Source organism: Erpetoichthys calabaricus, chromosome 1 (genome assembly GCF_900747795.2).
Source record: "Erpetoichthys calabaricus chromosome 1, fErpCal1.3, whole genome shotgun sequence".
NCBI lineage: Eukaryota > Metazoa > Chordata > Cladistia > Polypteriformes > Polypteridae > Erpetoichthys > Erpetoichthys calabaricus.
The window spans coordinates 47957762-48029850 of record NC_041394.2 but is presented as its reverse complement, the minus strand read 5'-3'; the positions used below and the strand labels follow the sequence as shown (position 1 = coordinate 48029850).

Sequence of the window (72089 nt, the reverse complement as noted above, 5' to 3'; positions counted from 1 at the left end):
ATAATGACTGTGCTCAGTCACTAACCCAGTGTCTATTTCTCTTCTTACAATGGTGGAGAACGTCCAGAAAACCAATGATATCACTTCCGTGTTAGAGCTGCAAGCCCTGCCCCTTCCATTCCTTCTGCATATAAACCACCACGCACCCAGCAGTCCCATTTTGAGACCTGCCTCTGAAAGAGATAGAACTCCGTGACAAAAGGCAGGTTTTCAACTGTTGAGGAGCTTATGAGGACAGGCACATCACAACAAATCTTAAATCCATGTCCTGCCTTTTACAATTTCTTCAGGACTGCAACCTTTTCTATGTCTTTTTTGTCCTTCATTTATACATGATATATTAGACCAGCTGAAGGAAGGGGTACTAACTTTTTGCATCACTATATGTTTGTTGAATTTTGTATCAGAAAATTAAATGTCTAAATAAATGGACAAAATAATGTGTTTTCAAATAGGATAGATAGATAGATAGATAGATAGATAGATAGATAGATAGATAGATAGATAGATAGATAGATAGATAGATAGATAGATAGATAGATAGATAGATAGATAGATAGATAGATAGATAGTAGGGATGCACCGATACCACTTTTTTGGAAAACGAGTACGAGTACGAGTACTTGCATTTCAGTACTCGCCTATACCGAGTACTTGCCGATACCGAGTACTTAATAAAAACATGATTTAAATTTACAGGTAACAGCTTTAGTCATATAATTTAACAAAAAAAACAAGAAACTCTCGTCTATCCACTGGGAGGTTAGGCTAATTAGCGACACGGGGCTAACACTGCTTGTCCAAATATCCGTGGTGAAACTAAACGCAGAGGAGGCTTGCAGTAGGCTGTGGATATGTTTTTTCATGGAGTCGTGTAGTTTAGGCAGCTCCGTGTCAGTCATGTAGCGGCGGCTTGGGATATCATATCTGGGCTCCAGAACATGGAGGAGACGCAGGAATCCCACATTTTCTACCTCCGAGAGTGGCTGGTCATTCAATGCAATGTACTCGATAATTGCCTGTGTTATTTTCACAGCACGTGGATTGTCTCTGGACATTTTCTCTCGTCTTGCAAGAGTTTGCTGCAGCGTGGGTTGTGTTGGTTTAGAAGTGTGGGTAAACTCTTTGTACTCGTTGTCGTGTTGGGATTTTAGGTGCTTGATTAAATTACTTGTGTTAAATGAGCTACCTTTTGAGCCTCCTCTGGACAATTTCGCTAAGCACAATTTGCAGTCCGCCTTTGTTTTGTCGTCTTCATTCACTTTGAAATAGTTCCACACGGCTGACATGTCTCGCCCCACCTTGCCTTCTCCCTGCTCTGAGCTGCAGCCGGGGCCTGGGGGCGGGCACTCGGCGTCTGTGATTAGCCCCTTACACGCCGCTCAAACATAGACATTTCTCAGACCGTGGTATCGGTCCCCGATATCGGGGGACTTTTAACGAGTACGAGTACTTTAGAAAATGTGGTATCGAGGCCGATACCAGATACCCGTTTCGGTATCGGTGCATCCCTAATAGATAGATAGATAGATAGATAGATAGATAGATAGATAGATAGATAGATAGATAGATAGATAGATAGATAGATAGATAGATAGATAGATAGATAGATAGATAGATAGATAGATAGATAGATAGATAGATAGATAGATAGATTTGAAGCGCACTACATGTAAATCAAACAATTTAGACGTGATTAAAGTGCACATTGCAGATTTTCATTTAAGGGTATTTGCATACATTTCAGTCACACCATGACAACACTATTTCTACATGATCCTGCCATTTCAGGACACCATTTAGTTTGGTACAATTGGTGTCATAGGTGTTTGCGATTCCTCAGGTGTGTTTCGTTGCTTCATAAGATACCTAAGCTTGTTTCTACCCTTTGGAGTCTACAGTATAGTGGCCATTGTACAACATAAGAAAAAGAGTTGTGCCAATCGGTAAAAACATAATATTACCTAAATCAACTAAAGAATGCACTGATGAGCTTGGTTAATCTCAAAGGGACTGGTAGGCAAAGAAAGACCTTCACTGCTGATGACAGAGAAATCCTCACTAAGGTAAAGAAAAAGTCTCCAAAAGCCTGTCTGACTGATCAGAAAAAGTCTTCAGGAGGCAGATGTGGATATGACAGAGACGACTATCTGCAGAAGAATTTCATGAAAAAATATACAGACACAACACGGCAAGATGCAGACCACTAATTAGCCACACAATAAGGATGACCAGACTACAGTTAGTGAAAAAGGACTTTAAAGAGCCTGCAGAATTCTGGAAAAAGATCTTATGGGCAGACAAGACAAAGATGAACCTTCATCAGAGTGATGGCAAGAACAAAGATGGAGACAAAAAGGAACTGCCCAAGATCTAAAGATATACTGCCTCATCTGTTAAACATGGTGGTGAGGGTGTTATGGCTTGGGCACGTATGGCTGCCACAGATACTGGTACACTTATTTATCTTCATTGATGATGTAACTGCTGACAGCAGCTGCACAATAAATTCTGAGGTGTGTGGAAACATCTTATCTACTCAAGTTTCAGTAAATGGGTCCAAATTCATATTAGGGCACTTCATCATACAAGATAATGACCTAAACAAACTGCTAAGGCAACACAGAAGATTTTCAAAGCTAAAAAATGGAAAATTCTTCAATGGCAGAGCCAGTCACTTGATTAATTCCGATTGAGCTTACCTTTCATATGCTGAAGTGGAAACCTAAGGGGACAAGGCCCCAAAACAAGCAGGAGCTTAAGGTGGCTCCATTAGAGGCTTGGCAGAACACCACCAGAGAAGACACTCAGCAACTGGTGATGTCTATGAATCGGAGACGCCAAGCAGTCATTAAATGTGACGGATGTGCAACAACATTCTAAATATGACTGCTGTAATATAGCTGTCATTGCTATGTCCCAAACATTATGATGTCCTGAAATAGGAGGACCATGTAGAAAAAGTGTTTTCTTTTCTACATGTGGAGACCAAAATGTATGCTGATACCCTTAAATGAAAATCTGCAACGTACACTTTAATCACATCGGAATTGTTTGATTTGTAATTGTAAGCTGTGAAACACAGGGGTAAATCAAAGAAAAATGTGCCTTTGTCCCAAACATTATGGAGGGTTCTGTATGTATATAACAAACAAATAATAACCCCCTGCACCCCCAAAACCCACTTAAGACCTTCTGGCTTGAATACGAGAGCTGCTGCTCTCCATCACAGGCTTGTAGGTGGCAGTAAGACATGGTCAGATCTGCTCAGTTGTACTGGTGGTTTACATTTTAAGGCATTGACATTCGAATAAAGCAAGTCCAGCATGTTGCCCCCATAAATCCATCATCTTTGTTTGTTTTGATGTCTCCCTGGTTCAGTCACTTAATACACCGGTAAGAAAAGAAAGAAGCCATAAGGTGTTTAAGAATGTATGTCATAATCTTGGGGCTAAATTCTAAAAGGATAGTTTCTTAAAATTTCACTTGAATATTCTCAACGCACTGAATGATGCTGATTATCATCTTGAAATACTTTGCAATTAGTGGGAAACATTTTATGAAATCATTTACATTCCACTGCAGCACAATTTCTGCTTGTTTAATGCAGTTATCTTTGGTGTAGTAAACCCTGAATAATAATGAATATGTATTGAAAGCTGCTCAGTACAAAGTTCCAGGTCTGTTTTAGCCATGAGGAAAAGCTGCCACCGTGTGAATTTCCCTCTAATTTCTTCGGGACATCCAACCTGTATGCTGGGTCAATTTTTAAAAATGTAGTTTTTAATTGTCACCTTACAGAAAATGAAAACCCCAGTATTTTTTATTAAGAAAGCTACATGAGCAAATCAAGTTAATAACACTCAATTTCAGGTGAATAGGACATTCATAAAATTTTGGAATTGTCAAAGAAACACTTAGAGTAACAGGTTAGACTATCTGAACCACTTAGGGGCCATCTAGGGCAGGGGTGGGCAATGCTGGTCCTGGAGAGCTGCAGTGGCTTCAGGTTTTCATTCCAACCCAGTCGCTTAATTATAAACCTATCCTTGCCAATCTCAGACCTAAGGTTCTTATATCATAGATTTTTTTCCTTTCCAAGGAAATCGTCCAAATGATTTGAAGCCTAAAACAGATAATTTTCAGTCTGTCACATTTTTCTGTTAAGTGTTTTATTAAATCAAACAGTGCCTGATGAACACACACAGATGTAAATGGAAAAAAGGATGGAGAACTGCTGGCTGCTTTGTCATTTACAGTACATCTTATTGCTAATAAGGAGCCATTAAAACAGTGAATGCAGCTGTTTAAGATTGAAATAAGCAATTATGGGTGGGGAACCTTAACAAGCGAGACCACTGAAATGAAGCATCAAAATGTCACTTGAGCAATAAGTGCCTCATCAGTAATAATTGACTTCTCATTAAGAAACATGTTGGAATGAAAACCTGCAGCCACTGAGGCCCTCCAGGACCGACATTGCCACACCCCTGATCTAAGGAATTAGAATGGGTGAGGGTTACATTATATATTTAAAAATGTATTTAAACTCTTCCTCTGGAGTAGCAAAATTACATAGAAAAAACAATGTAATGTCCCTGTGCTCTCTGTAAGTAGGGTGGCTGCTGCCACAAGTGGATGAGCTAAAGCAGCTTGCGCCTCCTGAGTGATGGTATATTGGCATAGTCTGTACAAACTGAGAGGATTTTGAAAATCTAGCAGACCTTCAATGTTTGCGCTGGATCAGATGCTGGGGTTTTATGCATCTCCAGTGATTTCTGTGGGTGCTTCTCCATGGTATACTAGACACAGTTCATTGGTAGGAGAGCAGAGAGCATGCTGGATGGATTATACCTCTCATAAGGTTTGGCTGCCCATAAGATTTACGCAGCAGGAGATTGGGGTCGTTGCTGGTTATAGTAAAGTCTGGTCTCTTCTGGTTATTGAACTACCAAAGTGAACCTTCATAACCTGCTTAATCCAGTTCATATTCACAGGTAGTGGAATATGTCCCAGTAGTGTCAGGTGCAAAGGGGTGTCTGGGCATCACAGGTACATACAGAGCCTCCTGGAGCCACAACTAACCTACACAGCTTTGGTATGAGGGGGAAAAAGGGAGAATACAGAATAAATCCAAGTTGCAGCAAAGAGTGACCAGGCAAGAATTTGGGATCCATTAGAAAGTTATGCCATCCACCAAACTATTGCACCATCTTCAGCTAAACAATAAAATGAAAATATCTGAATGAAGTGAATATTTTATGTATTGATGCTAGACTTTCTTTGTGAAAAAAAAACTGTTTGTGTCATTGACTGCAGTCAATGATTAAAGGTGGAATTTCTCATCACTTAGAAGTTAGCAGACTAACTGCATTTCACAAAATAGCCAAGCCAGGTAGATGTCAAAATAACTAGAACAGACATAAAACATAGCAAAAAGGCGCATAAGAGTGAGAATGACTATAAATCCCCGCGTATGTACAGAAGGACAAACAAGGAATCTTTAAAATTAAAACATCAATTAAAAAATGCTCAGAAGAGCAAAAATAAGTAATCCAAGTGCAAACAAGTCTCAATCTACAATCTGTAAGCAAAATCCAATGACAGAAAAAAAATAATTCCAAAAAACCATAGAAACCAAACAAATAATATTCACAAGAATCTTCCACAATTATAAAGTCTTCCTAACTCCTGAGCCTTTTCTGCGCTGGCTTAAATAGCCAATGAGAGGGGTATTGTCAGAGTGGCCCCGCCTCCTGGAGGCTCCACCCACAACACACCTTATCAGAACTCTTAAAGAGACAACAACACATAATTACAAACGTAATAGAAATGACATAGAAATGTGAAATAATAATTCAAAAATAACAATAAAACATATAAACTCCAATTAATACCTAACTCTGAATATAATTTTATTATATTTCTTGTTGTATTGGATTGTTATTTTAATTTTTATTATATTATTTATTTATTGTTTTGCACTTTTGGCTACTCTTTTTGTTTTTTTGTTCTAGTTAAACTTCTGACTACTTCTATGTTGAACCCAAAGGGGTGGGGCCCCCTGACATTGCAGCGGCTCTCTGTGGTATGGGCCAATTTAAAGACGTGAGAGGCCTCAAACTAGCACTGGGGTATTAGCTTACAATATCATATTGTTTGACTTCCCTTTCTTATTGAAATTCTCTGTAAGTTTTCTGACCTTTGTATTTAAATCATTTTAGTTTTGGAATTCCCTATTTCTTTTTTTGAAATTGTTGTGCTGTTTTTTGAAATTGGGCTGCTTTGGACTTTACTCAATAAAATACATTAAGGCTTGTAAAAAGTTTTTGTATCTAGGTTTGTTTTTGTTATATTCAATTAGTTTTATTTATTACTAGGAAACACGTGGACTTCCAACCCTAAAATAAAGGTGGTTCATTTCCATTGTGGCTGCATATTCTTTTGTATTATGTATAAAAAATACAACCTCACAGTAAGCACATCACCAGTCTACCTTTTGAAAGTTGTACTCCTTAACCAAACATTGATTTAAAGATGTAAATGTAATAAATGTTTGATGATCTCCTCGTTTGTTGGCGTGCATTTCTCTGCCATTGTTGCTTTTGCATTCTGTATCATGGAGTATGTCTGGCATCTCAATGAGCTATAAACCCTATAGGTTTACCTCAGTGCTGAATTTAGGCGTAATCTAAAGCTACAGCTTAGGACCCCAGAATCCCCAGTGGCCTCACAAAATTTCAGAGTTTCTATTTTTTTTTTTTGTCTTTTCAAATTTTATGTGGCAATTTATGTATACTATAGTATTAAATATGCTTGTAATAAGCAAATGCATTCATTTGAAAATAATTAGTAGTTTTCATTTTAATTACCTTGCTGTTAAAAAATTGCCCACACTATGACCTTTGTGAGACATTCTGCTATAAATTTTTAACAAGAGGCCTCTAAGCTTTATGTGACTTAGTGGCTCACTAACTTTAAATATGGCACTGCTCATTGCTCTTCGTCACTGAAGCCCAACGTTTGGTTTGATGCTCAAGTGATGTTGCCGCTGAAGTTCTTTTTCATGACATCATAGTGTGTATTTTGTGATAATAATGATCAGGTTGATGTGAGCACAGGACCACAGGTCAGTTCCTGTGATCATTTGTCTGTCTTTGTTGAGTGTCCATTCTGTATCCTTTACTTGACTGTCAATAGATGGCACAGTGCTTCTTCTTTCTGTGAGTGGCATTAGCATTGTGCCTAATGGTCAGCAGATGTTGCTGCTGTTCTTTTTCTTTTTGTCATGTCACTGTCTGGGGAAGTTCACCATAACAAAAACATAAACCCTGATAACTTCATGGAGTATGCATCTATCCAACTTTTTTTCTTCACCACCACCTATCATGTTGTAAACTTTTAATTAAGACCAAGATCAATTTTCTAGCCCCAGCAGTTCATAAGTAATTGCGTGACAGACTGACACAACCCTTAGAATGTTATAGATATAGATTCTGTAAATTGTGTAAAGTCATTTTAATTGTGAACCTATTCTGTGTGTTCTATGGGTGGTACTCCAAGAGGTGAGGACATCCTGAAGTCACAAGTCCTGAGCCCACCCTCTGGTTATATATTGTCCAGGAAAAATAGAGTTCAGGAGTGTTGTGTATTGAAGTTGTGAAAGAGTTCTTTATAAGTATTGTTTTCTTGTTGTATTTTCTGGTTTTTATATCATTTCTGGCCTAGGCAACTCTTTTTTTGACTTCCTTTTTGTTTTTTTGTTATACCTTTCTAATGTTTATTAAAATCTCAGTTTGTAAAAATTCATCATTTGGTTTGTCTTTACAAGGTAGAGGTGTTTCACCTTCTTCTGAGGCATTTTTGATGTTTAGAGACTTTAAAGTACATTTTGAACTTTAAAAGTCTATTTCACCATTTTGGGTCTAGTTTATCCAACGCCTCAGTTAGAAGTTGGGGACTGGCTAGGTTGAGGCGAACTTCTTCTGAAATGGCAAGTGTGGGTCCTGTCCTGCTTTTTGTTGCATTTTTGGAGGTGTCACACATCTTTTGCCATGCTTTGAACTCCACCACACAACAATAACTGAAGTTTTTGTCTCTGTTTGGGCCAGGGGTTTTTGGTTTCCCTCTCCTTTAAATGCAGATGATAGGCCTGTGTGGATTAAAGTGCCTATACCTATTTTTTGAAAGGATTCAGAGCTTCTTTGACTCTTTTTGGCTTGTAATAATGGTCACAACACAACCATAATCATAGCCATGCTTCGTGTTTTTACTCCTGTTACCCAGACTATAAGACACTAAAGGTCAGCAGCTATAAGAGTTCAGGGTGTACTGACATTTGTCAGAATCTTCAAACATACATGAATGCAGCATCATATGAGTGAAATGTATAAGACTGCCCTCTCTGAAATTTCCCCATCCACATTGTCAAAATTCAGGTGTCAGTATTATGATGGATTATTTGCACATTAGAAACCCTAGCATATGATCAAAATCCCTAATGCTGCCAAAGAAAAATTTATAGCGCATACTTAATTTACATGCTTGACAAGACTCAAATAACCTGAAGCCCAATGATCTTGTAAAATGTTAAATGTCAAAGCATTAGCATGTTTTGCATATGCAGGCTTGTCAAAGTCAACAAAAACATTTTGTCCGTTTTACTAATTTTAGTTTCATAACATTCAACTGACTGGATTTAACTCTAATTATAGGATTTGACCCAAAATGTTCCACCATTTATCACATACTTGATGAAAAATGGATTTTAATTTTAGGGATTCACTTTTTCAAAAGAATTATTTGCTCTGATCAGTGCCTTAAGTCACCTCTCTTACTGCGTGTCTCTTTTAGCTTGGACCAATAACTTGTAATTATTGCATAATTGTATCATTAGTCATATTCTTGTTTTAATTTGTGAACGTGGACTGAATTTATCAGGAAAAGATGTATGATCATACAGCCAAGAAAAAGTTTGCTGTCTACTCCTCACCACATAACATCACGAACTGGCCCTTCTGATCAATTTGTTTCAAGACAGTCATTAAAATCCTGATTGTGTCAAACACAAGCATGGGTAATGTCTCACGGCCTCTGGTGAAGGGAAACACAGGAGGAAGATTCGGGGGGGGGGGGGGGGGGGGTGTGCTCAATCACTACCATTTCTCTTTTCCTGTACTTAGAATGGAAGAAGAAACATGACATCACTTCTGCCCTTTATCCAAAAACTTTGTGTTATCCAGCATCAGTGATATATAAATTACCTGCCTACGAGAAGCTGGTGTTCATTGTTGGACCAACTCCCAAGGAGAGCAGACCTGCTGAAGGGATCACTAACAATTAGTTCACAAGTGGCCTTTCTTTTTCTTTGAGAGCCTGGGACATTAAAAGGGGATTCTTGCTGTACCTCCATTTTATCTGCCCTTTTTCTTGTCTGTTCAGAATACTATTATGCAAAGCTCAACAAGTTAGACAATGTAAGCATTGTGTAATATTCAGGTGCATTTGGCGACTAAGTTAACTAATACGAAAGTTGGATCATTTCACATTTTTTATTTACTTCAACCAAGAGTCAGTTATTACATTTTTGTTTATTAAATACTGTAGCTTTGTAACAATGAGTCATATTCAAAAGTAATAGTGACAACAGAAAGCAATTCCATGTGCTAGTAAAAGATGTTAAATACAGTACATGCTTTTTAATAGCACTTTATAAATGTGTTAAAAATGAAGCACAAATAGACTTGCAGTGCCACAATGGCTTTCATACACAGCAGATTGCAACTCAAGTAATTTGAAAATGGCATCAATTGATGTGTGTTAGTAGTGGAGGGTCTACTGACAATTTGCTGTTCAATTTTCTTAAAATAACATTTTTGAAAATATAGTCAATACAGTAGTAGAGTAGCAATTGAAATATATCTATTAGTACAACATGAACAATACTAGTATAAAATCACTATCAGTATTACTCTATGAAAGGAGAACATGAACTGACATAAGTTCCCCATCTACCTATTAATATTAGTTAAAACAAAGTAAGTCATTAAAATTATATAAATAGCTAAGAACTTGGAAAGGAACAGCTTTATTGTATAATGGGAATATGAATGGTTAACAATGGGCAAGAAGATCAGGGTCCTGCCACGTCTGTTTATGTATATCAGCACTGAAAGATCAGGGGCTTAAGCCTCTGAAGCCCCCCACCTCGTGACGCCACAGTCCATATTTAAATCTGTCCCCTGTTTATATCAGTTAGGGCAGCTGCGCCTTCCCTGTGTTATTAATTACTTCAAACACTGGTTCTTTACAATAATAATCTGAAGAACTGTTCAATCAACTTAGTCTTATGCATGCTTACATAACTGCCTTCCCCTTCCATTTATTTCCAGAGAAGTAAATTTTTTTGCACTGTTATTGGTTATCTTACCTAAAGCAGCAGGAGAAGGGCACTGCTGTGTGACAGCGTTTGACTCACTTGCATTGGGCATTCGAGGGGCCGTCAGATGGATAAAAGAGGAAAATACACAAAATACAGAAGTACAAGCAACTGCTCTCACAGTAAAATTGAAACAGTCAACTAATTCCTAGCTGTAGCCACACCGAACATATCTCCGTTTTAAGATGGACGAGTTCACACACTCGTCACTGCTTTTCTAATGGTAAAATTTGAAATTTTAAAACTTTGTACGGCATTATCGGTTTCAGAAATCTGAATGAAAACTCAACTGTCTTGATAAATTTCTTTGAAGAAGAAGTGGACACATCTTAACAAGGGGCCAAGTTGTTTCATGTGGACAGAAAGACAGGCAGACATGGGCTTTCACAATAGGTGCTTTGTGCATTAAATGTGAACGCAATGTAAAATCAAACCCTTCCAATACCTCACTACACAGCTTATCCTTTTTTATAAGGTTTCACAGTTGAAGGTTTCTGAAAGCCATCTTTCTAACCTGACGTTCACTCTTTTCCATAACACTTTGTAGCACACAGTCTCCAGAAATAGGATGGTGCCTGAGATTTCATCGATTTCAGTATTAAAGCCATATGGAAAGCTGAGTCCTTGTCCACTGCAATCAAAAGTAAGTGTATCAAATGGTCAGTAGCATCTCTATTAAATCATACTGAATTACCTAATTTTTCTTTCCTTTTTTTAATTCTTGCCATATTTTTGATCTTTTGTAAGAAACAGACATTTAAATTAACAAACAGAACACTTTTTCCTCCTCATCTTGTTATCCCTTGAGAGGGGGAACACAACCATGCTGGTCCTTTTAAGGAATAGGTGATTAGTAGGCTGCTTGATGTAATGAATACATACAGTAAGTTGATGTCACATTTCGTGACTTTTAGTCATTTTCAGAACAGTGGCGTCTTTAAGGGGGTACTTCGGTCCCATCAGGTGTCCCCCAAACCCCTGATCCTTGATCTGACATCCATGTATGATTTGTACAAAACCTCAAACCCCCAAACTCATTCCTTAATGTGACATTCATGCATGACTCACACGATATTCAGAGGGAGGGCTAAGCACCTAATAACAGCTAAAGCTAATAACGTGCCCGTGTCAGACTTGCTAATAGCAGTTGCTGATTTAATCACTGGGCCATGTCAATTTATTTGACTGGGCATGACATATTTTCCAACTGTATACTGATCTTCCAGCACAGTCAGGATCACCCCTTATGCTGAAGCTTTATAACGCACTGGTGAGGACTCATCTGGAGTACTGTGTGTAGTTTTAGTCTCCAGGCCACAAAAAGGACATAGCATCGCTAGAAAAGGTCCAGAGAAGAGCGACTGACAAGGCTGATTCCAGGGATACAGGGGTTGAATTATGAAGAAATTGTATTATGAAGAAAGATTAAGTCATAAGAAGAGACATGACTGAAGTGCTTAAAATAATGAAGGGAATTAGTACAGTGGATAGAGACTGTTACTTTAAAATGAGTTCATCAAGAACATGGGGACACAGTTGGAAACTTGTTATGGGTAAATTTTGCACAAACATTAGGAAGTTTTTTCTCACACAGAGAACCACAGACACATGGAATAAATTGCCAAGTAGTTTGGTAGACAGAACAACTTTATGAATCTAAAACCTGACTTGATGTTATGTTGGAAGAATTAAGCAGATAGGACTGGCAAGCTTGTTGTGCTGAATGGCCTGTTCTGGTCCAGATTGTTTTAATTTTCTTAAGTTCTAATGTTTTTGTAAGAGCAAATAGTGTGCTGCCTGACGGAGCTAGTGCTGTACAAAAGGTTAATTCTGTCACAATCACAGCCTTTTTTTCTTTTATCCATTCTGCTATCCTATGTAAAACATGAGACATCAGACAATGAGCTTCTTGTCTGTTAGGTTGTATTCCTTATTCATTGTTGTTCCAATCTATCCATGGTATTGCTGAAAGGGCATTTATTAGTTATCAGCTCTCATGCACATACAGCCTGCCCCTTGTGTGGTAACGAGTCGTGGACCATGTAGAAGAAGAATGTTCTCCTCAGCACCATGTATTTTGTGTGTTTAGTAAATTAGAATTTTTATAATAACTATTTTGTAACTTGCCAGTGAGAGACGCTTTGGCTTATGAACTAACAAAAAATATGTTATTCCAGGGTTCAGGAGAAATAGTGTCCACATGAATAAAATGTAAGCTGTTTCTTGTTTTCCCTTTCTCAGAGTGAATGTTTCAGGGACAAGGTCACAAGGCTGCAGAAAGTACATGTAGTTTATGCAAAGGCGTCTCTCCTGTGCTCAGCTTTGAAAACACAGATAATGCTTAGCTCAACAGACATATTGTTTAACTTTACTGTTTTGATAAGGATGTTCTTTCTGTCTTATTAATCATGAAATGCTGAAGTATAAAAAACCCCTCCTGGCTTTTGATCAGGGTTCAATTGAGCTTTGCAGCAACAAGTTATGCTCTTTTGAATCTCTACTTACTGTGACTCCGAATGAAATAAATAAAGAGAATTGAGAAAATATTATCTGCCTGCTTTTCAATGTGCCTTTTTCGTCCACAACCAGTTGGAGTGATTTTTTTGGGTATGTCCCATTAAATGATTGGCATTCATAGGAGCATGCCACGGATTGCCTTCTATTTGCTAAGATTATGTAAATGAAGCCTAAGACTAAAAATCACTAGAAAAGACATGTAATTTGACATGGCCTTTAGCTGGATAGGGAAAGATCTCAGAGAAAATAGGTGAGAGAAAAAATGTTCAGGAGTTTGGAAGTATTTAAAAGGGAAAAGCAGAAATGTAATAAAAGCACGAGTCAAAGAAACAAAAAAATCAGAATCATCAGAACCAATCGTCAAGACTAAAGCAGAAGCTGAAGTTACCAGACAAAAGAAATTCTAACACTAAAGTCCTCATGAAAGTTCCTTTTAGCTTACTCTAGTCCAGCAAAAATAACAGGGATACAAATGCCTGAATGTTGAGCACTACATGCCGCCATCTTATATAGAGACAACATGATGACACAACACACCACATGACCTCTGTGTTTTTCAACAGGCATAGTGATAATAAACAATATACTAATTGCAATGGATAGAAAAACAACAAAATGGTAGTGAGCATCCAACAAATGGAATTTACAAAGGTTATAAGCATCCTTTATTATAAATCAAAAGAGTCGGGCTCACCCAAGGCCAAATGAAGCCAAACCACAAATTTATCACAGATGACAGATTTAGACCTTCAGTGACTACCGAAGGTTCAGGGATGAGATGAAATTTCTCATTTAAACAGACTAAATAATGTCGTCCTGATGCTCATCATGATGACTGTTCTCTTCCACAGAGTTTTTCTATCCAAATCTAAGTTCTGTGTCTGCATTTCCCCATTAACTGCACATGTAGTACAAACAGCAACAAGAACCCCTTTGAGGAGCTTAAGAATCACGCAAACTGTGCGTCAGCTTCTCAAGTGTGACACAATTCACCTTTCCACACACATGTGTCAGAATTTTAGACACTATACTTGATGTATTTTCTTAATTTATTTCAATCTTTATAGGGATGTTAGACTGTGATGAATCTAATTATTTCATTACTAGTTGCATGGGGTATTCGGGACAAAAGACAACCTGAAGACTCCCTAGTAGTTTTACGATATTTGTGAACTTGGAGAGGCGTCAGTTAACTCTTAAGAATTACCCAGTACAGAGGACTTGGACCCACCTGTGCTTGCTGCCCCACTTGTTTTCATAACAACTGGTGATACCACAACTTAGCCGTATTGCTGGCATATGAGTCCTATTAATCTTTGTCTCAAGAAAATAGTTCCAGATAGACAATTGCTCCATTGCTGAGATGTTTCACTTGAACGCTGTTGAGCATGTCACAAAAAGACTCCAGACAGTCAGAAAGGTTTGGGGCAGCCTCCCATATATTGTGATCCTGGCTGCAAAAGGTTGAAAATTGATTGAGTAGTTTAAAAGACTGAGTCCAAAACAGAACTGAGTAGGTGGAGGTAAGATGTCGGTTTTAAGGGCTGGTGGAGGAAATGATGTCATCTATACCGGAGGCAGAAGTAACGTCATCAGAGGTGCCAGAGCCGGAAGTGATGTCATCAGAGTTGCCAGGACCTGGCGGGATTTCCCAGGAATGGTCTGCAAGGAACTGAGAGAGACAGTCAGCACACTCTACCATCTCCTGGTCTGATGTAGTATTACACTTACTCAAGCCCTTTAGCTGTCTCCTAATCGCACATGTGTAACAAGCTGTAGCATTTGCTTCGTTTTGACGTTGTGTCTCTTCATCTGTGTCATTAGCACAACATCATTGTTGCGCAACTGCATTTTCTGCACACAGGTCTTTCGTAGCAAGCACCAAAAAAATGTAAAAACACATGCATGCACCACTTAATGGCTGTAGTTGAGAGTGAGCAGAGTGGACTGCTCCATACACATGCACACTAATTTTCTTATTTAAAGTTATTCAGAGGTTTGTATAATTATTTCTCCTCATGGTGTGTTGCTATCTTGTTTTTTTTTGAGGGTGCTGCATTTTGGTCTACATTTATGCAGTGTTGATAGCAAGGACGATGAAAGCATCTACAGTGGGGGGGGCGGGGGCGTGTCTTAAAGAGATTACTGCAGTCAGCACATGTAGCTATATTTGATAATGTTAGGTTATCAAGATGATTCAAAGGTATCCTGCTGTTTCAAGGGAAGTTTAGTCCCCTTATTGGTGCAGCTACAAGGTGTCAGATGAGACAAAAGTATAGTCAGGAAAAAAGGTTTTTACATATACTAAACACCATTCCTTCTGGCCCGATGGTGCACATTTCACTAGTCTCTTAAAAGCAAAGTTTTGTGGTGCTCTTTGCAAAGTGAAACAAATTAAATTTCACTCAAATTGTTGACTCATCATTAATATTAGGCTAAAAGTGTAAGTTCCCCGCTCCCCCCAAACTGCCTATAGTTCACACTCCATGGCTGATAGCTGTATTGTTACCTTATAACAACCGGAAGTAGAGATGTGTGTTGTCACCATTGTGATGTTTTAAAGGTTGCTGTTGAACCCTTCTCAGTTTCCCAATACTCTGCATAATAAACAAAAGAGAATTTGTATGGTGTTAGTAGTGTGTTAGTTTATTGTCTGTATTGTGGCCACATCGCTTACTGATTACTTGACTTTGATGTTTAGATCATTCATCTCTTGGTATGTGTATATTTTCTGTCTCTGGCAGAACATTATGTTGCTGTAAACACTTCACATGCGCTGAAGTTTGTGGAAGCCCTTAAACTCTGTTTTTTCTCCAGATGGGTCTACATTTCTTTTGTCTTTATTGTGTAGGTCAGGCCACAACATTGAGTTGCCCTAAGTTGAACTTTCCACAAACAGGTGTATTAGAAATACAATCAATCGAAACCTCAGACAGGTGACCTCCATTTAACTACTTATGTGACTTCTAAAAAGAACTAAGTACACCAGGAGTAGTTTAGGTGTGTCACATTAAAAGTGGTGAATACTTATATGTCTAATTATTTTGTGTTTTAGACTTGTAACTCATTTAGACCACTTTGCAGGGATCTGTTTTTACTTTGATATTAGTCTTTTTTCTGTTGATCAATGTCAAAAAAGCCAAATTAAAGGCATTGTTATTCAATGTTGTATAAAATGTGGATCGGTATGGATACTTTTTATAGGCATTATTTTTAATAAATAATAATTCTCACACTTCTTTTGCCAACCATGTGTGTAGATCCTCACCCTCTTTGTTACAGTGTAAGATTACAAAGAGAGCTGCTGCCCTCTAGTGGATCATAGATGGAAACATCAAAATATTAAATTATGGGAATTTACTGCTAGAAAACAAACTGCAAGAAAAGATGGAAGTAATGGTGGGCTCATCGCTGTCCATTAACATACGGTTTAAAGGGGTGTTGAAAAGGATATTATGTTGCTGGTTTCTACATTTCCATTTGCAGAGCAGATATCCAGAGAGGTTTTGCTTACACTATAACATACTTGTTAAAGTTTATTATCTTATGTGCACAGTACAATGGGAGTCCTACTTGCATGTCATCCACAGTTTAGTGACAAGAAACAAGAAAGTAATGAAAAAGATAAAAAGGACATGGCATGAAGTTTTTTAACTGCATTTAAAACGATATAGCAGCCCTAAAAATCTTCAAAGAACAGCTAACAGATTTATTCCAGGACTGGAAGGTGGGAGGTATGAGGGAAAAAAATTAATCAGCTGTATTATTTCAGACTAATAAGAACAAAGCAAAAAATTAATCACAGAAGAATTTAAAATAATGAAGAGCGTTCAGACCCCTGCACTCCCTGACCCTGACTTGTATTACGCAGGCTTCAGAATGTTATGTTACATAATTTATAGGTAGGCCATAACATGGCACAGTGCTTAAGAATGCTGCCTAAACATCTCCAAAGTCCTGTGTTAATATTTCAGCCCATATCGTCTTCCACCCACGTCCCAAACACGTGCATTGTAGGTTGACTAGAAACTCTGCTCTGGCTTGGTGTGAATGATGAATTAGTGTACCATCAAGTGGGTTGGTTCTTGCTTTAAGCTTTGTACTTCAGAAAGAGGCACCATCTCCACAATATTGAATTAAGCGGGTTCACTAAATTAAACAACACGTTTGTGCTCTCTAAAATATCAATGTGGGGAAACACAATGTAAAGTATAACAGAAAGGCAACAAAAATGTATTCTTTCATGAAAAGCTTTTATATACATAAGCATGAATGAGGAAAGAGATCTTGGAAAAGAAATGTTAAAATGTTTATGAATAGGAAATTTGTCTGGTGAGGTATTTGTCAGATTTTATGTTGGGTAGCAGCATATGTGAGAAGCATAAACAACAACAACATTTATTTCTATAGCACATTTTCATACAAATGATGTAGCTCAAAGTGATGAAGAAAGAGAAAAAAAACAAAATATAAAAAATAAAATTAGGTAATACTAATTAATACAGAATAAAAGTAAGGACAATGGTCAGGGAGGACAAAGACAAAAAAAAATCTCCAGACAGCTGGAGATAAAAATAAAAACAAAATCTGCAGGGCTTACGAGGCCACAAGACCATCCAGCCCCCTCTAGGCATTCTACCTAACATAAATGACCACAATCAGTCCTCATGGTTTTCAGGGTTCACATGGAAGAACTTGATGATGATGGTCATGTGGACCTCTGACCTTTAATCCATCAATGTAGGGACATCACGGTGCTTTGATAGGGGGGTGGTGGTGGTGCAGGTCGCCACCACAGAAAATCGGAAAAAGAACAGAAGAGAAAGTAGGGGTCAGTACAGATTTCAGAGCCACCAAGAATGATATTGATAATTAAATGCATATACAGAATATCAGGAGTAAACTAAAATGAAGCTGTGAGAAAGCTATGTTAAAATAATGAGTTTTTAGCAGTTTTTTTAAAGTGCTCCACCGTATTAGCCTGGCAAATTCCTATTGGCAAACTATTCCAGATTTTAGGAGCATAACAGCAGAAGGCCGCCTCACCACTTATTTTAAGTTTAGCTCTTGCAATTCTAAGCAGACACTCATTTGAAGATCTAAGGTTACGATTTGGAGTGGAAGGTGAAAGAAATTCTGAAATACAGAATGGAGCGAGATTATTTAAGGCTTTGTAAACCATTAGCAGTATTTTAAAGTCAATTCTAAATGGCACAGGTAACCAGTGTAGTGACATCAAAACTGGAGAGATGTGTTTGGATTTTCTTTTCCTAGTTATTACTACCGTGTTATACCGTGTTAGCCATTATGAATGTAGAGAAAAGCCAAGCAAAATGACACCTTTTATTGGCTAACTAAAAAGATCACAATGTAATACAAGATTACATCTTGCCTGAAGAAGGGGCCTGAGTTTCCTCGAAAGCTTGCATATTGTAATCGTTTTAGTTAGCCAATAAAAGGTGTAATTTTGCTTGGCTTTTCTCTCTTTTCCTAGTTAAAATTCTAGCAGCTCCATTCTGCACTAGTTGCAATCGATTGATGCCTTTTTTGGGTAATCCTGAGAGGAGTGCATTACAGTAATAAAAAAAGAACATAATAGTTTCAATCCCACTTAATCCAGTTCAGGTTGTGGAGGGCCGGAGCCCATTCTGGAACCACTGAGCACATAGCAGAAAGCAAACCTGGAGTAGGTATCTGCACTTTGCACAACATTTTCACACATATTTCTCCTAATTTCCATCTATTTTCTAACCCACTTGGAGCTCTATACGGAGCTAATGCCTACGTGAGACATATTGGGCACAAGGCGGGACCCATCCTTGTACACAGAATCGGTTAATGGCACAGCACACTCATACACTCACCCACACAGGGCCAGAACGTTAAATGGTGCCACCTGAGGCCATGCCTTGCCTTCCATATCATATTCTTGCTAGGCATGAGATAATGCATTTCACTTGTATAAATTTCGTATTGGTATACAAGATTTACGATACTGTGCATTCTGAGCATCAGACAAAAAATAAAAATATATTTTGGAAATAATGTGAGAAGATGAAAAAGATCAGCTTTAGAATGATAAAATAAAAAATAGGCATTAAGAAGAATACAAATGCATTATTTGATACTGAGTGTGAAACAAAACTAGGATGTATCACTCCTCCTGAATGCTTCTCTGCTGTAAATACATCATCAGTCTCAAACATTGTCCTACAAGCTAAAAGAAGCCTGCCCTTTTTTAACTAAACACACATGGTGCAAACTTAAAAGATTTGTAACAGATATTATGACTGACACCTTAAACAGGTTCCAGAAATCAACAAAACTTTAGAAAATGACACAATTAGTGTATATACAATGCAGAATAAATGGCCAACAATCAAACAGCCAATCATAAACATTGGCTACAACATAGATAATCCATCAGGATGTGTGGCACCAAGACTAGATTTGTGCCAGGGATGGTTAGCGCTCTTGGTACCATCAAGAAAGAATTTGAAAAGAATCTACAGGAGCTGCCAGGACACCACACCACTAAGAAAAACATTCTTTGTAAAGTGCTGGGTTAAAGCTTAGGTACTTAGTCGGGCACAGACAACACAGCGGGCACCAACAAATTACAGTAATAAACAAAGTAAATAATAATAATAATAACCCTCACACTTTCATAGTATAGGGTGCACAAACATGGCAAAGTAGGATTAAACAGTCAACATGGTAACAGAACTGCAGTGGTAGACTTTGAATGAATTTCTAAAGACTGATTTAATTCAAAGTATAAGTATCTCTCAAATGGGCTTACATTACATCTTGCATTAAAACTTACAAATACCATCTTCTGTTGCTCACCACCATCAACAACTTCATCATTATGCTCTCCACAGTCACTCCTGGTATCCCATAAACATTGACTAAAAAAATCACACAGTGCATTGCTTGGGTGGTGATATTTCATTCTTTGCATACATTGGCAAGGATATGGTAAATAGATATTATGGATAAATGTTTACAGATAATCATTTGATTTCATTTAATTTTGCAGTTATATGAGGTTGTTTGGTTTAGTTCAAAGGCCTAAATATAATTTATATGGCTATATCTTATGGATCTGTATATTAAAGCTATTAACTGTGTAGTCACCATCACTGTAAATTACCTGGGAATGTCATGTTGAAATTCACATTTGATGTCTGTGTTGTTCATTTTTTATGTTGATTATGTGCATCTTTCTTTATTCTTGATTTTGTCTATCTATACAAGCTGCCTTTGCTTTGTTTCATGTATTTAAGAGGCAGGGCCACCTGCCAATCATCACCAGGAATTGCCCTCTGTCCTTTAAATCTGGAGGGTCTTCCACAGTTCCTGGCAGTTCACTGTGAATGTGCATTGGAGTGGTGATTGCTTTTCCTTGAAGATCTACTCGATTTTTTGACCAATTGCTCTGTTTTTCGACTATTCTTGGGATTTTGAATTGGGACTCTGTTTGATTTTTGGATTTGCCTTTAATAGACATTTTGTGCGTTCTTTGTGTGTGCTTTCTGAGCTTCTCAATATCATGAAGCATTTTCCTTGTGAATAATAAATATTTTTATATACAAAGTCTCTTATTTGCCTATGTAACTAGCTGAGTTTGATGGATCTCTAGTGGGCACTTTAAGGACTACATGCTTTGAAACCCTCTGGTACTTGCGACTCCTAGGTTTTTAACAGGTAGGATGGCTGGTTAAATAGAGAGCTACCTTAAATAATCTTTATTTATATTGTCATTCAAAGATAATGGATTTTTCACTCAGGTGACAGATTCAATATTTTTAGAGAAATGTGAAATGCAGAAGAGAAAAACAGAAAGTCTGCAAACACAGCCTAATTGCTACAACTTTTCTACAATGACCCACCTCAAAAGTGTAATTTTCCTCATATTTTTCTTGCAGACAGATCCAACTGGGATGATTCCACTCAAAGCATCTTTGAGTACTTGTGAGCTGTCAAATTCCAAGATGTTTTGCACTGTAAACAATTTGAAGTGAGTGTGTAGCTGGTATTCCAGTTTGGTTATTAGGTCACATCTGGCTGATGAATTAATTCTCACTAGCCGACGCTCACCGTAACATACGGCGGTGTAAGAATCGGAACGGAAAACGGTGAGAAAGGAATTCAGAAATCAAGTAGAAATTAATACTTCTTGAAAGACGCAGTGTGCATGTAGAATTTCTGGCCAAGTAGGATTACATGTCCATCCATCCATTTTCCAACCCGCTGAATCCGAACACAGGGTCACGGGGGTCTGCTGGAGCTAATCCCAGCCAACACAGGGCACAAGGCAGGAAACAATCCTGGGCAGGGTGCCAACCCACCGCAGAGGATTACATGTGAAAGTGATAAATAAATCAGGCATTCCGAATTTACGTACTATGGCCATGGCATCCTGATCGTTTTGTTGCATGTATCTTGGACTTCCTGGAAATGTGGACGGTAATATGATCATTTTGCCTACACGTATGCGTCTGTATTCAAACATTGTATTGTTCCACGTGCAGATCATATTGATGTAATCTGAGATAGCTGAGACGCGCGCCCTCTGTTTTAACATACGCATCTATTACGTACTGTTGGAATAGTTTGCCGCTGGAGTGCAAAATACTAAATGTATTCCTCATTGCTAATCTGCACGCGTAAAATTGACATTGAGTAAGCCTTATTCGCTTGGCGGTTCTTTTATCGGGAACATGTTGTAAATCTTTGTGCCAGCCAGTGTCTCCGTAAGGGAATACAAGTGGGTAAACCATAGGATCGCAATTCATATTGAGCGTGGAAATCTGTTTACAGGAGTTACCTATGGGATAGATGCAAATGTCCCTTTCGGCCTGCGTTTCGCCATCTTCTCCGACGAAAATCGCTGCAATGTCGTGGCATTGTATCGTCGTAAATCCTGCCCAGGGTTTTCCTTGAAAACCATTCGTACAGATGCTATTGGATTGGACTGAGCGATTTCATGCATGTGTTTGTATGATTTAGCGAAGGGGTTGATGGTTCTGAGCATGGAATCTAGCTGGAGAAGCACATTTTCGCTGCATGCAGAGTTTGCTTTATTTTGTAAGCGTACTTCAGTAGCTTGCGCTGTGTCAAAAACACACAACTGTCCATATCCTGGAGAGGTAGAAGTGTTAGCGTATAGTGGAGAGATTTGGTGATAAATTTGCCCGTGTATTTTAAAATAGTATGGTCCGTGGCCTGGAGGTTGAGTTATATGTGCACCCATGGAAGCAAGCACTAGAGAAGAGTTGTATTCTCCAATGTGTTCACGATCATTTTTAGCTTCTGATGTTTGCTGTTTAAGAAGCTGTTGTAAAGACAAACTGCTTCTGTTTCGGTACCACCGCAAAGGTGGTATTGTGGCAGCACCTCGAGTACTTGTTGGATGTATTACGCACAGCAGGCCAGTATAGTGCATGCCACGGAAGAGGACGAATAGGAATCGAGAAATGCCATGTCGGCTGTGTTTGGGCGGGACTGGTTTTGATGTGGAAGCAGGACGAACCAGAAGAGAAATATATATAAGAGATTAAGCTGGCAGATTCAGGATAGATAAATAGTACACAGGCATTTTGGATTTGAATCACTTGCAAAATTTACTTGAACACTCAAACAAAAAATAATTTATAAACAGGTGGCATAACTGGTACGCTGGTATGCATGCGCGACAAAATTTGTAAATGCGTAACGTCATCTGTGTCCCTACGGCGCCGGTGCGTACCTGACGGTTAGAGAGGGCATCGACACCTCATATTGCTAATATATGTTGTTTTCTTTTTGGTTTTGATTATCTTGTGTTGCCAATATGTCTAAAAACAACAGACATTAAGCAGCTACTTTGGCGTTTCACCACCTGCAAAGAAACAAGACGAGCCAGAGCAGAAAAAAGAGTTTTTTTTCTAGAAAAGTGGCTCCAAGATGTGCCGTGGCTTGAAGCTAATGATGAGCGCACTGAAATGTGGTGTAAGTTGTGCCGCTCGCATCCACATATCGCAGACAAAACAAGTGCCTTTTACACAGGCTCAAACAATTTCAGTCATCCGTTATTTGACAAACATGAAAAGAGCAAGGAGCACATGAATGTAGTACAAGCTATTTCTAATAAACAAGCTAGTCAGGAAGAAATTTCCACTCGCCCTCTAGCTAGATGGCAAACAAAGGTAAAAGAAGAACAACGGCAAGCTCTGTGTAATATTTTTCTCATTACCTTTCATAAAGCTACACACGCTCGTCCCCTATCAACCTATGCTGAAAATATTCCTTTACAGGAGCGGCTAGAAGTAAATGTCGGAACTGCGTATCATTCACGTGAGGCGGCCACACGGATAATGCAGACCGTCGCGCCCACTATCAGCGCGGAGTTGAAAGCAAAGTTGGAGTCTGCTGAATTTTGGGGACTGATTTTTGATGGATCGGAAGACATCATTAAAACCGAGCATGAGATCTTTTTCATTGTGTCTGTGTCCAACATCGGGCAGTTTACCACGGAGTTCCTTGGCCTAATCGAACTGGGTGCTGACCGATCTGCGCAGGTTGTAACAGACGGACTCATTAAACTCTTCCAGGCTTGGACAAATGGAAGAAAAAGTTGGTCGCCGTGTGCACAGACGGGGCTGCTGTTAACGTCGGTATATACAATGGCATTGTTTCGAAACTACGGCAACTGGCTGCAGTAGGAGACTCCCTTGTGCACATTCTGTGCACCGCACATACACTAGAAAACTGCGGAAAATCAGCTGATCGCAACGTTCCGTACTGTGAGACCTTTAATCGCCCCGTGGTCAAACTGCTGCAGTTTTATTTAGAAAAAGGTGGAGCAAAAAATACGGCTGTGCTTAAGAAGTTGTGTTAAGAGAATGGGGTCTCCTTTGTGAAATTGGGTAAATTTCATAATATCAGATGGTCTGCATGGAGGCATGACACACTGCTAAAAATATCAAGATTATTGCTAGCCATTAAAAGGCAACTGGCCACGAGTGATAACAGTGACTTGCAGCATATCTGCATAGACCAATTTCAGTGTTTTCTGGGCAACGTGCTCGACATTGGCAAGATTTTGAAGACCACATCCATTGTGTTTCAGAAGGAAAAGCTGAGCATTAGAGAATGTAAGGATGAACTCATGGTGGCCATTGGACAGTTTACACTTTTGCTTGATGCTGAAGGCCACTACAGAGCATATACTGTTTCTAATGCTTATGATGACGGGGACAAGATAAACTTACTCATGGGGTTAATTGAGGAGTTTGGAATCAGATATGACTCACTGAAGTCATGTGATCAATTCTTAGTATTTGATCCTTCCACTTGGCCTCAGGAAATACAAGATTTACATCGTTTTGGCAACACAACTGCTTGTACCATTCTTCAGAATTATGAAGCCACACTGAGTCTTGACAAAGACACAGCTGTCACAGAATGGATGCGCTTAAAGCAAACAGGGAAACGCTTGGCAGCATCCTCTGTGTATGACTTGGTCCAGATAATAAATACAGTACAAGCAATCCAGATCTTTACTCCAACATTGTCAAATTGGTTAAACTGTCTCTTACACTGCCTTTGAGCAGTGCAGCCTGTGAGAGTGGATTCTCAAATCTTAACATAATAAAAAACAAACACAGATCTTGTCTGTAACATGCACCAGTCAAAGAAGGCCACAGAGACATCTGACCCAAAACTAGTGGTTGACCTGTGGATGGAGACAGCTAAGCAGAGGCTTAACCAAGGAGAGGGAGATGCATCTGCTGCATCATCATCTATCATGAAGGAAGCTGAAGTAGAGGACTGTGAGGTAGACAGCGAGGAGGACAGTGAAGAAGGTTGCACTTATTAAAACCTTACTCTGTATAGAGTGATCAGGTATTTCTGATTCTTATCTCTTTTTAAGCTGCTGCTATATTTTTATTTTATTATTATTGTTGTTGTATCTGTATTTATTTTTTACCCTAATTCTTTACCTTACTGTTAAATCTGTTATAGAAATTGTTTTATTTCAATTTTTTCAAGATCTTTAGCAAAACTGTTTATGGTCATGCCAATAAAGCTCTTTGAATCGAATTGCCTACCAAACTCCATCTGATGGTACTCACTTGAGTAACTCACTGAAAAAGTTATGTGCACCCCTGTTTATAAACCAAAAAATGGAATTTAGACACTTTTTACTGTAGTCTGAATGTTGCCTCAGTAAGCTGTAGCAACATATAGACTTAAATACAGCTGGTAAGATCTTTTGAGCCAATTTTATCATCATGGATTTTCTTAAACTTTCTCCAAGATTAACACCAGATATGTAAAAATCAGGAAAACAAACAGTATTACCAGGTTCTGACGCGTGGCATCAAAATGTGAAGCTTACAGTATGGTGAGGAATTGCCAACTGCATAATACAATATATGAAACTCTTAAAATGAAAGCATTAAAAGTAGTATATAAATAAGGTGTTGTATGTGTATGCAGTTCTTAATATTCACACTTATTATTTAATAAAAGTACCACCCTTACAAAGGGCCACCTGAGACGATCACCTCGTCGTTTAGCTCCGTGGCCACAAGCTTATTTAGCGAACATGACAGACTCAGCCCCAAGTAGATATGCAGTATTTAAATAGAAACACGTAACTATTAATATTGGGGTCTCAAAATATTTAATAGTTTTATGTTAATGCCACAGTAGGTTTCTTTAGAACTGCAATGAATTGTCCAGGCACAGCATAGTTTTCATTTAGACTTCAAACACTTTATTGACATACAGTACGAGGTGTTCAAAATGTCTGAGAATGTATGTGTCCCTTGTGGAGTTAGTGGGGGTGCCCAATGGGGTCTTTAATCTGGCCTCGCCTTAAAGAGCTGGCAACTCATTCAGGGCTGGTTGCTGCTTTCGGCTGAATACTGCCAGCACAGGTACTGCCTCCCTGTGACCCTACAGAGGATAGTTTATTGGCAATGTAAGGCCAGTTTAGAGCTACCAACTAACCAAACATGCCAGTCATTTTAATGTAGAAGGAAAGCTGGCGTACTTGCAGAAGAACGACTCAGACACAGTGAAAACAGACTGTACATTGGACACAATGTCTCTGAGGCAGCAGCAGCCACTGTGCCACCGATGTAAAGTTTATTACACAATTACTAAACCAAAGCCATTGGAACTAAATGATGCTTAAATTCTCTGCTCAAACATGTTGTATGCAACGCAGAGCCTCAGGAAGAAACTATTAGTTTGGTCTGTAGAAAACAAAGAAAATAAATTATAGGCACCCACTAATGTGTTTGGCGCCAACGTTCTCTCATCTGCACTTTCTATAAAGTCACTCACCATCACAGCAAAATTTGTAACGCCTATCAGATTCTGTAAAGTGACCAATTTGCTGATTTTGTTAGTAAATCTAAACTTTTTCCAGAGTGATGACACATTGTCAGTGATAAGACAGTTTCCCATTTCGTACTGGACACCAAATAACGCTACATGGCGATAAAATGGAGGAAGTGTTGGTTGTTTCCTTTCAATGAGGTATGTGGTAGAAATCAATAATGTCCACTGATACTATTCCTGCAGGGTTTATTGTGCGTCAGCCTATTCCCTGTCTGAGACACCCACACATACTGAGCTGTACGTTTACTAGCCTGATTGTTTTGTCCTAATATTGTTTTCATTCCACCCATGACTCCTTCTTTCTCCATTTCACACTCAGTCTCTTCTTCTTTGGTCACTAGGTCTTTATGTGGCAATCCATTCCCACAGGAGGACTACACTTGTTTTAGGCCAGGATTTACCTGCTTTTGAGGTGCTTACCCAGATGTCCCATTAGGCAACTTCTAGACGTGGGGTATGTCAGATTTGTTGACTGTTGTCGCTGATCTTGACACCAATCCCTGTGAATTTAAATGACCGAAAATCTGTCACATTTACAAACTGAGTGCCGACCTTCTAGCACAGTTGAGTTCATTCCTTTTTCTGACAGCCTGGCAGAGTTAGTGTTGTTTGAAAGGTTAACATCAATGGCGAGTGTAGCAGAAATCTCAACCTTTTTTTTTTTTTCTCCATTCTGTCATGGTATATAAAACACGAGACATCAGACAGAGCTTCTTGTCTGTTTGTCAGATCTGAAACACTCTCATTCCCTATTCCCCATCGCCACTTAAATTCAATTCCACATGAGCATTCATTGGTTGTCATCTCTCATGCACGTAGAGTCCACCACTATGACTAAAGACAGAGTCAAACCTTTTTGATTTTGTTGGAGTGAGTCGCTGGGCAGGTCAGTTTCAAGGGCGGCTGACTGCCTCTGAGTCACTAAGATTATGTAATTGAAGGCTATGATTGAAAATCTCTGAAAAAGTCACATAATGTGACTTGAAGAAAAATTTCTGCAGAGTACGAAGACCATTAAAGAAGCATTTCATAACTCCCATAGTCAAAATGAATTTATTAAAGGTAACATATCATATCATAAATGTAATAAAAAAAACTGCATGCTGATACATTCATGGTACTTATATAAATACCAGTATTTGGTGGAGATAGTTTTCTCTGCAATAAAATCTTTAAGTGTGTCTGAGGAAATGTCTGTCAATTTTGTGCATTCTTGGCAGGTTTTCTGTCTATTTCTCTTGGCAGATTTGCTCTAGCTGCCTCTAAATGCGTGGACGTTGCAGAGTACAAATGTCTAGCCTGTGCATGCATTCTCAAGTCAGAACGTTGGCTGGGCTGCTTCAGGACATTTATGCTTTTATTCTTCAGACACATCAATGTAGTTATGGCACTGTCTTTTAGACAACCAATATGTGGAAGTTGAATCTTCATCTTCTGCTTCAGTGCACAATAAATGCTTTAGTAAATCACATTTCATTTATGTGAAACAGAACAGAAGGCCCTCAAGTTACACATTAGCTTGGTTCTAAAAAGACATTTCTGATAGACACTTTAAAAGACATATGTACAGTATGTGCAAGCATCCTGGCAGTCTCTTCTTTGCTGTGCACAAAACACAAATTCTGCAGCTTCTGCAAAAATTTTAATACAAAAGGCAAACTAAGTATAAATAACTTAAAAATTTGCAATAACCTATCCATCCATTTTCCAACCCGCTGAATCCGAACACAGGGTCACGGGGGTCTGCTGGAGCTAATCCCAGCCAACACTGGGCGCAAGGCAGGAACCAATCCCAGGCAGGGTGCCAACCCACCACAGAATTTGCAATAACCTAAAAAGAATGTTTTTACACAGAATGTTTACACAAATACAGATTCCAGTATATATTCATTCCTCCTGTGAACACCAGCATACAATGCTGGGGGACCACAGCCAATTCCATCAATATTTAAGAAACAGGATATCATTCAGTATGTTTACATGCACACACATAATCGGATTAAGGTGAATTACCCAATTAAAGCAGAAACCTAGTTTCAAGTAATCTTCTAGAATTCTCCTTTAGCAAAACGCTCCGATGTCATTAAACTCTGCAAAAAGGAGGTAAATGCCATCACTGACCACTGTGAATTCAAAAATAAGCATGATGCCTGTGATCATTTTCCTATGTTTAATAAATATGTTTAGTCAAACTGACACTTTATTTATAGGTTTCTATGTCCGGATTGCTCACAGCACACTCTTTTATGCATGGCTGTGAATTGAGGCCTGCAAAGGACACGCTACCTGTGATGCTTACCTTACACCCAATGCAGCCGAAATAATAAAAAGTAAGAAATGTGTTAGATTACTCGTTACTTTAAAAAGTAATCAGACTACTTAATGCACATTACTTTTAAAATTTTACTCTCAAGATTGTGTTACTGAACGTAGCCCTGTACATTCAGCTCATCACCACAAATATAGCAATTTTTCGACAGATTATTTCAGCCAGAAGAAGGAGTAATGCCATACAACAAACATTTGCCTCTGGAAATGCACTTTGTGGACTCGTCTACCCGTGGCTGCTGAAAGTGTGTGTGAAGTAAATACATGTGCAGACTGACAGAGCACAACAGACATGCACAGACTACAAAACCCTTACAGTTAACCTGGTTATGGGTTCACTTATCCACATAATCAGGTTAATGACGGTTAAATCTAGCTCTGTTAATCAGGTTTATCAGAGGCCAATATCCCAGTTTCTCTAATCACAATAAGGGTTTTTTTGTGGTATTTTAGAAAACAGATTTCTTTGAATAATCTGGTTATTGAAGTGTATGTAAATGCACTAACTGTGTTTTTACTGTGAAAATGCTTCTCAATTCCTCTTGTATTATCTTGTGGTGATGTTCCAACTCACTTTTTGCCCAGATCAGAAAAATCAACAAAAAAGCAGTAAGAAGAAGCAACTTGCCTTACATTATTTTCCATTCCAGCAGTAGAGTAAAACAGAAAACACTCATCACCATTAGTCAGCAGTCTAATCTTGATGTTGACTTAGAAATCAGTTCTTCTCTGCTGTCTTTTCAGTTGTACGCTGTATACACAGACAAACTAAATCAATATATAACAAGATGCCAGCTGTAAAACCTACAAGGTATCCTATTCACTGAGACAGCAGTATTCACACACGTATTGTACATACACAACATCCATCCATTTTCCAACCCGCTGAATCCGAACACAGGGTCACGGGGGTCTGCTGGAGCCAATCCCAGCCAACATAGGGCACAAGGCAGGAAACAATCCTGGGCAGGGTGCCAACCCACCGCAGCATACACAACATTTCAGTATTAAACTTTGGGCAGCCTAGTAGTGTTCACTATGGATCTTGCACATTCTCCCCATGTGTCCTTGAGATTCCTTCAGGTACTCCGTTTATCTTACACATCCACAAAGACACAACTGTTAGATTCTTTGGCAACCATAAACGTGGTCCCTATGAGAGTCTGCATGATTGACCATTGTAATGGACTGCTTCTTGCCATGTGCCCAGTGCTGCTGAGATAGGCATTGGATTTCCATAACCCTGATTTACATTAAGCCAGCTTGAAAACACTACATTATGATAAACACCGTTAATGAACCATGAGTAACTAGTCACCCGAAATGCTTCGAATCTCTTCCATTTACACTCTGATAAAGCTGTATTTAGATTAATTCAACAACTAAAATCTACTCCAGATACGCTATACATTAATCTATATAAAGCTAGCTTAAATCTGTATGAAACCCCACAGCTTGCAATGCTAATTGTTTCTGGAGTGGAGCTAAACATGTTTATTTCTTTACTTGAGTTTAACTTGCATGATTTTTTAAACTTAACATAGCAAGTCAAATTAATGCAAGTGTTTTGGAAAGAGAATTCCTAAGTTCAGCTTTTGCCTATTTTCTTAAACAACACAGTCATCAGATTCCATATATTTTGTCTAATAAACAAAACAAATTTGCATCTTGTCTCTTCTTCTGTGCTTCACTTCTGTTTTTACTGTTACGCTGCTTCTGCGGATTGCTAGATAATACACTTTGGGAAGCATTCATAAAACAAGAAAACAAGTCAATTCTGCAGTTTTGTCTCGAGCTGTGCAAAATTTTTTAAACGTCTCTTGAATCTTTCAAAGCGTTGGGACTGTAAGTGTAATTATAATCCACATAGTATGAAATAGTCCTCATGGTTACATATTAATATGCAGTATTGGACTGAACTAGGGTTGTTTGTGTTATAATATCCTGGATCTATTTTTTCCAGGTTGTGATTTATTCAAAAACATGAAGGACTAACTCTACTTTAGACAGAACACAGCTATATTTGCAAGCATGTGCATTTAACTACTTGCTGTTTAAATCTAAAGTTTTCGTGAACTTCAGTGCAATAATCACAGAGGATGATGATCAATCATTGTGCTTCTCCATTAAAATAGATGTTTTTGGAGAATTCCAGTTTCTTAAAGTTGCTTCAGTTTGAAATTCATAAATAATTTATCTTGCTTGAATTAAAGAGTTATGAAAAGGGACAAAAGTCTTCAAAAACAAGATATTTTTTTTGTTTTGTTAGTCCAAAGGAAATTCACGCATAGCTATTTCTGAGGAGGTAGCAGCTTTGGATTCCTTCATTTTTTCCACAGCAAATAGCAAATCTATTTGAGTTATAGGCCTCAGACAGTCCTCATCCACTGGTCTGTAAAGAAAAGGCAATAGATAGTTAATTTTACCTAAACATTTGTATTACTTTAATGGAAAAAAACAGTAAATTATAAGTGAAGCACACTAAATTATATAAACATGGGATTCATATACTAGATTATGGCTTAGGAGTAATTCAATAGCAAATACAACAGTTTGAAATTATTTATTAAAGTGTAGTTTGATTTACCCTATTACCATGTAATTGTACTTGGCTTTTGCAGGACAATACAGCGTATTTAAAGTCATTATACAGATTATATACTGAAATGAATTTATAAGTTACTATATTTAAGAATATGTGCGAATAATGTTTGCTATAAGGCAATAGATAGTTAATTTTACCTGAAGATTTGTATTTCTCTAATGGAAAAACACAGTAAATGATAATTGAAGCCCGCTAAAATATATACACATGGGATTCATATACTAGATCACGGGTGTCAAACTCCAGGCCTGGAGGGCCGCAGTGGCTGCAGGTTTTCATTCTAACCCTTTTCCTAATCAGTGTCCAGTTTTCACTGCTAATTAACTTCTTTTCCCTCTATTTTAATAGCCCTGTTTTTAATGATTAAGTCTTCTGAATTTAATCTTTTCTTCATTAAATGACAGCTAAACAGAAATGAGGTGTGAAACAAGCCAACAAATGACCAGCTATATTGGGGCTTCAAACTCCAACTAATTTCACTCCAACCAGTTCCTTAATGAGAAGCTGGTTGTTGCTGTTAATTAAACCCATTTTTCAATTCCATGGCTTGTTGCTGCTCTCATTCTGTCACAGCAGACATTTCCAAAACTGTTGCTATTCTATTATTTTCTTGGTGACCTGAGAGATCAGCCTTACTGAAACCTTCACCTTTCTTTATTTTCACATTTTGTTTCATGGGTACAGGTGAGGTGATCATGTGGAGGCTTGTTTTGTGTCTCATTACTGTCCGGCTGCTAATTAAGGAAAAAAACAACTAAGGGGACTGAGTCAAGCTAATTAAAACAAAGGCTAAAGAAGTTAATTAGCATCAAAAACTGGTTACTAATTAAGAAGATGGTTAGAATGAAAACCTGCAGCCACTGTGGCCCTCCAGGACTGGAGTTCGAATCCCCTGTACTAGATTATGGTTTAGGAGTAATTCAATAGCAAATACAACAGTTTGAAATTATTTATTAAAGTGTAGTTTGATTTACCCTATTACCATGTAATCTCACTTGGCTTTTGCAGGACAATGCAGCATATTTAAAATCATTATACAGAATATATACTGAAATTAATTTACAAGTTACTATATTTTAGAATATGTGCAAAGAATGTTTGCTATAAAGCAATTATAACTCTGAGGAAAAATGTGAAACAGCAGCATAGTCTACTGTTAGTTCTGTATTGAGAGTTTGGAGAATATTCAAGCATGGTGGCAATAGGTGGGATGTGTGGCATCCTTACCTGACTGCTCCAGCATCTCCCTACTAAAAAGGCATGGAAGAGTGGAGGGTTTTACAGTCTTGACCATCTCATTTAGTCCCGAAGCATCAAGAGTTGCACCACAGTATGCTTAACTATTCTTAGTTAAATGGTGCAAGAGCATTGAAACTAGTGCATATCATACAGTGGCTTCAGAATGTTTTCAGCCCCCTTCATTTTTGCAGACTTTACTGTGCTGTTAATTTCATTTTAAATGGATAATTCAACCATTTTTGTCCATAATGACAAAGTGAAAAAGATTTTCTGAAAGGTTTGCAAATTTTTTAAAAATTAAAAAACTGAAATCTGTAATTCAAACATAGTCCCGCCACAATTATTGGCACCCATGAGAAAGTTGAATAAAAAGGTTTGTAGAGAAAAAAAAATCACATTTAGGTGAATTGCCTTAACCTCACACTGAAAAAAATGACAAAGAAATACAACCTTTAATTGAAGTAATTTATTTCTGAGAAAAAAATAATCCTTCATCAAGAAGTAATTATTTTTAACAAAACCACATGTTCCATGATTATTGGCACCCCAAGAAATTCATTTTTACTATCCACATCTAGCTTTTAAAAGTTAATGTGAGTGTTAGTAAACTTTCAAGCAGTAATCCATGACTTTCTGTTTCACTGGGTTAAAAATATGAGGCTGGACATTCCATTCTTAATTCATCAACCTGAGAAAAATAAGAAAACACACAATTCAAAGGAGGGAAAAGTGTGCTGACCTTCATAAGTCAGAGAATGACTATAAAAAAATAGCTACTCGCATGAAAATGCCCATATCAAAAATTACAGCAACAGTTAAACACTTCAAATTAACTAGAACTGTTATCAGCTTGCCTCGAAGATGACCCAAATTTATTTTGCACCCAAGCACAGCAAGTAGGATGGTAAGTGAAGTAAAAAAAAATCCAGAAGGATCACCCCATGGAGAAATACAGACAAAAAAATACAGGAAAAAAATTAGCCTCTTGGGGTCACTAAGACTTCAAAATTACCATCAGACCCCACTTCAATGCCAACAGATTATTTGGAAGGCATGCCACAAAAAGGCCTTTTCTGCCTTTAATCATAAACATAAGCGCCTGGAGTTTGCTAAACACTACTGGAGCTTTGACAGGAACCGTGGTCTATGGTCAAACAATATGAAAATTGAGCTTTTTGACAACAAACACTCAAGGTGTGTTTGGTGTAAATAGATTATTTTTGGTATAGCCATAATTCTGATATCCACTGTAAATTATGGTGGAGGTTCTGTATTGTTATGGGGCTGTTTTTCCTCCAAAGGCCCTGGGAACCTTGTTAGGGTTCTTGGCATTGTGGACTCCATGAAATACGAGCAGATTTTAAATTGAAATATGCCTGCCCTACCAAGAAACAAAACGTGGATCATCACTGGATAGTCCAGCAGGAAAATGATCCAAAGCATATGTCCAAATCAACACAAAAATGGCTAAAGGAACACAAAATTAAGCATCTGCCATGGCCCCAAGGAAAGGTTGTGCGATGAGATGAAGAAGAGAGGGCACAAGAGAGGACCTTGGACCCTGGAAGACGTGGAGAGAATGGTCTCAGATTCCCTGCTGTATATTCTCCAACCTTATAAGATGTCAGAATATAAGACTCAGTGCTGCTTTATTGGCAAAGGGAGGTTGTACAAAGTATTAAATGCAGGGATGCCAATAATTGTGGCACATGTAGTTTTGTTAAAAATAATTATTTCTTGATAAGGGATTTTTTTTTTCAGAATAAAAAAATCACTTCATTTTTTCAGTGTGAAATTAAAGTAACTCATCCAAAGGTGAATTTTTTTATAACTCTTTTTACTCATCTTTCCCACTGGTGCCAATAATTGTGCAGGGGACTGTAAGTATACAAAGCTTTAATGTATTACTCTGTAGAAGTCTCTTTGGCAGTGATTATAGCTTTGAGTCTTCCTGGGTAAATCGCTATAAGCTTTGCACACCTGGATTGGAGCAGTGTATCTTATTCTTCTAGGCAGCTCCTCTCCAGTTCAGTTAGACTGGATCGGAAGTGTCTGTAAACTGCAATTTTCTGGTCTCTCCAGGGGTCTAAGTCAGGGAGAGATTTGTCCCAAGGCCACTCCAGTGTTGTCTTGGCTGTATGCTTTGGGTCATTGTCATGCTGAAAGGTGAACCATCACCCCAATCTAAGGATGTATGCAATATGAACTCCTTTGTATTTTGCCACATTCATTCTTCCCTCCATTTTAACCAGTCTTCCTATCCCTGCCACTGAGGAGCACCCTAATAGTATGATGCTGTCACCACCATGAATCACCGTAGGTATAATATCAGGTAGATGAGAGTAGCAGTGCCTGGTCTTCGGCAGACATAATGTTTGGAGTTCTGCCCAAAGCGTTCAATTTTTACCTCATCAAACCAGGGAATTTCTGTACTCATGCTGTCAGGGATCCATTAAATTATGTTTGGCAAACTCCAAGCAGGTGTTAACCATTCTACTATAAATGCCTGATTGACACAGCACTGCCAAGATGCTTAACTTCCTGAAATGTTATCCCATTTCAGCAGAATACTTCTGAAGCTCTGTTAGAATGACCATTGGGTCCTTGGTCACTTCCGTATCCAAGACCACTCTTGCCCGGTTACTCAGTTTTCCTGACAGCCAGCTGGTGGTGCCAAACTTCTTCCATTTCACACTGTGCTCCTGGAAACACTCAGACTTATAGAAAAAGTTGTTTTATACAGTCCTTTCGGAAAGTATTCACAGTGCATCACTTTTTCCACATTTTGTTATGTTACAGCCTTATTCCAAAATGGATTAAATTCAGTTTTTCCTCAGAATTCTACACACACCACCCCATAATGACAACGTGAAAAAAGTTTACTTGAGAGTTTTTCAAATTTATTAAAAAATAAAAAAATTGAGAAAGCACCTGTACATAAGTATTCACAGCCTTTGCCATGAAGCTCAAAACTGAGCTGAGGTGCATCCTGTTTCCCCTGATCATCCTTGAGATGTTTCTGCAGCTTCATTGGAGTCCACCTGTGGTAAATTCAGTTGATTGGACATGATTTGGAAAGGCACACACCTGTCTATATAAGGTCCCACAGCTGACAGTTCATGTCAGAGCACAAACCAAGCATGAAGTCAAAGGAATTGTCTGTAGACCTCCGAGACAGGATTGTCTCGAGGCACAAATCTGGGGAAGGTTACAGAAAAATTTCTGCTGCTTTGAAGGTCCCAATGAGCACACTGGCCTCCATCATCCGTAAGTGGAAGAAGTTCGAAACCACCAGGACTCTTCCTAGAGCTGGCCGGCCAACTAAACTGAGCAATCGGGGGAGAAGGGCCTTAGTCAGGGAGGTGACCAAGAACCCTATGGTCACTCTGTCAGAGCTCCAGAGATCCTCTGTGGAGAGAGGAGAACCTTCCAGAAGGACAACCATATCTGCAGCAATCCACCAATCAGGCCTGTATGGTAGAGTGGCCAGACGGAAGCCACTCCTTAGTAAAAGGCACATGGCAGTCTGCCTGGAGTTTGCCAAAAGGCACCTGAAGAACTCTCAGACCATGAGAAAGAAAATTCTCTGGCCTGATGAGACAAAGATTGAACTCTTTGGTGTGAATGCCAGGCATCACGTTTTGAGGAAACCAGGCACCGCTCATCACCAGGCCAATACCATCCCTACAGTGAAGCATGATGGTGGCAGCATCATGCTGTGGGGATGTTTTTCTGCGGCACGGACTGGGAGACTAGTCAGGATAAAAGGAAAGATGACTGCAGCAATGTACAGAGACATCCTGGATGAAAACCTGCTCCAGAGCGCTCTTGACCTCAGACTGGGGCAACGGTTCATCTTTCAGCAGGACAACAACCCTAAGCACACAGCCAAGATATCAAAGCAGTGGCTTCAGGACAACTCTGTGAATGTTCTTGAGTGGCCCAGCCAGAGCCCAGACTTGAATCCGATTGAACATCTCTGGAGAGATCTTAAAATGGCTGTGCACCGATGCTTCCCATCCAACCTGATGGAGCTTGAGAGGTGCTGCAAAGAAGAATGGGCGAAACTGGCCAAGGATAGGTGTGCCAAGCTTGTGGCATCGTATTCAAAAAGACTTGAGGCTGTAATTGCTGCCAAAGGTGCATCGACAAAGTATTGAGGAAAGGCTGTGAATACTTATGTACATGTGATTTCTCAGTTTTTTTTATTTTTAATAAATTTGCAAAAATCTCAAGTGAACTTTTTTCACGTTGTCATTATGGGGTGTTGTGTGTAGAATTCTGAGGAAAAAAATGAATTTAATCCATGTTGGAATAAGGCTGTAACATAACAAAATGTGGAAAAAGTGATGCGCTGTGAATACTTTCTGGATGCACTGTACCTGTGCCCTGAACTAAGCCTCAACACAATTTTATTGTGGAGGACTACAGAGAGTTCCTTTGATTTCATAGTTTTGCTTTTGTCCTAAATTGCAGTGGGATCTTATATACACAGGTGTACTGCAATCTATGTACAAGCAATTCAATTTGCCAAAGGAAACTTTAATCAAGTTCTAGACATGTCTGAAGGATCATTAAACCAAACAGGATGCAACAAGCCACAATTTGCACTGCCACATCAAGAACCTGAGTGCTTACTGTATATGAACAAGAGTTTTCAGTTTCTGGTTTGCAATAAATTTTCAAATCATTTTGAAAACATGCTTTCACTTTGCCATTATAGGTTAGTGAATGTAGACTAATGGGCAAAAATGGCAAATGTATCTACTTAAAGTGAAATCTAAGACACAATAAAGTGTAGAGAAAGTGCAGGGGTCTGAATGCTTTCTGAATCAAATGGTTGCTTGAACCTTGTTCCTCACACCAACCTTACACCTCATTAAAAATCATTTAAATGTAAATAATCTGGCAGTGTCTGTACAAAGTAAAAAGGATGTTTATTCTTTACATTGCTGTAAGAAAAACTACACTCCAAAGTTATTCAGAATCTATCTTCATGATTTATTTTCTTAGAAAGGTATTGGTCTCATCAGTTAAATGATCATATTTTTGCAAAATGTAGAAAGAATCTCCAATCTACACTGGCTAAGCCATTGGATATTTATGCATCCGTTATGGATGATCTGCTTTGCTCTTAAAAGAGAGTTAAGACAGAAGATTCATACAAGGTTAAGGTTCAGGGTTTGTCTTCTTGAATCAAATAACTATACAGATTGATAACATTACTTTTTTCAAACAAAAAATAATGGAAAGACTAAACAAGAAAATGGAAGTATAAAAACTATGATTCAGTATTATGCATGCATCCTGAGAAACTGATCATAAACGTTTAGAATAGAGCACATTATTAGATGAATTTGTACCTTTCCTCGTTTTCACCATTACTTTTGAGCTGCTGCACAATTTGCCTCATCTGCTGCTTGCGGACATAGTCACGGACGCGGTACATGGCTGCATCACGGCACAGTTCCTTGAGGTCGCTGCCTGCATACCCATCTGTCTTCTCTGCAATTTCTTTTAGATTAATGGCATTGCTCAGCTGTGCTCATAGAACAGCAAACAAGAGATCAATAAAGATCATCAGAAAATAACCATACACGTTACACAAAGACCAGTCACTGATGAGAAGACTTAAGGTAGGAACTTTCTAGAAGGTGGCAGAAAAATGGCCTTAGGCTGAACAGGGAAGAGTAAGATTTCAGCCTGCAGTTGCTGACAACTCCTGCATTCATTTAGGAGGAGTATGGAGAAATGTTGTGATCACTTTTCAGCAGGTAGAGAAAATAAATCTTTCATTATCTAGGTAACCATCATATAATAAACAAACAAGCAAAATAAAAATGAGGTAGACTTTTTATATATGAGACATATTAGCTAACTTTCTGTTTTGTGTTTATTTACAGACAGCGCTTCTTAAATGGGAAAAAAAAATTTGGATGTGAGTGTCTAGTATACTATTCTATAGCATTACAGTAATTATTTACAGCTCTGATGCTGATCTTTCCAATAATAAAATAGATCATTACAAATGCAACTGACAAGAAGAGTTCTCAATTAATTACAGAATTACGGTATTTTAGGGTTCCTCTACAGCAGGGGTCTCCAATCACGGTCCTGGAGGGCCGCAGTGGCTGCATGTTTTTGCTCCAACCCAATTGCTTAATAAGAAGCACTAATTGCTCAAGTAACACTTCTGCTTCACTGTAGTTGTCTCGCTCGTTAAGATTTTGAATGCTTATTGCTTATTTTCATCTTAAACAGCTGTATTCGTTCAGTTTTTAATGGATCCTAATTAGCAATAACATGCGAATGACAAAAGAGACCAGCATTTCTCCATTTGGCTTGTTACCAATTACGCCAGTGCGTATTTATCTTGCATTATTTGGTTTAATTAAATACTTGGAAGGAAAGTAAAGAGAAAAAAGTGAACGATTGAGAATTGCTCGTCCATTTTAGCCTTCAAATCATTTGGATGATATCCTTAGATAGGGGAAGAAAGTCTAGGATATGAGAATGACCTGACATAGCAGAGGTAAAGCACTAACAAGCCATGAAATTAAATTATTGGCAGAATTGCTTTCTAATTAAGCAACCGGGTTAGAACAAAAACCTGCAGCCACTGCGGCCCTTCAGGACTGTGATTGGAGACCCCTGCTCTAGAGCACAGGTGTTGAACTCCGGTCCTCGAGGGCCGCAGTGGCTGCATGTTTTCATTCTAACCATCTTCTTCAATAGTGAGCCGTTTTTATTTCAAATTAACGTATTTTGCTTTAGTTTTAATTAACTTGACTCAGGCCCCTTAGTTGTCTCTTTTTCCTTAATTAGTAGCCAAACAATAATGAGACATCAAACAAGCCACTACATGACCAGCTCACCTGTGCCCATCACACAATATCTGAAAATAAAGGTGAAGGTCTCAGTAAGGTTGATCTCTCAGGTCACCAAAACATTTTGATGGTGTCCTTAGAAAAAACAGAAAAATCAACAAATTTGGAAATATCTGCTGTGGCAGAATGAGAGCAGCAACAAGCCATTGAATTAAATAACGGGCTTAATTAACAGCAAGAATCGGCTTCTCATTAAGAGACTGTTTGGAGTGAAATTGGTTGCAGTTTGAAATCCCAGTTTAGCTGGTCATCTGTTGCTCATTTCACGTCTCATTTTTGTTTGGCTGCCATTTAATGAAAAAACAAATCAATTCAGAGGACTGAATCCTTAAAAACAGGGCTATTGAAATGAAGGGAAAAGGAATTAATTAGCAATGAAAACTGCTCACTGATTTGGAAAAGGGTTAGAATGAAAACCTGTAGCCACTGTGGCCCTCCAGGCCTGGAGTTCGACACCCCTGCTCTAGAGTGCCTCTTTCTCTTGCACCATTTGGCTCAAAAACTAATTAGCACATCATCATCTCATAACAGGTTTCAAGTTTGGTATTTTTCCATCCAGCCGTTTTAGCTCTAGACTGCCCTCAAGAAATAGTGGCACACAGAAACACACACAGACAGACACACACTCATCATCGAGATATCAATGTTCTCAGTATCAGGAGAACTTAAAACGTTGAGATGCAGCGAAAACCGGAGATGGACATTTTTGACGAATCTAAAGCTTTAACTCCTCCCTCATAGACAATAGGTTATGGTGGGGGAGGGCGCAACACAAAAATGAATGTGCTTCAGCAGGAACAGTAAAAATCATGGTTTGTGAGACACGTTCAAATTTGCTGAACTCACTGCTTAGATGCATACATATTCAAATTATTTGCTTGTCTCTTTCAATGACTTGAAATTTGACTGTCATTCCAAAGTTCAATAAACTCTATTATACTTTATCTGATAAGCCATCTCAACACTTACATGTTCTACGGCACACATAGTACTTCTCTCTTATTTGAATAAAAATTAAAAAGAAACAAGAAACTGTGGTTTAAAAAAAAAAAATCACAAAAACATACATTTGCCCTAACCCTCCCATCTCAGTTATATTTTTGGAGTAGAAACAGATGCTTACATTTTCACCTGTCAAAATGAGCTTCAGGATATCTTGCCTCTGTTTAAGAGTCTGTAGATAAAACCAAAAGAAAGAAAAAAAATAACTAACACATATTTTTTCCTCCATGGTAAAGACAATTATCTGCATTAAGGATTTCTATGAACAAGTTATTTCATTCACTTTGAGGAAACTTTCTTTCACAAAAGAAATATGTTAATTTTTGCTTTTTAAGAGATGAGATGCTGGCTTATTTCTAAGAATATTAGTTCCAGCCAAGAGTATTTACAACATGTTTCTGCATTTTATTTGATTCAGAAATATCAGTATATATATATATATATATATATATATATATATATATATATATATATATATATATATATATATGTATGTATATATAAAATAATAATTTATTTTATTTATAGACACCTTTTAAGGCACACAAGGACACTTTACAGAACAGATTAATAACAACAGTCAATATAACATTAATGGAATATTGTCAAAATAGAATATATAAATATATAGCACAATGTGTACTGGGGGCAGAACGGTGGCACAGTAGTAGCACTGCTGTCTCGCAGTAAGGAGACCCGGGTTCATTTCCCGGGTTTGCATGTTCTCCTTGTGTCTGCATGGGTTTCCTCCTACAGTCCAAAGACATGCAGGTTAGGTGTATTGGCGATCCGAAATTGTCCCTAATATATGCTTGGTGTGTGTGTGTGCGTGTATGCCCTGCCCGGGGTTTGTTCCTGCCTTGCGCCCTGTGTTGGCTGGGATTGGCTCCAGCAGACCCCCATGACCCTGTACTTAGGATATAGCGGGTTGGAAAATGACTGACTGACGATGTGTACTGTTCAAGGCAAATGTGGTTATTCTTAAGCCATATAAACACACTAGTGAGGCTTAATTAAGAGTACTGCATGACATTTTGGTCTCCAAGTTACAAAAAAGACATATCAATGATTAGGCTGTTTCCAGGACTGCAAGGTATGAGCTATGAGAAATGATTAAAGGAACTGAACCTTTTTAGTTTAAGCAAAGAAGAGGACATGTTCTAAGTTTTTAAAAATATGAGATGAATTAGCATAGTGAATCCTGGCTGTAACTTTAAAGTAAGTTCTTCAAAAAGACCACTGGGGCACAGATGGAAACTCATTAACGGTACATTTCGCACAAAGGTAATTTACTCTATGGTTTGATGGATAGTAGGTAGACATTAGGTCATTAGAGGTTCTACAAAACTCAACTCAGAAATTAGGTGGATAGGACAGGCAAACTTTGTTGGACTGAATGGCCTGTTCTCGCCAAAATGTTTTGATTGTCTAATGTTAATAAGACCTGATGGCTGCTTGAAACATAACTAGGACTTACTATGAGATAGCAGAATCAGCCTGTGATCTTCAATAATTTTCCTACCATTTGTAGTTCACCCATTTATTGTATGTGACACCACTGGTCCTGAAAAGGAATTTAAAACTTGTGGATATTTTTAATGAGTTCAGTTAAGTTTAGTTCTATGTTATGCATACACCAATCAGCAACAACATTAAAACCACTGACAGGTGAAGTAAATAACATTAATTATTATAATACAATGGCACTTGTCAAGGGGTTGTATGTATTAGACAGCAAGTAAACAGTCAGTTCTTGAAGGTGATGTGTTGAAAGCAAGAAAAATGGGCAAGTATAAGGATCTGAGCAATAGTGATGGCTAGACCACTGGGTCAGAGCATCTCCAAAACTGCAGGGGGTGTTCCCAGAAAGCAGTGGTTAGTACCTACTAAATGTGCTCTCAGAGGGGACAGACAACAGAGTCATTGGCACCTAAGGCTTATGGATGCACATGTGGAGTAAAGAATAGCACGTCTGGTCTGATCCCACAGAAAAGATACTGTAGGACAAATTGCAGAAAAACTTAATGCTAGCCATTAAATAAAGGCATCAGAGCACATAGTGCATCACAACTTGCTGCATATGGGGCTGCACAGCTGCAGACCAGTCAGAGTGCCCATGCTGACCACTGTCCACCCCCGAAAGTGCCTACAATGAGCATGTGAGCGACAGAACTGGACCATGGAGAAACAGAAGAAGGTGGTCAGGTCTGATAAATCATGTTTTCTTTTAGATCATGTGGATGGCTGGGTGCATGTATGTCATTTACCTGGGGAAGAGATGGCTGCAGGATAAACCAGAGTAAGAGGGCAAGCTGGAGGAAGCCTAGCCATGCAAAGAGTCAGAAACACCAGCATTCTGATTCTGAAATGAGGGAGGTAGGATGGCAGATTCTGGTCCCAATATGCCTCAGGGGAGATGATAATATAGTGTCTGCACCATGGACCCAGCAAAAAACATTCTCACATTATGAAAACTCTCAAAACATTTGACTGGGGAGAATGTCGTCAGAACACAGAGAACCACTCAGGCACTACACATATCTAGCCAAGAAAATACCCCAAGGTGTCTTCCTGCTGCAAAGTATTAGGTAGTGCAGGCATCCATGGAATGAGGTAGAACTGAAGAGAAAGAGTGCACTATACCAAACTTATATAGAGATGTCATTTTACATGTAAGTCTGTGGGAGGATGCCAGAACACCCACAGAAATTCTTAAATATATGGGAAGGATGTAGAAAAAACACACACACAGATCTGGCTGGAAAATGAATGTAAATTGCTGAAGCTGTTTAGAAGAAGTTTAATTATTTACCATCACTTAAATGTGTCTTTGCATTCTTAAAGTATATTGCTTCCCATTCATCAATATTATTCCAAGGAACAATACTTTTACATTGTGGATTAAGCAGTTTTATCAAGTCTTGCAGTATATGAATGGAAGGACAAGTTTAGAATAGCATGACAACATGCTGAATACAATTTTCTTCCCCAAAACAACAGAGCCAACAATGCAGCTTTTTAATTGCTTCATTATTTTAGAAATTGTGAATATACATCTTTGTGCAACTTGATCAGACTCAATTTTAAGCCTGCCAAGATTTATAAATTTGACATTAAAGAACAGTTTGAGTTTGTATAAAAGCATATATGTAAACTTTCTAAAATTTACGAGGAAGAGGTCAGGAAATAATACATCTGAAAATGGCAGACAACTGACTAATGAAGCTAAAAAAATGTTTTGAAGAAAACAGATTCACAAACACAGATAAAGAGTTGCACCTGACAATCCAAGAAGGAAACTCAAATAAAGCAGTCTCACATGGGCAGCTACACAATTTAAAACTCAAAGTGTGCTATATGCAGACATTAACTTACAGGAAGATTTATCTGGAAGGTGGTTGGCATCCGCCGCAAAATAGCTGGATCCACATCTTGAGGTCTGTTTGAGGCACCCATTACCATGACCTAAAAGGGAAAATACAAATAAATAATTTATGAAAATGTAAATGGATTGCCTTTGGCTCATAGAAACAAGTCACTTAATCTGAACTCGGTTCTTCTACATTCTTCCACACTATCAAGGTCACCTCTACCCTTCTATAGAACACAAAAAAATATAAAACGTAATAATATGCAGTAGCAATTCACCAGGCAAAATTTTCTTTGAAGACAGACACAAAATCCACTAATGAAGGGCAAGAAAACAAATTAAGCAGATCAAGATGGAAAAGGAAACCTAAAAATTCACTGCACACTTATTTTAAATTACTCAAATTATTTCACTGATTTTTGTGAATTATTTAATCAATCATCTATTCATCCATCCATCCATCTATTGTCTGTCCCTGCCTAAACCAATTATACCTACGGTATCTGACTTCAACTACTTTAATATCTTACAAACCTGGCAATCTGTTCCTGTATCCAGTCCATCCCAAAGGCTCATAAACTGTGCTTTCATCATAGCAGTGGCTTCATGATCCAAACTGGAACGATTTCTCAAAAATGAATCTGAATAAGAAAAATAAATACTTATTTCATATATACTTTATATATATATATATATATATATATATATATATATATATATATATATATATACATGCAGTTTTATATTTCTCTGTCCATATGTATGTGTGTCAAAGTCTGTATCAACATTTTTATATTGTAGGGGATGATATAGAATGAGGTGGTACTTGAAACAAAAAAATCTTATAAGAAAACATACACACAATGCAATTAGATGGTAAACATTTAGAAGATATAAAATAACAGCAAGAGTGGAACTGCAATGTGGGGTTATTCTGTGGGTTCCTCTTTTTTGGCAACAGCATGTGGACATTTACATGATATTAATCATTAGTTAGTAGCCAATGAATCTGAGACTGGAGATGAAAGGTGCAGATTAAACACATGACTGGAGATGTTTACCCAGAGTGAAAAAAGAAAAGGTGGGGAAAAAATTCACTCTTCAAGTAAACTGTTGTTTTGAGATAGTAATGGTATTTGCGTAGCAAATGTGATCCTATTCTTTTAATCTGGAATGCATTTTCTTCTATCACAAATCAGACACATGTTTCACACCAACTCCTTATTATGTTGGGGCAAAGATGTAATTCAATCAAGAATGTTTATTACCTATTTCATCAATAAAGATGATGCAGGGTTGTATCTTAACTGCAAGGGAGAAGACAGCAGCGGTCAGCTTTTGAGACTCTCCATACCATTTGTCCGTAAGAGTGGATGCTTGAAGATTTATGAACTGACATCCAGAAGCCTTCGCAGTAGCTTTTGCAATTAGAGTCTTTCCACATCCTGGGGGTCCATACAATAGCACACCTAGGCAAAGAGTCAAAAGTAGGATCAGTCCATCCTGCCATTGAGAAATTTGCTATCATCTTTAGAGTACATTTGAAGAATCAGTAAGTAATAGAAAGTTACCGAATGGCATACGTTTGACAAGCCATCAAAATATTGACCCTACAAGATTATCATTGAACAATAATGCCAGGTCAGGTCAGGCTGGGGAGCATGCACTGGTATAGTGTGTTGCCGAACCAACCACACGACGAAGCAGCTCAGGATCCAGGTTGGCAACCCCCCAGGCAGACATGCAGTCCAGTCCCACCCTCCGGAAATGACCCTCTATCTGACGCTGTCAGGTGTTATGTGGGCATCCCCTTGCCCTGATTCACCCACTCTGGTCCTCAGCAATGATGATCCTGCAAGACGGAATCGCGCCACATGGCCGTAGTGCCATAACTGACGCTCCCTCACAATGCAGGTAATGTGCCTCATTCAGGACTCCATGAGCAACTCGTCATTCGACACAAAGTCAAACCAGTGGTACCCAAGGATTCTCTGAAGAGACACAGTACCAAGAGTCCAGCTTTTGTCTCAGGTCACTGGGTAGCGTCCATGTCTCACAACCATATAGCACGACAGGAACCACCAGGGCTCTAAAGACTTGGACCTTCGTCCTTTTGCTTAGATATCAGGAGCACCACATACCTCTTTCCAGCAACTTCATGACCCCCATGCTCTCCCAATCTGTTTACTGACTTCATAGGAACAGTCACCAGAGACATGAATGTTGCTGCTGAGGTAAGTGAACCTATCAACAAGGTCAACACTCTCTCTGCAAACAGACATACTGCTGATGGCTGTGCCCAAGGAGTCATTAAAGGCCTGGATCTTGGTTTTTATCCAGGACACTCACAAGACCAGACACTCAGACTCCTCATTCAGTCTCTTGAGAGCCCCAATCAGCACCTCCATTGACTCCGTGAAGATCACAACATCGTTTGCAAAGTCAAGATCAGTGAATCTTTCTTCACCAACAGATGCTCCACGACCGTTGGACACCACGACCTTGCCCAACACCCAGTTCATGCAAGCATTGAACAAAGTAAGAACATGAACACACCCCTGACGAACCCCAGAATCAACTGGGAAAAACGCAGAGGTTCTGCCTCCACTCTGCACAGCACTCACACTACTATAGTAATGCATAATAATACAAGTTAAGAATGGTATGGATGTTCTCATTCCGCAAACCTGCTAAGCTTGCTATAAATTGATAACTGATAACTCATTCTGGGACATCATTGTCATAGTGTACACTGTACCAATATGTTTGTTTTAATTTTGACAGCAATTTGTGTCAAAGGTGCAAAAATAAAATGAAAATTATTTGATTAACTGTTGTTGAAAATTACAGTTTTGTGAATATCTGTAAAATATTGTGTATTTTCACATTTTTACTACTTCTGCATGTTTCCATTAGCAATTTTTACTCTTGTTTAAATACTGTACCTGGCTTCATACTAAAAAAATACATACTATGGTATCCTTCCCACAGTATTATTAATATTAATACAAACACTACACCACAGACCACACAGTTTAATTTCATGACAGTCATGTGGCCATGTGGCTTGCTGGTTAGAGCAATGTGGATGCTCTATTCTAAAAGATTAGTAAGAGATCAGTCAAGGAAAGTGAGGATTCCTTTTGCTTGACGAATCCAAAAAGTACTGACAGATTATTACAGTGTCTTGGTCCCAAACAAGGTCATCATCACTATCTGACCTCAATGTACAGCTAATAAAGATAGGGTGGTGGCTCTATTGTATATAGTCAAACCCTGGAATTCTCAAGCTAGGGTGACTGCACAGTAGGAGGGGTCAATACTGCTTTGTCAAAACAGCTCAGTTATATCAGGGAATCCAAGAAGATAGTTTATTGTTAAATCTATTGGCAAGACCAGGCAGCCAAGGAGCAGGCCAGGGTGCCTAGTATTTAAACTTCGTATCACTGTTAAGATATTTAGGGATGTCACACCACAATCTCAGAAAGAGACCTATTAGAGGGACAGAGATGATTATTTTCTGCCAGCACTTTGTGACCTCAAAGTTTGAGAGAAGGCAGAAAATGATAAGGGGTATCAAAACGTAAGAGGCCAGAACAGTAAGGGAGACAATTGAGATAACAAACAAACAAACTGCAAATTAGAAAGGGATGTTGGGACATGCTTGCTTATTTTGCATAGGGCAGGTATGATGTGTTATATTGTGTACTGATTTGCTCCCTCTATTACCTACTCTGTTGTTCAGTGTTCACTAAGTCTCTTTGTGTATCTTATAGTCTATGTCATGTTGATGGGCAAGCTAGAGCAAAGTAAGATAGTAAATAATGTATATACAGTAATGTTGTATATACTGCAAATATATTAATATTTTATTTACTGTAAAACGTTTTGTTAGTTCACATATCTGACACTGTAAATAAAATGCACTATTCTATGTTAGAGTTAAGTGTGTATATTGCTAAATGAGCTGAGTAATGTATTAAATGTTATAGTTCTATGTGAAACTGTTATAAAATTTAACATTGTCATCTAATAATAATAATAATTCCATACATTTATATAGGGCTTTTCTCACTACTCAAAGCGCTCTCCACACAGGGAGGACCCGGGAAGCGAACCCACAGTTTCCTTACTGCAAAGCAGCAGCAGTACCACTGCACCACCTGTGAGGATCTACTGGTCAGCCATACAAAATACAAACAATAGCATACAAAAAAAGAAGAAGTTTGTTACCTTTAGGTGGCTGAAAAAGCTTAGATCCTTTGAACAAATGTCTTTTCTGAAATGGCAAAATGACAGTATCCTGTAACTCTGTGATAACATCATCTAGTCCAGCAATATCTCTCCACGTAACCTGAAACAGGGAAACCAGTGCCTTAATAAAAGCTGAAACACATCTTAAAAATGCCTTACGTTTCAATTAAGAGTTACTTTTCTTCTCATAATGTTGATGAGTATAAGCACTCAACCTAATAATCTGTCAATTACAGTTCAAGACTGATTTAAACATCTCTCAGATATTGCTTTCAAAAAACTGGTATGGTAATTTGTTAACAATATTTACAGTTCTCTGCAGTAGTTGTGCAAAATCTTAAACCAAATTCCATTCATGTTTTTATGTTCTTGAAAAAAAAAAGTAATTAAGAACTTATACTCTGTATATTTCATTAACAACTTCAATAAATATTATTGTTCAGTCTCAATTTTCATAACATAAAATGATTTATTTCCATTATTTCTTCACTATTTATAACCTATACTCTAGGACTAAGTTTTCACATCTAGCTCACTTGAAGAACTTGTTTCAAATTCTAGACCAATTTGCCCCATAATCTAAAACAGATCAAAACAATTGTACCGAGACCCTTTAGAAACAGTGATTGGTAGTCAGGTACCAACCAAACTCTAGACCAGTTTACATGTGGAAAGAATATGATCTGACACTGGACTTATTGAACTACAGGAAATAATGAGCATTACAGGTAAAATTTGTGTGTGCTGTGGTACTAAAACACTGTGCTGTATATCAAATCAATGAGAATCATTATTATCAAACTAGGAATTCAACAATTAGAACATGTGTAGATTATTAAAAACCAGTATTCACTGCATCCTCAGAACAACAGATTTTGGAACAAGGGACATGTTTTATTTTAGTAAAAAATAGTAAAAAAAAGCAATTAAAAGAATACCTTAAAAATAACAATACATAAGGTAGACATTAAAAGCAATGAAAGTTAAAGAAAATGTACACATATATAAACATTTAAAACACACCTGAAAGTACAAGTATCAGTCAGTGAGAGCAGGCCTAACACCTGATTCAGGCTAACAGCATCTCTATGTCTACTGTGTTTAGATAGCAGTTAACCACATTAAAAAAGGGTAAACTCACTGGTAACTAGGTTGATCAAACTATATACAGAGGTGCTGAGAGGAAAGCAGATAGATTTTTGGAGAGTTGATGTAGCAGAGTTCTGTCAGAAGACAGATGCTATTTTGGACACTGTAGGCACAGACCTTGAACGTCTTTGATGTTAAGGAATCACCCAGATTCTGTTGTTTAAACAGTTGTCTGTATTCTGAATCATCAAGATCTTTTAAAATTTCATCCCGTTACAGACTGCTTCTTAAATTTCTTAACGTCCAAATTCACGGAGATTCACCTTGGATCACTGGAAGCAGTACTGCCTCATTTCAGAAGTCAGCATTCTGGGGAACAAATGTGTGCAGACCTTGCTAATATTTAATTGTTAATGAAGAACAGGGTTGAGGGTAATACATTAAAATAGGCATGCATTACATAGATTATTTTTAAGTAACGTAACACAATGCAAAAAAACCACACACATACTGCATTACTACCAAAGCTTATTCCCAACAAAAAAAAAAAACAAAACACTATTTCACCTACAATTATTATTATAATATTTTTGGTAACAATGTGCATGCGTGTGCTCCCACCATCTGATGACAACTAGTACAGAAGATGTTAAGCATGTGCGTAGAGTGAAATCAAGTGAAAAGACCTGAACAAAAGTTATAGGGATACATTTAATCATGTATGTGCCGAAGTACAAATTTAATCCAATCAGTTTAGGGTCATAAGGAGCCAGTGATTATCACAGTATCACTGGGTGCAAGGCAAGAAGAAAACATTGTGGGCATTACACTGGTCCTTTGTTGGGCACATTTGAACAGCCAAGAAGGGCAGAGTGTGCTACGTGTAATCCAGTAACGGAAACCTATTAATAAGTATCAGGTTAGATAGTAATAAAGAATGTAACCAAGTTACTTTTAAAAGTAACATTTGCTAACACTGATGAAGAATGGATTTAGTTGACCCATAACTTATCACTAAAGTGTAACCGATCTCACACCTTACTAACTCTTTGATTGTCCTCTACAGGATCACTTCCCACAGGTAACACTTTATGTCTTCTGAAGGCCTAAAATGATGGAATTCTACAGTCCATCTCTTGACTGTGGCATATGAAGAGGGCTAGTCCTGATACATGACTACATGTGACTACATGACTGTCCTCACAGGTGGCGCAGTGGTAGTGCTGCAGCTTTGCAGTAAGGAGACTGTGGAAGATTGTGGGTTCGCTTCCCGGTTCCTCCCTGTATGGATAGCGCTTTGAGTACTGAGAAAAGCGCTATATAAATGAAATGAATTATTATTATTATTATTATGACTAGAGAAGAATGAAAAATGAATTTTGTTCTACGGTTTAATGACAGGATCGATCACAAAACTGAAGTACATTGTTTTTTGGTTTTGAGAATCTATTTAAGGTTGGTTCTGAAAGACACACTGTAAACGACAAATGCAAGAAACATATAATTCATATATATTAATACAGTATTCAAAAGCAAGTCTGGCCGCTTATAAAATCAATGCCACAGAATGGCTCTTTCAGGTATCAGGTTCAGTTACAGGTTCAATACAATTACCCACTTGTAACATGGATGTCAAACTGCACACAGCATTACAGACACAGCTCCACAAAAGAATTATTCAGCATACATTTTAAAAAATTAAACACTTAAATGTATTTAGTAAAATGCATTTCAGTAATATAGTCATTTTAGTTGTTGTTACATCTATTGTTATATATATATTGTTTTCCGTCAGAAATAGCTTACACAGTTATGCTCATCATGTGTGCATCTAGACTTACTTTAATACTCCTTGGATTTACCAGATGGGAGGCAATGTTCATCTCATACTCAGTTAGCTTTACACCCTCCACCCCAATCTGCTTCATGAGCTCTTCTGCCTGATATGGAGAAAAGTAAAAATGAACTAGAAGCAACGTTTAAAGTAAAAAAAAAGTCCAATTCTTTTGTAAATAATCAATCAGGTCATCCAGCAAGTCATTTTTTTCTCACCATTTTTTGTAGTCATTCATCATTTCTTGCAATAGTCAAGAATTCACTGCTCATTTTTTGTTACAATATAGTTTGAATTGTTGATTAGGTATTTTCTTTTTATATTACCGAATAACTGATATCAATTCATGTTTCATTACTTTGTTGTGTTCCATTTGATCTTGGCCATTTCTAATTTGTTACAAAACATAAGTTATCTTTCACACATCATTTTTCACTTTGATTGCTCAAGACTTAACACAAATAATCTTAAGGGTTTTGTTAATTTTTTAATTGCAACAATCCGCAATTTATTATTTAAATATATATTGCACATTTGACTGAATTTCATGACTGAAGGTCATTCTGATACCAAAAAAATGTACTGTATAGTGTTCATCAGGTGTCTACTCACAATATGCAATGCAGGGGTACAATATTTGACATTTGTGCTAATGGACTGAAGTCAGATAATTAAGGCTGCCCCAACTACTTTAGAATTGTTTGCTAAAGACAGTTTCAGTCTAATGATCAGAATCCTGGGAGAAGGCACAGGCATTACTTGGTGTGTTTGATGCAGATCCCTATCAATGATAATTTTTGCAAATGTCATAACACATTGTTTGGTTTTTCTATCATTTCTGGCTGTGTTACTATAAGACTTTGTATATTGTATATACGGTAACTGATGATTCAAAATAGGACAAGTGTGAGTGCAAGTGTGGGTGTGTGTCTGTGTCTGTGTGATGGTCTGCTTTGCACCCAGTATTGCTGATTTACTTTGTCTTCACTCCATCATAAGGTCATTAAAGATCTCCACATCAGCTTTTATTAGATGTCCCTTGATTCTGATTAAAACAAAAGTGTGATTGTGTTTTCACACAAGCTCACAGATTATGGATTAGTCTACCCTTAAATGTTAAGGCTGCTCCTTCCAAAACTGTATTTAAATTCAGACTTAAAAATGTACCTTTTTTCATTAGCTTTTGGATGTGTCTATATGAATGTTTTATGAACCTGGCATGCTGTTTCATGCTTTTGTCTTTTTGCTAATAGATGTTTGGTTTGCTAATTTTTTATCTCTTTTTTCTAATTTTTATTGTAAATATATACCGATTTGATAAAAGCACAGTTATCTGAGCTGAGATTTACTCTGACCTCCCACATATCTAAGTGCAAATGGTTCAAATTTTATATTGAAATATAGAGAAGTATGTTTTAGTGCTATAAAATATTAAATGAATACATAAATAAATATTGTGCTGCTTTTGTATCTTTATAGACAAAACATTTCTCAAAAGAATAATAAAGTTAGATTATAAAAATCAATAAACAAACCTTTTTCTTTTCCTGTAGCTTTTGTTTGCGGGTGGGATCTAGAGCATCTACCACCCATTTTATACTAAAATAGGTAGCAGCTCCAAAAATAGTAAGCCTAACAAGTAATCCAACCACTTCATTTCTTGACAAAGGTCGAACAAGAGTATCCCGAGGAATTTCCTTCAGTAGCATTTCACTGCTGCAGTTTCTAAACATAACAATTAAAAAAAATGCAAGACATAATCTACTTTACCATGACATTAATTATTTTGCATAAACTCAACATTAAACTCAGAAAATACTGACCTTTATGGAATCAAAAAGGGTGTAATCAAAATGCACACAAAACCAAGTGAGACCACAGTGTCTTTTAGGAGGTATAGGTAGAAAACTTCATGGGGTCAAGTTTGGCTTCCACCATCTGAAATAAGATATGGCTTTATGAGTCTCTGTTAACAGTTGGGCAAAGAAAAAAGAGCAAAACTATAGAAACATCTGACAAATAGATAGATAGATAGATAGATAGATAGATAGATAGATAGATAGAGTAAGGTCACTGCGTACAATACATGGACCAAAACTAGTAAATTACTCTTCAATAATAATAATAATAATGAGCAAGTGACAATGACAGCCACACAAAGACAGCCGTATATACAAGCATTTGATTTAAAATCATAGGAAGTCACTTGATGAGTTGCAAGTCATTCATACAGTTGCAATGGCCACAAGAACCTACCCACTTTACCATAGCTATTCATATTTAATTGTGTTAAAATATGACATCTTAAAACATTTAATTGAAAATGTTTTATTCAACCAATTAAAAAGTTCAGTGTCAGGTGATATACACATAAAATTTATTATTATTATTAAGGATGAATTCGTTTCATTTCTGATCCCACTCATTCTGATACACACTTTGGTAGGTCCAGACCAATCTGTGTATTATCAGTACCAAGGCAAGAACAAACCTTCTCCAAGGTTACTCACAATCATACTCATATAAACAAATCCCAAAATTATACTGAGACTATGAACAGGATTCAGGCAGTGAGAGTTTGATATGCCTGCGAATAATAAATGGAACAACTTTCTTTGCTGCTTACATACCACACTCTGCCAGTGCAGAAGTATTATGTGACACCAGTGTGCCAGACAAAAAACCTCTGCAAATTCATCTCTCTCTCTCTCTCTCTCTCTCTCTCTCTCTCTCTCTCTGTCTCTCTCTCTCTCTCTCTAGCTTTAACAGCATTCAGCCAGTTTGTTAAGAGCAATACAGGACAAAAGAGGACAAGACACTGAACAATTTGTATGTGTGGAATGGAATTTTATTATACTTATCAATATGAATCCAAATGAATTGTACTTTGTTGGCTTTTAATCTACGCTTTGCTTAAAATGTTGGAATGATTACAATGAAAATTAATAAAATAAAAATAAAAAAAAAAAAATAAAATGTTGATTTTCTCTTGAAACTGACATGGCACACGTCTTACTGTTATCTAAAGCCTTTGCTAGAGGTTAAAGGCTTAGACAACCATTTATTTTATAGTAGCAAAGCTAGCTTTATTAATGTATAGATAAGCAATACATGTGAATAATTACAAAAACTTGTTTTGTGGTATCATTAAATTGGAGCCACATGAAATGCTCCCTTATAACAATCAGTGTTGGGATAAGGACTAATAATTTTTTTCTCTGGTTAATAAATATTATGTAACCATATTCTGCTTTGTTTCTAATACAGCCAGGTATGATGTAAGGGGAATGGATATAAAAGGGGGATCTCTTCTTTAAATGTATAAAGTGAAGCATACTAGTTTACTTAAGACCTTCAATCCATTGATGTTAAATAATAAAAATACCTCCTACAGTGCATCCGGAAAGTATTCACAGCACATCACTTTGTCCACATTTTGTTATGTTACAGCCTTATTACAAAATGGATTAAATTCATTTTTGGTTCCTGCCTTGTGCCCTGTGTTGGCTGGGATTGGCTCCAGCGGACCCCCATGACCCTGTGTTCGGATTCAGCGGGTTGGAAAATGGATGGATGGATGGATGTGCTTTCTCAGTTTTTTTATTTTTAATAAATTTGCAAAAATCTCTGGTAAACTTTTTTCATGTTGTCATTATGGGGTGTTATGTGTAGAATTCTGAGGAAAAAATGAATTTAATCCATTTTGGAATAAGGCTGTAACATAACAAAAGGTGAAAAAAGTGAGGCGCTGTGAATACTTTCCGGATGCACTATATATGATAATTGTCTGAATTGCTCTCTTTTTCTTCCACATATACAAATGACAAAGAAGGATATATTTCCACAGCATTCTCACCTCTAGGTAGTTAAGACCACAACCTGGTGTGCCTCACATACAAAAGATAGATAGATAGATAGATAGATAGATAGATAGACAGACAGACAGACAGACAGACAGACAGACAGACAGACAGACAGACAGACAGACAGACAGACAGACAGATAAATAGATAGATAGATAGATAGATAGATAGATACTTTATTAATCCCAATGGGAAATTCACAAATTTCATACCTGTGAAAGCTCAATATACAACAAAAACAATTTATCATAAGGACAGTGAAGAAATGGTCAATGAGCTAACTGATGCTTTGAGGTTGTGCGCATGTTCTGTGAACAACGTGGTGAGGATATAAATGGTGTAACTAACTGCGATATGATTATAATGCCCACTAAGAATGTGCACTGCTCTCCGAAAATAAGCCATAGGTCACTCAAGCTCTTAACCAGAATAAACTAAACTGACACAGAACACTGTTGTGTTCAGTCTCAGGAGGATGAGAGAAGGACAATATATAAACTTTTGGTCATCTTAGACAATGAAATTCACCATTCTTGCTAAGCAAAGGAGGCATTACACTCTGGAATGAGTCCTTTTACAGTTTGAAGTTGTCTTGTTCTCTTCTCTCTGTAGAGGATCAAGTTGTCGCTTGAACTTTACATTGACCTGCACTTTTTTGGTTGCAATGTTCAGTGTTTTATTATTATTGCTGCCACCTTTTGGAATTTCTTTTGGGATTGATAAAGTGTCTGTTTACCTATTCATACATGAATAAATTAAGCTCACAAATTAAATGAATCAAAATGACGCAAATTTCTTTGTTATATGGAAAGACAGCAGACTACTCACAAGAAACACAAACATTCACAAAAGAACATGCAAACTCGGCAAAGACAATGGCTGGAGCCTGAAATTTGAACACAGAGCTTTAGAGCAGTTACATAACAGTGCTACCCCACTGCACTGCAGTGACATCCAAATTTCAATAGATCTTTCTAAATTAACAAAGCAGAAAATTACCAACTGTAGCAGAAGATACACTGAGATATGCATTGATGTAACTGATTAACATTACAGTGGCATACAGTTCACTTATAAAATATTACAATGTTGTAAGTATTCTATAATAAGAAAAATTCAGAACAAACTCAAAGGTAAAATTTGTGTAAAGTAAGTGCCATTCAGAGAAAGAGTAAAGGAATCCTTCAAAGTTAAAAAAGACAGGCGCTAAACACTCACCTTTAACACGCCACCCACCCCCCAAATATATATATCACAATTACCTTTGTCTATGGCAAACATAGGACAAGTAATTCCCTGGGTGCTCAAAAAAATGGCTTTGATGGAGAGCACAAAAATAAAAGAACTGGTAACTCATGTCAAATAGACCTATAACTTGAGAGAAGGATAAAAGAATAGGATAATCGTCCAAACAAACTGCCACATTAATACTAGACTTTCTTGAGATTAAAATAATAAATCTTGAGATTAAAATAATAATTTTCCTATAATGCCTCAGCAAAGTCTAGACCGGAGTGCAGTCTAATAAAATTGGTAAAAGTTGAAAATTACTGTTCTCCAATTCTCCCTACCAGATTTCAAAGGTTACCAAACAAATAACATTGGTGGATTGGTGTCTGCCCAGCTTGGATCTTTTCTGAATGGAGAGGCAATTAAATTGACAACATTCCCCCAACATGTTTCAGTTGCCAAAGGAAGACTAGAAGAGAGAATGCTCTTGAGCTGCTTTTCTTTTAAGGAGAGGTTAAAGAAGGAAGTAAAATATGTTGCTAATATTTTAGTTAGTCTGGGCCATTGGCTGTGGATGCTGGGTAACAGATTATGGGATTTAAAAGCCAAGGCACAAACGCCTACCATGAAAAGGATTTTTAACTGAGCTTTACTTTCTAGAAAAACATGAATTTCTGTATGGCAGTATGGGCTCAAGTCCACAAGCAATACTTAGTTTAACCCAGAAGACATCAATTGATTGCTTACATATAGGTGGTTAAAGAAAACCAAGTGAAGCTAAAACCTTTGTAAAAATCAATCTTCCATAGTGATTTTAAAATTCAGAGCTACCCCAGTGCACTAACTGTATTTTTGATGAAAGTAACTCTCTGTATTTGAAGTGGTGCATTATGAACTACACTATACACATGTAATATAGAATGACTAAAACATATCCTTATTTATCATACTAATAGCACTCGTGTTTTAGGCTAGATAGGTAGAAGTTTTCATCTTGCTTAAATTACAACAGAAGCATTACATCTTGCCTGAAGAAGGGGCCTGAGTTGCCTCGAAAGCTTGCATATCGTAATCTTTCTAGTTAGCCAATAAAAGGTGTCATTTTGCTTGGCTTTTCTCAACAGAAGCATACAAAGGCTAGAAGAACACAGATGATGAATAATCTCCAGATTACAGGAAATGAGCAGGAGAAACTTTTTTTTTTTATTGCTCTGGGCCTTGCAATTAACTAGCCGCTAGGATCAGAGACACCGTATTTTAATGTCTATTTGTCAGTCAAAAGTGCTGTCAGCTGGAAAAACATGTCTCTGAAGAAAATCTTACTTTAATGTTTTTTTTTCTTTCGATAGCTGGGTGTGTAAGTAAAAGGTCTGGTTTGAGCAAGGGGAACCAGTGGTTATGTATGAAGAGATGAATTGTAGTGCTGTCAAGCAAGTAAATGCTTTCCTGGTAGGTTGTTCAGGAGTAGTACCATTGCTCAGAGAACATAAAAATAAGAGCTGTTATTTTACCAAGACCTTTGTGAATAAGATGAAGGAGTTGTATTCTGTAACTGGTACCCAACTGCTTGTGAAATTATTTGTGATATATAAAAAGGGATGGCATATCTCAATCAGAAGGACAGCTGGTGAAGGTTGATTTCCCTTCCCCCTTTCTGACTAATAGGCCTTAAGGAACTGTAGAGGCACTAGGTGACATTTTGTAAGTGGTCTTATCAGACTTGTCCATGTTACCCTCCCTTCTGCACAAGTTAGGTCCTCACCATTTTTTTTTCTAACCACTGGAGATTCTCTCCAAATATATTTGCTCCTATTTCCACCATGAGCATGTGCCAAGAAAACAAACTCTCCTGACCTAATAACAAAAGCTTGGCCATTAGTCCAAACATTGCCAAGTACAGAAAGTGCACAAGCAGAGAGACAGATAGTGAGAGAGAGAGAGAAAGAGAGACCATTCATAAAAGCCAAATGTTTGTCTTGCTAATGACGGGAGTTGACTGGTCACCTGCTGCCCCAGTGGGTGTAATTTTGCTAGCAATAAGTCTTTAGCTATTATATGTTTCTTCCTAAAACCAGTAGGAAAGTTCAGAGCGGCATCTCACAAGCACATACTCGCTGAGAGAAACAGCTGGGGTTTTGGGGCTAAGATTAGTTATGAGCAAATCCACATAACCTTAATAGTGTAAGCACTAGGAAATTTTAAACTAGCTATAGACATTATATATATATATTATATATAATATACATTATGACCACATAATTGAAAAAATCAGGTTTCATAAGTTGAGTGCCTTTTTCTATAAGACAGAAAGAGATCTAAGCCAAATGATAGAATTCATAGCTCATGTACCTTTTTGTATAGGAGAAAAATAAAGTGCAGCTATTGTAATTTTATGTTCTTTGTTGTTTGTTATTGTCCTTCATTTATACCACTATCAATATCACACGATAGAGAGATAGATAGATATATAGATATTAAACTTGCATATATTCATTTCCAAGGGCTGCCAGGCAAGAAGAAAAGAAGGCCTAAGCAAAGGTTTATGGATGTGGTGAGGGATGATGGTGATGGGTGTAACAGAGCAAGATGCAGAGGACAGGAAGATATGGAAAAAGATGATTTGCTGTGGCAACCTCTAATGAGAGCAGCCAGAAGAAGAAGAATATATTAATTTCCTATTATCCATGTTATAAATAAAATTATATTATTTGATTTTTTGCAGAAAGCATGCTTAGGTTATCCATTGAAAATATGTCTATCACCACATTTAAACTACAGCATAGAAACTGAAAATATTTAATGTAGACTTTCACTACTTCATGAATCTCGCTCATAAACTGTATAGACCTCTTCATATTTCTGGCATTTTGGCTGAAAGGAGAAACAGAGATTCTTGGGTGGTCAGAAGTTAAAATCCTTACACCTCCTACAATAATTTGGCATTACTTACTATTTTTTTAATTAATTACTGGCAATGCCAAAAGCAATAATCAATGTATTGCCTAAATTAAAAGATTGAGTAACATCAATCTTTTCTCACACCATAAAGAATTGAATGCTTTCTTTGTAGAATTAAATTATTAAATGTATTAAATTATTTGATATTAAAGGGGTTTTGCATTGATTAATGGAAAAAATAATATATTAAGAATCCATATTTAAACACAAAGAAGTATGTGTTATACAGTTCAGGATTTTCGTTTTCTTTGTTAGACTAGGGGGCTTTGCCCCCTACTCGTTTCGCTCGCCAACTCCTGTGTTTGGTTAATCGGATATACAATTTAAAAATTTTTTTTCTTTGGAATTGTTCCAATTTCATTATTTGCACTTTTACTTTAAAGCTTCATTAAAAACAATATTTTTTGGAGACACATTGTGACAACGCAACATATAACTGTCCGTGAGTGAATATTGTTTCTGTTTCTGTAATAAATAATCCGAGTTTTTCTAATGTTTGTCCCTGTGATTTATTGATTGTCATAGCAAAAGCTATTCTCACGGTAAACTGTAAACATTTTAATACGAATGGCATATCACGATCTCCTTTGGTGTGTAATGTTATTCGCGGAATATACAATATACATTACCTTTCTTTTTGCCTGTTAAAATTTGCATCGCTTCTCCATGATCATCAATATACAGCCAACCGAATTGTGTATTCTTTGAAATTTAACTTGTCGTTGCTTAAACTGTTCCGGGACCACAGATTCTCATAGCGTATGATCCATTACTGTGTAAATCCACGTTTTGTGCATTGATTGATGCAAATGCGAAAAGACTTTGTTGTCTACTCTTTTTTTCTGACCTCGAGGTGATTAATCATGTGGTTTTGATGATTAATCACCTTTTGTTTGCGGTAATCTTTTCTTTAATACAGTAGTGACAGACATGATAAAGTGTCACAAAATTTTTTCTTGAACAATCGCCGACTTCCTAACCCCAAACACAACTTTCTAGCACCCTCTCCAATGCCCCCCCTTATCGCATCAATCAATACCCCGCCATCAGTCTTCCGTGCTGTACTCCACCCTCCCCCAATCAGACCTAACAGTCACTTAAAACCAAAAAGCCCTCAACCTGGCTGGGACGCTACAATACTTTCTAATTTTACTGCTTTCATATTCTGTACCTTTCTCTGCATGTGTATCGCGCCATCATTTGTTTGAGCCTGTCGAATTCCACTGCTTTCATAATCTCTTATCTGCCTTTTCTTCTCTCCAACGCCTTTGGGTCTCTATTCTCCTTATTGTCTTTATACGCTTTATATGTGCTGAGAGCACATGATCTGTGTGTACTATGTGCTTTTACACTACTGAGTGTTTTTGATGGGTGTGCTCTTATACAGTGCATCAAGAAAGTATTCACAGCGCATCACTTTTTCCACCTTTTGTTATGTTACAGCCTTATTCCAAAATAGATTAAATTCATATTTTTCCCCTCAGAATTCTGCACACAACACCCCATAATGACAACGTGAAAAAAGTTTGCTTGAGGTTTTTGCAAATTTATTAAAAATAAAAAAACTGAGAAATCACATGTACATAAGTATTCACAGCCTTTGTTCAATACTTTGTCGATGCACCTTTGCAAGCAATTACAGCCTCAAGTCTTGTTGAATATGATGCCACAAGCTTGGCACACCTATCCTTGGCCAGTTTCGCCCATTCCTCTTTGCAGCACCTCTCAAGCTCCATCAGGTTGGATGGGAAGCGTCGGTGCACAGCCATTTTAAGATCTCTCCAGAGATGTTCAATCAGATTCAAGTCTGGGCTCTGGCTGGGCCACTCAAGGACATTCACAGAGTTGTCCTGAAGCCACTCCTTTGATATCTTGGCTGTGTGCTTAGGGTCATTGTCCTGCTGAAAGATGAACCGTCGCCCCAGTCTGAGGTCAAGAGCGCTCTGGGGCAGGTTTTCATCCAGGATGTCTCTGTACATTGCTGCAGTCATCTTTCCCTTTATCCTGACTAGTCTCCCAGTTCCTGTCACTGAAAAACATCCCCACAGCATGATGCTGCCACCACCATGCTTCACTGTAGGGATGGTCCCAGGTTTCCTCCAAACGTGACGCCTGGCATTCACACCAAAGAGTTCAATCTTTCTCATGGTCTGAGAGTCCTTCAGGTGCCTTTTGGCAAACTCCAGGCGGGCTGCAATGTGCCTTTTACTAAGGAGTGGCTTCTGTCTGGCCACTCTACCATACAGGCCTGATTGGTGGATTGCTGCAGAGTGACCATCGGGTTCTTGGTGACCTCCCTGACTAAGGCCCTTCTCCCCTGATCGCTCAGTTTAGTTGGCCGGCCAGCTCTAGGAAGAGTCCTGGTGGTTTCGAACTTCTTCCACTTACGGAAGATGGCGCCCACTGTGCTCATTGGGACCTTCAAAGCAGCAGAAATTTTTCTGTAACCTTCCCCAGATATGTGCCTCGAGACAATCCTGTGTCGGATGTCTACAGACAATTCCTTTGACTTCATGCTTGGTTTGTGCTCTGACATGAACTGTCAACTGTGGGACCTTATATAGACAGGTGTGTACCTTTCCAAATCATGTCCAACCAACTGAATTTACCACAGGTGGACTCCAATTAAGCTGCAGAAACATCTCAAGGATGATCAGGGGAAACAGGATGCACCTGAGCTCAATTTCGAGCTTCACGGCAAAGGCTGTGAATACTTATGTACATGTGCTTTCTCAATTTTTTTATTTTTAATAAATTTGCAAAAATATTAAGTAAACTTTTTTCACGTTGTCATTATGGGGTGTAGTGTGTAGAATTCTGACGAAAAAAATTAATTTAATCCATTTTGGAATAAGGCTGTAACATAACAAAATGTGGAAAAAGTGATGCGCTGTGAATACTTTCCGGATGCACTGTATGATATCTTTTGTAAGTAGGGTGTGTCTTGCAAAAATCTCATGTTTCACATCCCCGCGAGACGGCCCTGGGACAATCTCTTGGTACCAAATCTCATGTTTACGGTCCCCGCGAGACGCACCGTGGCAAGTCTCTGTCGTCTTGCGGGTCTTTTAAATGTCTTCCGAGAAGATCACGTATCATAGCCTTGCTTGCTTTTGCTTTCCAGGTTGTTTTTTTTTATAATAGAGAGATATTTCAGTGGACTGTTTGAAGTAAGATTCATAATTTGCACAGATTATTATTAACTCAAATAAAAATGTAGGTGGTTTGCTGTTATAAAAATTAACACTCATGAGCATACCAACTATTCATATTATAATAAAAATATTTACTTAAATAACATAATATATACAATCCACCGCAAAGTCCCACCTCCACCTCAAAGTGGTGGCATACAAGCATGGCATATGATTGCAACTACAAAAACAATTGTAGAGTCAATCAGCACTCATCAAAATAAGGAAAGGGTCTGTACAGCTTATTGCAGGGGTTGTCAGGGCCCTCTACTGAAGGGCTAAAAATGTCAAACTTATGGTTAAGATGAATACACATCAAAATCTTAACAAAAGATGGATTGCTCCTGTAAAGGAAAATAATTTGATCCGGAGAAGAGACAGTAGATAAGCATGCAGATCTGCACCAAAACAAAAATACTGCTATACGATAGGAACTTGGAATGTTCAATGTCTATACTAGTCAGGGGAAACTAGAAAGAAAAAAAAAGCAACTGAAGAATTCTATGACCTTGATTTGCTTATAAAAATGTTGAAACATCATCAAGAATTTCTAATAATAATAGGCCATATGGACTTAGTGAGAGAATTCAAAATGGGGAAAGATTTGTAGAATTCTCAAAGAAACATAATTTAACTGTCACAAGTACATGGTTCCAACAGAAGGAAAACACAAGATACACCTGGAAGTCACAACCAGATGGCAAAACAGAGCTCAGACTATATTTTAGTAGATGATCACAATAAAAATAATAAAGAAAAGAGTTGAACAAATTAGAAGATGTATGCATGGCATAACATTCAGTTGTGTTCAACGAATAAGTTAACTGATATGAAAGTGGGAGCATTTCATATTTTTATTTACTTAATATCCAAAAGTCAGTTATTAAATTTTTGTTTGTTAAATATTTTGCAACAATGAGTCATGCTCAAAAACAATAGCAGTAGTATAAAGCAATTACATGTTAGTAGACTATATTAAATGCATTCTTTTTAATACAGGGTGAACCAAAAAGAAGTACCACATTTCAAACTTTTATTCTACAAAAACGTTACAAGATTAAATAAATTTCATTACGACACAAGAAAGGTTATACAAAATAGATTTTTTTCCACCGTGTTTTAAAAATGATGTCTTCAAGGTGGTGGCCATCATTAGCGATACATACTTTGAGACGATTTCTGAACGCTCGCATGACTCGTTCCGTCATTTCAAGGGGAATAGGGGCGATTTTGTGTCGAATCAAGGTTTTGAGCTCAGTGTGTGTATACCTCCGAATTGAGATAGCCCCACAAGAAGAAATCGCACGGAGCAAGATCAGGTGAACTTGAGGGCCACCCGACATCGCCGCACAGGGAGATCAGCTTCCTCGGAAACATCTTTCACAAAACTTGCATGGATCTCTGCACCGTATGAGCAGTTGCTCCATCCTGTTGAAACCAGGCATCCACTACATCCATTTCTTCCAGTTGGGGCCGCAAAAAGTTGTGTAGCATTTCAATGTAACGTCCTGAAGTGACGTTGGCCGTTGCTTTGTCCTCCTCGAAAAAGTAAGGGCCTACAATGCCAAATTTTGCAACGACGCACCAAACTGCAACAAGCTCACTGTGCAAGGGTCTCTGATGAAGTTCACGAGGGGTGTTTTTAGCCCAAAAGCGACAGTTTAGTTTATTTACGCAACCATTCCAATAGAAATGTGCAATGGATGATGGCATCTCGATGAGCAGTATGCAGAATGTTCGGCCCAGGTCACTAATAGACTGACCGTGGTCCAAAAGACATTTCATTGAGTTTTATTTAGTTTTGACGGAGATTACATTTTTACTGGCGACTCTCTTCTGACAGTGTTTCTACACCGCTACTGAGAGAAAGAGACTTCCTACTTGTCTCTGATTGGCCAGTACTTGCTGCCTTCGTGGGTTCGAGTTAGTTGGGTTTAAGCATGAAGACTGAGATTGGTCAAAGTTAAGGCAAGAATGTCAGCCAATCAGAGGCAGAGTAGGGCGGGTCTTCACTAAATAGAGGCGCGGAAAACCTGCATTCAGAGTGAAAACAGCTCGCACCCTTCTGGCAGCTGCAGTGACATGGAAAGGAGTGAGAAGACAAGAGAGAGAAAACCGGAGAAATTGTGAGTCAATGTGCTATGGCTTTTGCTAAACGGCGGAAGCTTGACGCCGAAAACCGGGATTTTAATCCGGAATGGACCGAGGCGTTTATGTTCACACTTCCCGAATGAAGTTCGAAACCACTGTGTCTCATCTGCTCTGAGACGGTGGCAGCGGTTGAAAGTGGGAATGTGAAACACCACTATGAAACTAAGCACAAAATTACACTTGAGAAAAGTTACCCACTAAATTCGCTAGTTAGGCTACAGAAAATAAGCGATCTTAAAGTCAATTAACGATCGGTCAACGAGGATTTTAACACATTCATTTAATGGCCAACAGCTCGCTAACTAGTGTTCCCTCAGAAATGCGTGGATTTTGGGACGTCACACACATTCAGTAATGACAATCTTCACCCATGCATGAGGATAGCACCGATACCATTCCAGCCCAGATTTAAAATCCTGGCAGACCAAGCAAGAGCTCACTTCTCTCACTGAACAAGAGAAAGTAGGCAGTGGGATACAGTATATGAGGGAAAGAAAGAGGGGAAGATACATTCAGTTATTTAAAGATGTTCAGATTTACTGTGAAACTGGTTAAGCCTGTTCAGTTGTGCACATATTAAAAACTCATATATTTTATTTTTATATGAGGCCAAATCTTTTTTTTTGTTGAAATGTTAAAACGTATTATTAAAGTTCTTATTATTTATAATTCTCAGTTAAATGTCGAATTTACCTTGCTTTTACTTTTGTTATTAATTTTTCTTGTTTATTTTATTTATTATTGTATGTAGCCCTCCAGAGTCCAGAGTTGCACTGAAAATAAATATTGTTGAAATGGCATTGAACTATAGCTTTCTTCATTTGATTTGAGTCATTGACTTCACATAGTGCAGATGCTGATACAATGGCAATGCTACTTAGATAGATAGATAGATAGATAGATAGATAACTTTATTAATCCCAAGGGGAAATTCACATACTCCAGCAGCAGCATACTGATAAAGAACAATATTAAATTAAAAAGTGATAACAATGCAGGTATTACAGACAGACAGTAACTTTGTATAATATTAACGTTTAAAGGTGGTATTGAAGAGTTGCATAGTGTGGGGGAGGAAAGATCTCAGTCTGTCAGTGGAGCAGGACAGTAACAGCAGTGTGTCGCTGAAACTGCTCTTCTGTCTGGAGATGATACTGTTTAGTGGATGCAGTGGATTCTCCATGATTGACAGGAGCCTGCTCAGCGCCCGTCGCTCTGCCATGGATGTCAAACTGTCCAGCTCCATGCCTATAGTAGAGCCTGCCTTCCTCACCAGTTTGTCCAGGTGTGAGGCATCCCTCTTCTTTATGCTGCCTCCCCAGCACACCACCGCGTAGAAGAAGGCGCTCGCCACAACCGTCTGATAGAACATCTGCAGCATCTTATTGCAGATGTTGAAAGACACCAGCCTTCTAAGGTTGTATAGTCGGCTCTGTCCTTTCTTACACAGAGCATCAGTATTGGCAGTCCAGTCCAATTTATCATCCAGCTGCACTCCCAGGTATTTATAGGTCTGCACCATCTGCACACAGTCACCTCTGATGATCACAGGGTCCATGAGGGGCCTGGTCCTCTTAAAATCCACCACCAGCTCCTTGGTTTTGCTGGTGTTCAGTTGTAGGTGGTTTGAGTAGCACCACTTAACAAAGTCCTTGATTAGGTTTCTATACTCCTCCTCCTGCCCACGATAGCAGTGTTGTCAGCGAACTTTTGCACGTGGCAGGACTCCGAGTTGTATTGGAAGTCCGATGTATATAGGCTGAACAGGACCGGAGAAAGTACAGTCCCCTGCAGCGCTCCTGTGTTGCTGACCACAATGTCAGACCTGCAGTTCCCGAGATGCACATACTGAGGTCTGTCTGTAAGATAGTCCATGATCCATACCACCAGGTATGAATCTACTCCCATCTCTGTCAGCTTGTCCCTAAGGAGCAGAGGTTGGATGGCGTTGAAGGCGCTAGAGAAGTCCAGAAACATAATTCTTACAGCACCACTGCCTCTGTCCAAGTGGGAGAGGGATCGGTGTAGCATATAGATGATGGCATCCACCGCTTCCACCTTCTCCTGGTGTGCGAACTGCAGAGGGTCGAGGGCGTGGCGGACCTGAGGCCTCAGGTAGTGAAGCAGCAGCCGCTCCATGGTCTTCATCACATGTGATGTCAGAGCGACAGGCCAGAGGTCATTCAGCTCACTAGGATGTGATACCTTTGGGACTGGGGTGATGCAAGATGTTTTCCAAAGCCTCAGGACTCTCCCCTGTTCCAGGCTCAGGTTGAAGATGCGCTGTAGAGGACTCCCCAGCTCCAACGCACAGGCCTTCCTCAGTCGTGGCAATACTCCATCTGGACCCGCTGCTTTGCTGGCACGAAGTCTTCTCTGCTCTCTGCTTACCTGGGCTGCTGTAATTGTGGGTGAGAGGAAACTCTCTTTGATGCTGGTATCAGCAGAAGGATGGGTGGAGGGTGCAGTACTCCGAGGTGAGAGTGGGTTAGGGTGGTCAAACCTGTTAAAGAAGTTGTTCATCTGGTTTGCTCTCTCCACGTCTCTCTCGATGGTGGCACCCCGCTTCAAGCTGCAGCCAGTGATGATCTTCATCCCATCCCACACTTCCTTCATCCTGTTATTCTGCAACTTCTGCTCCAGCTTTCTCCTGTACTGCTCCTTCGCTGCCCTGAGATGGACTCGGAGTTCCTTCTGCACGCGCTTGAGCTCATGCTGATCACCGCATTTAAAAGCCCTTTTCTTCTGGTTCAAAAGGCCCTTGATGTCACTTGTAATCCATGGCTTGTTGTTAGCGTAGCAGCGTACAGTTCTTACTGGAACTACAATGTCCATACAGAAGTTGATGTAGTCAGACATTGTAGTTCCAGTAAGAACAGTACGCTGCTATGCTAACAACAAGCCATGGATTACAAGTGACATCAAGGGCCTTTTGAACCAGAAGATACTTCAATATATATGAATTAATTGTAATGTATAACTAAATTATAATGCAACTTAAACATGATGATTCTGCTGACCTGTACATGAAGAAATTTTCTCTATCCGGACCTCCTTAAATCATACTGTAATTGACTACCCCCTGCTCTACGGCTGTCCCAGTCTCTGTCAGTGAGTTCCTGCATTACCGTCATTTTGTATGGATGGAAATTAAGGTCCTCATGCAAAATCCTCCTCAAACATGTGTTGGAAATACCTAAGGCTGAAGCACGTTTGCGCGCTGAATGTCTAGGAGACTGCAAAATTCATGCCCTCACAGCTTGGATGTTTTCAAGAGTTTGTACAGTCCAAGGACGGCCTGGAGATTTTCTATTTTAAATTTATCCACCCACTGAAGAATTGTTTTCCGATTTGGGATGTCACCCTTAGGAGGAATGCTGAAGTGTGTTCTGAAAGCGTGTTGTGTAGTGATGATGGATTTGTTGATTTTGAAGAACGCTTCAACAGTGAAAGCACGGTGCGCACCGGACCAAGGTATGTTGCTGACTGAAAACTACAAGGGATCGACTATCAAAGGACCCGCACCACAACCCACTTGGCTGCCTCTACCTCATGCAATGACGTTGAGAAATGTGGTACTTCATTTTGGCTCACCCTGTAGTACTTGATAAGAGTTAAAAGCTGAGAACAAATAGACGTATGTGCATCTTCAGGTACGGATAAACCGCAATGCACATTCAGTCCGTTGTATCTTATACTGGTAAGTAATCAGCATTGCATAAACTGTAATCGTACACTGTCCTTCTTATTAGCAGCCAGTACAGTCCGATCTTCTGTCTATAGATCAACTCCACTGCCATTTCCAATTTCGCTCTATGTTGATATTACTCAGGGGAGCTGAACAGTAATTAATTTATTAATTAATAAAGTTTATAATGTTGGTCCATTACAATAATAATATGCAGATAATATATTAATTCAGTCTATTCAGTGTTTTATATTTATTTCTAGAGAAGTGACTTTTATTTATTTTTTTGTACTTACACAGTTAACTTGCCTAAAGAAGCAGGAGAAGAGTCCTGTTGTGCACTTGGCTGTATGCTAGCCAGCATTGGGCACCCAAATAGCTGTTAGACATGTAATAGAAAATATACAAGTTCAAGCAACTGCTCTCAAGAGAAAATTGAAACAGTAAACTAATTTGTAGTAGAAGTCAAGCATAATGTTTCTCTTGTTAAAATAGACAAGTTTTCAAATTCGCCAAAGCATTTAAATGAAAGATTTTAAATTCTTAAAACTCTACAGTTTCAAGCTGCTCAAGACAACTCAATGAAATTGTATTGTCACAACAAATCTCCTTGAAGTATAAGTGTGCCACATTTCAAAAAAATTGGTCCACGAAGGGCCAAATTGTTTAATGCTGACAGACATGAGTATCGCAGTAGGTGTTTTACACATTATATGAAAACACACCTAATATATAAACAAACAAAATCTATCACAGAATGAAGTTGAATATAGAAACAGAAAAAAATGTCAGTTGCAATTTTCCAATGACTTCCAAGAAGTCAAACCTTATTTTTGTGCTACATAAGTTGTAGTAAAGTATTTGAGAATGTAAACCATAATACACTACTGAAGGTTATACAACAGGCTGGTATACCAAACACTGAAAACAATTAATCAAACCCATATGCTAGGATGAGGTGGTTTGGATTAGAACTGCAATGGGAAACTCAAGACACTTAGTAATAAAAACAGAGTAAGGCAGAGATGTATTTTATTCAGCTGCACTGGAGGAGGATAAAGGAGAAAAACATTGGGGACACATAATAAACAATACAAGATATGCAGATGACACAGTACTGATTGAGAAAGGAAAAGAATATGGAATTAAACAGTAACGATAATTTCTAATACTGCAATAGAAACATGTGAGATAGTGACCAAAGGAATGAAACTGGATCAGGTTAAAGAACACAGATACTTGGAGAGCTGCACAAGAGAAAATGTAAAATGTACAAAAGAAGAACATGAATGGGATATGGTCAAAGATACTTTTTGGAAACACAAGCAGTTAATGAAAGGAGGTTTAAAACTCAATCTGAAAAACAGAATGATAACAAAGAAATACATACAAATAGATTTAACACAAAGGAAAAATTAAGTATGTTGGGCATGCAATGACAGGATCAGCTGAAAGTTTGGCCTTAAACATCTTAGAGGCATGCATGGACAACAAAGAAAGACCAAAGAGAACCTGGCTAGCTAGAAGAAATCTGGGAAAGATCAGGAGCAGAAAAACAACGGAGAAGTAAATAGACAAGCTGAAAACTTTAAGGTGGAGCACTATGATGGTCAATCCTCTGATGCAGAGTAATACATGATGATGATGATGATGATGATATACTAACAGCTGAAAAAGCATGTGTTCACTTTGTAAATTGATAAGATTAAGATTAAAAGATTAAGAATTAAGATTACAAATTAAATGTGGAATAAAAATTATTTAAGTAAAATTAGAATTAAAAATATTTCCTATTACCCTCCCATAAACTATTAACGGTAAACAGGCTGACTGATAATTTAACAGCCATTTTTAGTAAACGATGCGTAAGCAATACAAAGTGCGAGCAGCAGTCTCTGCAAGCGTCTCGATAGATAGATAGATAGATAGATAGATAGATAGATAGATAGATATGTCCTGCGGTGGGTTGGCACCCTGCCCGGGATTGGTTCCTGCCTTGTGCCCTTTGTTGGCTCCAGCAGACCCCCGTGACCCTGTGTTCGGAGTCAGCGGGTTGGAAGATGGATGGATGGATAGATAGATAGATAGATAGATAGATAGATAGATAGATAGATAGATAGATGTCATTGCGTATAATACATGGACCAAAACTAGTAAATTACTCTTCAGTAATAATAATGAGCAGGTGACAATGACAGCCGTATATAGAAGCATTTGATTTAAAATCATAGCTAGTCACTTAGTGAGTTGCAGCGGCCACAAGAACCTACTTTACTTGAGCTTTTCATATTTAAGTTGTTAGGTTTTAGTTCTTGAAACAAATTGATGAATGAATAATTAAACAAAGCAGCCTTGTCACTACAATAGAGCCATTCATTCCTAGAAGCTTGTATACATGCCTGTTTTCTTATTTACTCATTCATGCAATCAACCATTTACAGAATCATCTTAAAATTGTCCTTTTAATAATATACTGGTGACTTCGGTGCACAATATTTACAGCAAAAAGTAAAATAAGAAAAGTGAAAACGCACCTTCTTATAAACGTTCAAAACATCGATTACAGCGGCACTTCAGCGTTCTCTTATCAGCATGAACGCATTCCATTATGATCAACGGTCTGATATAGTATTGAACAATCAGTGCTCAAAAAGAAACGTTATCCTCTATAATTAATAAGACTAACGCATCCGTCCGTGTGTTCCTCGAGAGAGTGTCCGTAAGAACACAAGACTGGCTGTGAAATAAGTTCCGGAGAGTAACGAACACGGTTGCTTGTGCATCACACGCCGAAAAATTACATCAGACTCAAGAAGTACCGCTGACGTTCCATCAAGGCGCTTCATGCTTAGTAATAATGTTAATATAATGCAGTGGCGATGAAATATAAACTTTGGTTTTAGTACTTTACGTAAAGCACACTTTAAATATGTGTTAATGCATGCCTCATTCTGTAAAAAAATAAACCTTTTAGATTTTTTTGCATGCCTCATTCTGTAAAAAAATAAACCTTTTAGATTTTTTTCATTTGCACTATATATTTTTTTCAAATTATGTAAAGCCTATTAACTATTATTTTTTGTGGATTAAGTGACAGTATCTGCTTCTCCTACTGTGGTAAAGTTATAGCTTGACGTTCGACATTCGTTTGACTTTCGGAATTTGAGGCTTCATATTTCCGAAACGAAAATAGCAATGTCATTAAAACCAGCTATGGAAAAATTCACATTTTACCCATATTTTTTTATAATCACTTCTATTTTCCAGAAATGTCTTTTTTCGTAAACATCAAAAATGGGTGCAAAATACACGAAATCGGCATCAAAACTACTGATGAATTTTGTGACAATTTGTGTGAACGTTACTGATTTTTTTTATAACGCATAACTTACACCAATGTAATGTCAACTGTGTAAAAGCTAACACAGACATCAATCCAAAATTGTGAATTCAGTTACCTATGAGTTTACTGGGGTGCAGATAGGTGTGTGGCAAAAAGGAAAAATGATTGTGATCAAGTGGAAAGATAAGAAGAATGTTAATCTTCCCCGAAAGCACAGTTCACTATGCAGCAAATGTTGTTTGTATCAGGGGAAATATGGGAGTCATTAAGCCTTATACTATGGTATCCTAAAAGAACACAAGGGATCAGGCACTGACATTCTACACTCTCATGTGCAAGCAATAGAAAATTATAAAAAAAGTGTGCAAAATGCTTCTACTGTCCTGATGGCAACATCAAGCTGTGACTGTTTCAAAACACAAAAAGGACGTGTACTAAATCTGCATCAGCACAGCACTGTACACTAGACATACCTTTCCTACTGTATTTATGTTGATTTTTAATACTTACATGTTTATGTTGGGCGGCACGGTGGCGCAGTGGGTAGCGCTGCTGCCTCGCAGTTGGGAGACCTGGGGACCTGGGTTCGCTTCCCGGGTCCTCCCTGCGTGGAGTTTGCATGTTCTCCCCGTGTCGGCGTGGGTTTCCTCCGGGCGCTCCGGTTTCCTCCCACAGTCCAAAGACATGCTGGTTAGGTG

At 38.1% G+C, this 72089-nt stretch overlaps 1 protein-coding gene across 1 annotated transcript; it reads right to left on the bottom strand.

Moving 5' to 3' along the window:
* Nucleotides 1–28685: 28685 nt before the first annotated feature.
* atad1a (ATPase family AAA domain containing 1a) lies at nt 28686–70754 on the bottom strand. Its single transcript, XM_028792720.2, has 11 exons — nt 70583–70754; nt 52788–52902; nt 52500–52689; nt 50972–51070; nt 48021–48141; nt 45056–45256; nt 44322–44428; nt 43793–43882; nt 40539–40589; nt 37892–38067; nt 28686–31076 (listed from the first exon to the last, which is right to left on the bottom strand). Exons 3-11 carry the CDS (start codon nt 52671–52673, stop codon nt 30950–30952), a joined length of 1146 nt encoding a protein of 381 aa, XP_028648553.1. The 5' UTR covers nt 52674–52689; nt 52788–52902; nt 70583–70754; the 3' UTR covers nt 28686–30949.
* Between the last annotated feature and the right edge of the window lie 1335 nt (nt 70755–72089).

What these genes read in the sequence shown, in the direction of transcription:
- atad1a (XM_028792720.2), bottom strand. Translation starts at nt 52,673, where the DNA reads ATGCTACTGAAGGAAATTCCTCGGGATACTCTTGTTCGACCTTTGTCA. An exon ending in TAAATCCAAGGAGTATTAAA is followed by an intron (nt 48,142 to 50,971) that starts GTAAGTCTAGAT and finishes TCCCTGTTTCAG; the next exon opens with GTTACGTGGAGAGATATTGC. An exon ending in GCTTTTTCAGCCACCTAAAG is followed by an intron (nt 45,257 to 48,020) that starts GTAACAAACTTC and finishes CTCTTTGCCTAG; the next exon opens with GTGTGCTATTGTATGGACCC.